General features: G+C 45.3%; 1 protein-coding gene across 1 annotated transcript; it reads right to left on the bottom strand.

Moving 5' to 3' along the window:
- Positions 1 to 17,407: 17,407 nt before the first annotated feature.
- LOC138764027 (scinderin-like) lies at positions 17,408 to 70,295 on the bottom strand. The gene is made up of 17 exons (XM_069939272.1): positions 70,206 to 70,295; positions 59,828 to 60,011; positions 59,587 to 59,741; positions 53,678 to 53,839; positions 51,839 to 51,988; positions 51,651 to 51,737; positions 51,412 to 51,544; positions 34,181 to 34,269; positions 31,586 to 31,801; positions 31,358 to 31,491; positions 29,356 to 29,446; positions 28,132 to 28,302; positions 26,091 to 26,265; positions 23,069 to 23,190; positions 22,866 to 22,943; positions 21,797 to 21,857; positions 17,408 to 18,610 (listed from the first exon to the last, which is right to left on the bottom strand). Exons 2-17 carry the CDS (start codon positions 60,006 to 60,008, stop codon positions 18,438 to 18,440), a joined length of 2,178 nt encoding a protein of 725 aa, XP_069795373.1. The 5' UTR covers positions 60,009 to 60,011; positions 70,206 to 70,295; the 3' UTR covers positions 17,408 to 18,437.
- Positions 70,296 to 72,089: the final 1,794 nt, after the last annotated feature.

The raw sequence follows: 72,089 nt of genomic DNA, 5'->3' as shown, positions 1-72,089 counted from the left end.
GTCGTTCACTTCCATTTCTACAGCCATTTCTCATTCTTCCACATTTTCTAATCTTTTCCCTATTTCTGTTATGACCAGCTCTATTCTACTCACTTTTTCTTCTGTACTTTTCAATTTTCTTTTTATTTCACTAAATTCTAATATCAACCATTCTTTTAATGCTTTCATTTGTTCTTGAAATTTTTTAAATCTATGTACTGTCCATCTATCCTCCTCCTCCTCCTCCTCCTCCTCCTCCTCCTCCTCCTCCTTCTTCTTTGTCTGCTCTTGGGTTTGTGTCTTCTACTTCTCTTCCTTGTATCTGTGTCTCTTCCTACTTTCTTGTTGAGCTGCTTGCCTCAGTTTGTTGGGTGTTTTTTTGCATGGCTTCTTGTTGTTGGTCCTCTTCTTCTGGGCTAGTTATCAGTTGGGCCTCCTGTTGCTGTTTTTCTTTCTTATCACTCCCTATCCCGTTGCTTTCCTCTTCTTCCAGCTGAGAGGCCTGCTGTCGGGCATCTCTCAGCTGGTCGCATTGTGTAGGTTCATTCCACAGCTGGGCCCCCCTCCCGTCGGTGTTTTTCTTTTCCTTGGTGTGCACATTCCGCACTTCTGTTTGGCTCAATGAGCCATTTTTGTAGTCCCGCGGTTGGGAGGTCGCAACCCTGCGGGGTCTCCACTAACCTCAGGAGTGAGCTCCTCTGTCCATGGCGGGTCCCTGCCTCTTCATGCAGGTAAGGCTTTCTCCTTTCTCTTCCGGCGTCTTTCCTTCTTTTTTTCCCGTTGTTTTTGGTTTTTCATTCTTAGGTGCCATTTTCTTTCTTTTCTCCACACCTTTATCTTTTATTTGTTGTGTTTTGTGTTTCTTGAGCTTTGTGTTTTTTCCACTTTATTTCTTCTTTTCTGAAGAGGGCTGGTATTCTCCTACCGGCCACTACTCCAAAATGTGACTCCTCCTCTATTCTTATTTACCTTGAACTGAATCAACTATCACTTCACTGTTAGCCACTTCAACTAAATTTTTATTGTACAATCTTATTGTAATGCAGAGGCTCAACAAACAAGGAGCTGATCAATTGGCTTTACTAAATCTCGCTTGCCTGCTGTTTCTCCATGTCCATCCAAGACTGACAACACGCGGAGACCTTTCATGCACTTTATCCCCTATTATGCGTCATACAGTATCGGTAGCACTTTCACCTCCCTTCATGGTCTTGGACCTTTTGTGCAATGAGGCCAAATCCCATTCGATTTCATGCTCGCACAGAATGTTCTCACTCTTGCTCTAGCGTCCCGTAGGATCACACCATCCTTTGGAAAATTAATTCAGGCATTTTCTCAAAGGGTGCTCTGGAGTTGGAAGCAAGCTGCCTAGTACTGTACATGCCTGTGGCAGAAAAAAAATGTTAATCCATCCTGTGGTTCTGTCAGTGTCGTCTGCACCCTAGCTCCAGGGGAAGGAGTGAGTGTCAGCCATGGCTTTTTGAAATGATTGCTTGTTTAATGATCCCAAATGAAGTATGCACAGAGTGTCAGACATGGATACGTGCTTGAATGCCTTCCTCAGCATAGATGAAGTGACTGGTACAGTTCATTACTTTCACTACTTAGGTTGACTTTTTCTATTTCATAAACAGTGGGAATGACAGCCAGGGCAGTGACATGCACCTCTTACAGAATGTGAATCATCACGGAAGGGAACACTATCCCTGAAGACTTCATCTGGGAGATGTGCATCCAACTGCAGCTTGTTAAAAACCATGTTCGGGAATTGAAACGGGTGTTGGATGAAGACTGGATAATTCGGGAAGCTGAGGACGTGATAGAGAGGAGTTACAGGAGGAAGTTAGCTGTGTAACAGACAGGAGAGGGAAAGGGAACAATCAGTCAGTGCAGGGCACCCTGTGGCCATTCCTCTCACATTGGATACTGTTGTGGGGGGAACTTATTAGGGACAAGCCACCACAATCCGGTCTCTGGCTTGGAGTCTGGTCTTGTGGTTAAGAAGAGAATGGCGGGGAAGAGACAAGCTGTAGTGCTAGGGGATAACATAGTCAGGGAACAGATAGAGCTCTGTACAAGAGATCGAGAATCCCGAATGGTATGCTGCCTCTCTGGAGATAGCTCAGATCGAGTTCATGGCATTCTCAGGATGGAGCATAGCAGCTAGATGTTGTGGTCCATGTAGGGACCAATGAAATGGGTAGGAAGGGAGAGGAGATCCTGCAAAGAGAGTTCAAGGAGTTAAGCATGAAGCTGAAGGACAGGACCTCCAGGGTAGTAATCAAAGGATTAATAGTCATGTCCTAGTGAGGGTAGAAATAGGAGGGAAATGCAGCCCAACACATGACTAAAGAGATAGTGCAGGAGGGAGGGCTTCAGGTTTCTGGCTCACTAGGCTCTCTTCCAGGGAAGGTGGGACCTGTTCTGATGGGACGGTTTGCACCTGAACTGGAGGGGGACCAATATCCTTATGTGAAGATTTGCTAGTGTTGCTCCAGTGGGTCTGTGGTGAAGCCATTACTGCACATATTCGTCATATGTAAATAACATGACCTTTCCTGGTTGACCCTGCTCTCACTGGCTGGCTCGAGACTCCTCCCCTTTTCCCCCCACAAAGGCTGTCATGCCACAACCCTGCCCCGAGTTCGAGTCCGGGTCAGTGTAAATGACCAACATAGGGATGCTGACCATCTCTTGCTAAAATAAGCCTTCAGTTTCGGCAACTTGAGTCTTTGTGCAATTGATCGTGCATCAGGGTTTAAAATAGATTTTCAGAGGGGATAGGAACCAGAGAGCCAGAGCAAATAGTGGAGTGGAGGAGGGAAGACTGCATGTAAAGTCAGAAATCAAAGGGTAGTAACATGGTGGAAATGTTGTCAAGTGCAGCTATTTCAATGCAAGGAGTATTATAGAAAAGGCAGACAAACGTGGAGTGTAGATTGCACATGGGATTCTGACATTGTGGCCATTAGTAAAACTTGGTTGCAGGGGGACAGGACTGACAGATCCATCTTCTGGGCTTCCGTTGCTTTATATACGATAGAGCTGGGGTGGGGGGGGTGGGGGAAAGAAAGGAGGAGGAGTGGCATTGCTCAACAAGGAAAATATCATTGCTGTGCCTGAGACAGGATAGAACAGAACAGAGGGCTCGTTTACTGAGGGAAGTGTATTGGGGGTATTAGCAACAAGGAGCAAATGAGGTACTTGTGGAGTATAAAAAATGCAAAAGAAAACTTAAAAAGGAAATCATGAGATTTAGAAGAAGACATTAGGTTGCTTTGGCAGACAAAGTGAAGGAAAATACTTAGGGTATCTACAGGCACGTTAAGAGCAAAAGGATAGTAATGGGCAAAATTAATTCCCTTGAAGATCAGCGTGGTTGGCTATAAATAGAAGCCACAATCTACTGAGGCTATATGGGTGGAGTTGAGGAATGGGAAAACTATAATCACATTCATGGGGTTGTATTGTAGACTGCCCAATAGTAAACAAAAATTGGAGGAGCAAATCTGTAGAGAGATTTCCTGCAGCTGCAGGAAACATAAGGTTGTGATAGGAGCTTTTAACTTTCCAAATATTGACTGGGAGTCTCATGCTGTAAAAGGGTTGGATGACTTGGAGTTTGTCAAATGTGTTCAGGAAAGTTTTTAAAATCAATATACAGAGGTACCAATTAGAGAGAGTGCAATACTGGATCTCCTAATAGGGAATGAGGCAGGGCAGGTTACAGATGTATGTGCAGGCTTAGGGATCCTTGGTTTTCAAGGGATATTGGGGATCGGGTTCGGAAGAAGAGAGAGGTACAGGTACAGGTGCCTAATCTTTTATCCAGGATTCCGAACACCGGCAACCTCCAAAAACCAGCACTTTTTTCAGTAAATGAAATTTGCTCATCAAATATGCTTTTTACATTGCAGTGAGCCCACCTCACTGACAAAAGGCAAAGGAGGAAAAACCCAACACCCAACCCCAACCAACCAATTTTCCCCTGCAGCCGCTGCAACCGTGTCTGCCTGTCCCGCATCGGACTTGTCAGCCACCAAAGAGCCTGCGAAGCCAAGCCAAAGAAAGAACATAATGGGAATTTTTCCGAAAATCCACACAATCTTGGCTGTGTTAAAAAGTTCCAGGCGGGCATTGGAAACTAATCCTCATCCAGAATTTTTCTTGTGGCAGCCTTAGACATTTTTGCAGCTAGCCTGCAATCTAAACTACAAGTTCTGATGGGCAACATGGAACAAATGAGGTACTTGAGGTATATTAAGAGCAAAAGGATAGCAAGGGACAAAATTGGTCCCCTTGAAGATCAGAGTGATCGGCTTTGTATGAAGCCAAAAGAGATGGAGGAGATCTTAAATAGTTTTTATTGATCACTATTCACACAGAAAATGGGCACAGAGTCATGAGAAGGAAAACAACCAGTGAGGAACTTATGCATATTAAAGGGGAGGAGCTGCTTGGCAAAGTATTCCCTTGGACCTTGAGGAAGGCTAGTGTAGAAATTGCAGGGGCTCTGACAGAAATATTTCAAATGTCCTTAGCCATAGATGAGATGCCAGAAGATTGGAGGGTAGCTCATGTTGTTACGTTGTTTTAAAAAGGCTCTAAAGGTAACCCAGGAAATTATAGGTCATAGTAATAGGTAACTTATTGGAAGGTGAGCTAAGAGATTGGATATGCAAATATTTGGATAGCCAGGGACAGATTATGGATAGTTAACATGACTCTGTGCATGGTAGGTTGTGTTTAACCAATCTTGCATAGTTTTTTTGAGGAGGTTAATAAAGTTGATAAAGGAAAGGCGATAAAGGAAAGGCTGTGGATGTTTTCTACATGGACTTTCGTAAGGCCTTTGACAAGTCCCCATATAGGAGGTTAGTCAGGAAGGTTCAGACGCTAGGTATTCATGGTGAAGTAGTGAATTGGATTCGACAATGGCTGGACAGGAGGATCCAGAGAGTTGTGTGTGGTTATATGTAATTACACCACTAGGTCACCAGGGGTCATCCCAGTGACCTTGTATATAAAGCAGCCCAGAGCTACAGTCTTGCCTTCCAGGTTCGTCTTGCAGAGAGACAAGACCTCTTAGTGTACATATTAGTTTATTAAAGCTGTCTTATACTTGCACTGATGGTGTGGTTATTGTCAGTACAATTTAATAAACTAATATCATTGCTATTAGGATGGAAGCTGCTTCTGCTCCAAGCGAATTCCCGACCACTCCAGATCCAGGGAAAGCTACCATCACTCCCCCAGCAGCAGTTTCCCCAGTACCACGGAGACCTGACGCTACCACTGGGATCCCCCCTAAGCCCGCTGCAAACGTCCCAAAGCCAGAGACTCAGCCAACACCCCCAAGCACCCACTGTGTGCATCAAAATTAATGATGTGAGGGTAAATTACTTAATAGATAGTGGAAGCACTGAAAGTTTTATTGACCAGGGGTTAGTCAACCGCCTTGCCCTCCCCACACGCCCGAGTTACCACCGGATCCTGTTAGCAGCCAGCAGCCTTGCGGCTGAGGTTAACAGTTTTGCAGGGTTACTCTAGAAATCCAAGGCACAAAATACGAAGGGTTCAAATTACTAGTACTCCCTCACCTCTGTGCCCCGGTACTATTGGGGTTAGATTTTCAGTGCCAGTTAGAAAGCATTACAATAGTGTACAACGGTTCTCAACCCCCACTACGCCTTAGGAAGAAACAACACTGCAGCCTGTCTGTCCCGATCATAGAACCCCCCTCCGCTGTTCACACACCTGACCCCAGAATGCACACCAATAGCCACAAAGAGCAGGAGGTATAGCCTGAGGGACAGAGCCTTCATTAGGACAGAGGACAGAGGTCCACAGACTACTATAGGAGGCCATCATAGAGCAGAGCACCAGCCCCTGGAGAACCCAGGTGGTTGTAGTAAAGTCAGGAGAAAAACTGTGCATGGTAGAGGATTACAGCCAGACAATCAAGAAATTTACACAACTAGATGCCTATCCCCTGCCACGCTTAACAGACATGGTCAACAACATTGTGCAGTATAAGGTGTTCTCCACCATAGACCTGAAGGCAGCATACCAACAACTACCCATTAGAAACAGCGATCACATTTACACGGTATTTGAGGCAGACGGCAGGCTGTATCAATTCCTGCGACTCCCCTTCGGTGTCACCAATGGAGTGTCCCTGTTTCAGAGAGAAATGGACCGAATAGTAGATGAGTTCCAACTGAAAGCGGTGTTCCCCTACTTAGAGAACGTGAAAATCTGTGGCCACACTCAGGAGGATCATGGCACTAATTTAAAATGCTTCTTCCAGGCAGCCGAGGAAAGGAACCTAACATACAACAGGGACAAATGCGTCTTTAGCGCCAGGAAGTTGCCAATCCTGGGCTACATAGTGCAGAATGGGGAAATCAGCCCAGACCCAGCCTGTATGCGCCCTCTCCTAGACCTCCCAGTGCCACACACACTGAAAGCACTAAAAAGGTGTTTGGGGCTGTTCGCTTACTATGCCCAATGGGTCCCCAACTACGCCAGGAGGGCCCGTCCACTTATAAAAGCCTCAGTTTTCCCACTGTGCCCAGCAGCCACCAGAGCATTCAGGGACATGAGGGACCATATCGCTAAAGCTACCATGTGGTCCATAGATGAGTCGATCCCGTTTCAAGTAGAAATGGATGCATCTGATGTGGCTCTGGCAGCCACCCTAAACCAAGATGGACGACTGGTGGCCTTTTGTTCGCAAACTACAGGGGTCAGAGGTAAGACACTCAGCAGTAGAGAAGGAGGCCCTAGCCATTGTGGAAGCAGTAAGGCCCTGGTGACATTATCTTGCGTGCAAACACTTCACCCTCATTACCGACCAACAGTTTGTGGCTTTTCTGTTTGATAACCAGAACAGGGGGAGAATTAAGAATGACAAAATCCTGTGCTGGTGGATAGAATTGTCCACATTTAACTAGGACATTCTATACCACCACAGGAGACTCAATGAGCCCCCAGACGTGCTGTTCAGAGGCACTTGTGCCATCCTTAACCACACATCCCAGTTGCAGAGCTTTCACAATGACCCGGGCCACCCGGGGATCGCTAGACTGTTTCACTTCATTAAAACCCAAAACTTCCCATTTTCGGTAGATGAAGTGAGGTCAGTGAACAAGAACTGCTCCATCTGTGCGGAATGCAAACCGCAATTTTATCGGCCAGACCAAGCCACCTTGATAAAAGCTACCAAACCTTTTGAGTACCTCAGCCTCGATTTTAAAGGCCCGCTCCCATCCAATAATAGAAATGTTTATTTCCTAAACGTAATAGATGAATATTCCCGTTTCCCCTTCACAATCCCGTGTTCTGATGTATCAGCACCCACTGTTATAAAATGCCTCCAACCCATCTGCAGCATATTTGGTTACCCAAACTACATATACACAGACAGGGGTGCTGCATTCATGAGCGCAGAAGTACAGCAGTACCTGCATGAGAGAGGGATTGCTACCAGCTGCACTACAAGTAACAATCCCAGGGGAATGGACGTCAAAAGGGAAAATGCCACTGTCTGGAAAACAGTCCTCTTGACCTTAAAAGCAAAAGACCTGCCTGTTACTAGATGGCAAGAAGTGTTGCCAGAGGCCCTACACTCTATACGGTCTTTGTTGTGTACTGCCACTAACATGACCCCACATGACCGTATCTTTTCTTTCACAAGGAAAGCCACGACGGGCACAGTGCTACATAAATGGATGATGACACCGGGACTTGTTCTCCTCCGGAAGCACTGCAGACCCCACAAAGCGGACCCGCTGGTGGAGCAAGTGGAGTTGAAGCACGCGAACCCTCAGTATGCCTTCATCACATTCCCAGATGGAAGAGAAGACTCGGTGGCCACCAGGGATCTCGCGCCGGCCGGATGTGTGAACAACGCGAAGGAAACACAGATGTCTACGGATCAATAAGGAGCACAGCAGCAGTCACTAGAACAGTCGTCCATCGAGTCACCCCAGAGGACTATACCACCCACCCGGAAATCAGGACCCTGGTTACGCCCGCCCCACAAAATATCACCACCCTAGACTTGATGGCAGGACCTAATGCCATACAAGAGGATCCCCAGCCCACATGGCCATCTAGTACTTCCCACTCCCACACCTCTACCAAGTAAGGCCGAAAGGCAGACCGCACTCCCCACCCCTATACCACTACCGAGGAGGTCCAGAAGGCAACGGAAGCCACGAAAAATTTTGGACTTATGAACTTAAAAACAAGGGAAGGAGGACGGGGTGTGGGGGGGGGGGGGGCTGCGGAGGGAATAACAATTTTTTTAAGGGGGGGTGAATGTGGTGATATGTAATTACACCACTAGGTCACCACGGGTCATCCCGGTGACCTTGACTATAAAGCAGTCCAGAGCTACAGTCTAGCCTTCCAGGTTTGTCTGCAGAGAGACAAGACCTCTTAGTGTATATATTAGTTTATTAAAGCTGTCTTCTACTCGGTTATTGTCAGTACTGTGGTGATATGTAATTACACCACTAGGTCACCAGGGGTCATCCCAGTGACCTTGTCTATAAAGCAGACCAGAGCTACAGTCTAGCCTTCCAGGTTTGTCTTGCAGAGAGACAAGACCTCTTAGTGTATATATTAGTTTATTAAAGCTGTCTTCTACTCGGTTATTGTCAGTACTGTGGTGATATGTAATTACACCACTAGGTCACCACGGGTCATCCCGGTGACCTTGTCTATAAAGTAGTCCAGAGCTACAGTCTAGCCTTCCAGGTTTGTCTGCAGAGAGACAAGACCTCTTAGTGTATATATTAGTTTATTAAAACTGTCTTATACTCGCACTGCTGGTGTGGTTATTGTCAGTACATAGTGGTGGATGATTGCTTCTCAGACTGGAGGCCTGTGACTAATGGTATGTCTCAGGGATCGGTGCTGGGACCATGGTTGTTTGTCATCTATATCAATAATCTGGATGATAATGTGGTAAACTGGATCAGCAAGATTGCAGATGACACAAAGTTTGGAGGCGTTGTGGACAGCAAGGAAGGCTTTCACAGCTTGCAGAGGGATGTGAACGTTATGTTTCTTTTATTGTATTCTTTTAAAATAACTATTTATTAGTTAGAACACACACAGACAAGACTGCATGGAAGCATCCATTTTGAATCTACCCAAAATGCAACAGTTCATCTCCCGACTCCCCAGTGGTCAGGATTTGCATTATCACTCACACTGGAACTCGCACGAGCACTCTATCAGTACAGTGGAGAGTGAGGAAGGCTTTCTCAGATTGCAGAGGGATCTGGACCAGCTGGAAAAATGGGCTGAAAATTGGCAGATGGAATTTAATGCAGACAAATGCGAGGTGTGGCATTTTGGAGGGACAAACCAAGGTAAGACCTACAGAGTGAATGGTAGGGCACTGAGAAGTGTGGTAGAACAGAGGGATCTAGGAATACAGGTACATAATTTCTTGAAAGTAGTATCACAGGTGGATAGAGTCACAGGCATCTTGGCCTTCATAAATCAAAGTATTGAGTATAGGAGTTGGGATGTTAAGATAAAGTTGTTAAGACATTGGTGAGGCCAAATGTGGAGAACCATATAAGCTCGTGTAATCGTCAATACCGTGTAATAGTCAGCCGCCTCCTTTATGGCCCATAAATTAATCCAAAACATTTGACGATTATATGGTTTTGTGCGCAGTTTTGGTCACCTAAGTACAAGGAAGAGATCAATAAGATGGAAAGAGTCCAGACAAGATGTAGTAGTAAGCTTTATTTGTCGCTTTATGAAAAAAACGAGACAACATTTTCCGGATCCCGCAGTGCTACGTAAAAACAACGTAACAGCTGCAAACAACGTAGGAACAGAAGCACCAGGTCCCACAGAGGCAGTTCCAAGCAACTGTGGCGCCGCCATCTTGGGCCTTAGCCGCCACTATAACCCTGCAGGACAGTGATATATCACAAAATTAATCTATTTCTTTTACTCAAACATCTCCAATTACACACAAATTGTGTTAAAAAATTGACTTTCAGAGGCCGGGCCATGGTTACAGAAGAGACAGGTTGAAATATGTCTTTAGATGTTAAAATGTTCACAAGCACAATTGATCACCCAATCTGAAGCGGCCACTGTGGGCTACTTCAGGAACTGAGTTACAGGGAAAGGTTAAACAGGTTAGGACTTTATTTCCTGGAGCATAGCTTTGATAGAGATGTACCAAATTATGAGGGGTTAATCAACGGAGTAAATGCAAGGTGCACCAAAGAAGAGGTACAAGGACTGCCTAAAGAAATCTCTTGGTGCCTGCCCCATTGACCACCGCCAGTGGGCTGATCTCGCCTCCAACCGTGCATCTTGACGCTCACAGTTCGGCGGGCAGCAACCTCCTTTGAAGAAGACTGCAGAGCCCACCTCACTGACAAAAGACAAAGGAGGAGAAACCCAACACCCAACCCCAACTCACCAATTTTCCCTTGCAACCGCTGCAACCGTGCCTCCCTGTCCCGCGTCGGACTTGTCAGTCATCAACGAGCCTGCAGCTGACGTGGACATTTACCCCTCCATAAATCTTCGTCCGCGAAGCCAAGCCAAAGAAAGAAGAAGAAATGCAAGTGGGCTTTTTCCACTGAGGTTAGGCAAGAAACAAACCTAGGACATGGGTTAAGGGTAAAAGGGGAAAAGTTAAGTGAAGTGAAGTCAAGTTAAGTAAAGCTTATTGTCATCTAATTGTACAAGTACAACCCGAAAAAACTGCATTGGTCCTCAGTGCAAAACATATAGACACACAACCAAACATAGCACACATACAGACAAACAATACATATGAAGAACAAGTATTTCATCTATACAAAATAATAAATAAACATTGTTTTGTACATATGAGAGTCTTGGATGGTTAGTGTGTGCAGTTCCATTAAGGGGGATCATCCACGCAGAGGGTAAAGGGAGTGTGGAATAAGCTGCCAGTTGAAGTGGTGAATGCTGGCTCAATTTTCCTATTTAAGAAACATTTGGATAGGTACGTGGATGGGTGGAGTATGGAGGGCTATGGACTGGCAACAGCATCTTATAGAAAGGTGGTGGAACACTGTAATACATGCATTGTACAGGTTGGCCTACCCTGATACTGCAACTCCTCCATAGAACTAAGCACTTTACAGCACAGAAAAACAGGCCATTTAACCCTTCCAGTCGGTGCCGACAAATAAAACTAGCTAGTCCCACTGTCCTACATTCATTCTACAGCCCTCCAGACCTCTCCTATCTATGTATTTATCCAATTTATTTTTAAAACTCAAAATTGAATCTACACAGATAATCCCTTGTTTCCTCCACCCCTCCCTGTTTTCAGCAACTTAAAATGTGGTTGATACTTTAGTTCTGACGGATCATTAGTTCTGAAATATGAATTGTGCTTTTTTTTCCACAGTTGCTTCCTGACCTGTTGTCCATTTTCATCGCTCTATATTTTTAATTGCAGTTTCCTGCCCCTTTTCTGTGGTTAGTTGAACACAGAACGCAATAAATAAAACCACCCAGGATTTAACCAATACTCTACTTGCTCTTTTAATGTAACTCCCGTAATATGAAACATTTCAAATGAACATGTTTTGACAGGATTATCTACAAATGTTAGCTCAAAATGTTTGATCTATGATTATGTGCATTGAGTTTCAATGCACACGTAGTAAATGAACCAAATATAAAATATTCTGTGGAACATTGAATTAATTTCTCAATTCAAATGATTTGTTGGATTGGGAGAAGCCAAGTGAAAAATTAAGTTTCTATTTCACCATTTCAAACATCTTTCAAAATTGCTGGATTGAATGAGGTTCAAGAAAAATCAAGAACCTTAGTTATACGGTTTACAGGTGATATTTCAGTAAAGTTCTCTACATAGGTGGATCCCTATCAGTTCCATTTCCCTGCACTCTGGCAACGTAGGTTAGTGAGAATGAACCTACGATGAGTGACCCTCTTTTCTGCAACATGGAAGAAGGGAGATGGAACCTGATTGTTCTGCGTCCGGTAATAAAATGCTGTTGTGTTTGTCACTGCAAACACCATGTAATTCTGGTAAACAATAAAGAAGAGATTGTTGCTTTATACTTGTCGGACAGAGAAAAAGACGCAAGACTACAGCAAAGAAAGAAATGTGTCGGGGGAATAGAATGCTCTGCTGGGAGTTGGCATAGATCTAGTGGGCCAACTGGCCTCCACCTGCGTCATAATAACTAAACAAATGAGAAAGAGAATGAATTGAGAGAGAGAGTGCACGTGTGAGAGCGTATGCGAGAGAGCAAGAAGAGCAAGCAAGAAAAGAACGATAGATTTATGACCTACCGCACATAACTGGGCCAATGCAGAATCACGGAAGAGGCAGCAGACAACAAGAGGAGCAGCTTTGGAGGCAGTTGAGATGAGAGTTTATGGTCCATATACGTCAACATAATATACAGTTGCACTGAATTTCTCCAACTGCACAGGTAACAATAAATCAAAATACCACTCCAGGAGGAAAATATATTACAATTCCACACACATACACATATGCGTGCATATGAACACACACACACACACACACACACAGGTGTATCAGATCAGTCAGTTCTTTGGTGGTCTTGGAATATGGTTCTAGTTAGGGTGGTAAGGGAGAGAAGCAGAGGCCAACAGGTGTCCTTGCTTCCACTGCCACCTTGGGCCATGTGGTTTCCAGCTACATTTCCAGGCCTTCCAATCATTAGCCTGTTCTCCTCCTCCATCCCCTCCTCCCTGCTTCACCTTTTTAATCCAGGTGTTTACCTGCTTTGTTCCAGATTTCCGATGAAGGACTCAGGCCAGAAATGCCTCTTATTTCCTAAGGATGATCGGCTGAGTTTCTCCAGCACTGCACTCGACCTCAGTATATAACATATGATCATGTTTGACTCAACTTGATTCCAGAGGTGAGCTTTCTCAAACTCGTGCATCTTCTGCCAGACATGAAGGGAAATGAGAATCTGGAGCTTGAAAGAAGTTTCCACACACTATGCAACTCTGTTTCAATGCAAAAAAAAATTAATAATTTTGAAACACTGAATGTCGCATGAAGACTGGGATTTTTCTTCTGGGTTTTTGATGCATCTGATTTGCTAATCCACGGAGAAGCCTAGACTTGATACTGCATATCTGGTTGTGCCAGGATTTTGATTCACATATGCTTAGCCCTTCTTTTAGGCAGAAAGGTTTTGCGTCAACTGAATGGCTTCCTGTGTCCTTAACTAGAACCTTTCAGAGACCAGACCAGCTCTGGCAACCCTCCTTATTGAATAAAGTAATGACCCCTACCCTCTCTTGGATCCCATCCTTAAAGGGCACAAACCCCCCTCACCCAAATCCCAAGAATACATTAATCCTTGTCTCAATCCTGCATCCCAAGCCAACTTTAACCTCGAACACAAATGCTCTCCCCTTACCAGATTTCAGATTTATTGTCAGAGTGTACATATATGACATCACATACAACCAGAGATTCCTTTTATCTGTAAGTGTGACAGAATTGCCACTAATTGGTAGTGCCAAAAATAAACTGCACTCAGTGTAAGCATGTAAACAATCAAAAGAACTGTAAACAGATAATGAATGTAAACAACATGACTGGGAAATACACAGAGAGCAAAGAAAATCACGTAAGTGATCAAGTAAGAGCCCTTAAATTAGTCCCTGATTGAGTTTGTTGTAGAGGGGTAGCAGCTGTTCCCAAACCTGGTGGTGTGAGTCTTGCGGCACCTATTCCTCTTTCCTGATGGTAACAGCGAGACCAGAGCATGTGCTGGGTGGTGAGGGTCTTTGACAATTACTGCTGCTCTCTGATGGCAGCGTTCCCTGTAGATGTGCTCAATAGTGGGGAGGGTTTTGCCTGTAATGTCCTAGGCTCTGTCTATTACATTTTGAAGGGCTTTATGCTCAGGGGTACTGGTGCTCCCATACCAGACCTTGATGCACTCAGTCAGCACACTTTCCACCGCACATCTGTAGAAACTTGTCAGGGTTTCTGATGTCATGCCAAACCTCTTGAGAGAGGCGCTGACATGCTTTCTTCACAATGTCATTGATATGTTGGATCTAGGCAAAATCCTCTGAGATAGTAACTCCCAAGAACTTAAATGTGCTCACCCTCTCTACCTCTGATCCCCCAATGATCACTGGCTTTCCCTTCCTGAAGTCAACAAATCAGCTCTTTAGTTTTGGTGACATTGAGTGTGAGGTTGTTGGTGCACCATTCAGCCAATTTTTCAATCTCCCTCCTGCACGCTGACTCATCCCCTTCCTTTATGCAACCCACAACCGTGACATCATTGGGCAAATTTGTAGATGATGTTATTGTCGTACTCAGCTACGTAGGTGTACAGTGGGGTCTAATAACTCAGCCCTGTGGTGCTCCAGTACTGACGGAGATTGTGGAGAAGTTCTTACCAGTCTTCACTGATTGTGGTCTGGAGGTGTGGAAATCCATGGTCAAATTACACAGTGGGGTGTTAACTCCCAGGTCTTGGAGTTTGCCGATTAGTTTTGAGGGGATGATATTGTTAAATGCTAAACTGTAATCAATAAAGAGCATTATGATCTATGACTGTTTGCTGTCCAGATGTTCCAGGGCTTTGAGTAGAGCCAGTGAGACGGCATCTGCCATAGACCTGTTGCCGCGATAGGTGAACTGGAATGGATCCACATCACTGCTCAGATGGGAGCTGATATGCTTCATCAATACTACAGCTGATCCAATTTCCTGTGGGTACTCTATATCTTCAACCTTCTGAACACGCTGCCCCCTCCCCACAAAAGTTTGCTTCCTGAAAAAAATTATGATAGACAACTTCAAGCTGAACAGAAAATGTCAGTTTGTCTGAATCTTGTCAGAAATTGGAGAAACATTAAATAACCTTTTATTGAATTTAGCATGTTTAATCGCATAATGATGCTGAGACATTGCATTAGTTCAACTGACCCAAGGTTTTGCCAATTATTTTTATTTGTACCCAGTATCGGATGCCTCTCGTGTCAATGTTCAACAACAGTCACCCAGCATTGATAAGATCCCAGATACCACTTTTCCTTGGTTGCAGTGTCCTGGTGAAACCTTTCATCATGGTCGCCACTGACTGACAAGGTCAGCAGAGAAGATGAAGTGAGATTGCAGAAAATGAATTTTTCAATGACATGGTTTTGTATGCTTGAAGGAGACAGGAAATCACAAAAACAGGTTATATCAAAAAAAGGTACGTGAGAGGAAATTTTTAAGACAAATTTCAGGATTAACCGCCCAAAATCCATAAAATACACCCAAAAATGTTCAGGAAGCAAAATCTTCGTTGTCCAGTGACACTAGTCGTGACCTGACTTTTCACGCAGTAATCGTTTCAGGTGCATGCAAGTTGCCATTCAATTGCCGGGTTCCCTTTAAAAATAATTCTGGAGTTTAAGTTTTACTTTCTTTTAAATTAAAATTCCAGAATATCTCAAAAATACACAAATATCTGGGAATTAGATCTGCCTTCAAGAAGACAGATATTGGTCTTCGTTGCTAGAGAGATTGTAATCCTGAAGAGATTGGAACAGGATTATTTGGTTTGCTATTCAAATCACAGCTGATGCCTTCTCCCTTTCAATCCCATTGCCCTGCCTTCTCCCTTTCAACCCCATTGCCCTGCCTTCTCCCTTTCAACCCCATTGCCCTGCCTTCTCCCTTTCAACCCCATTGCCCTGCCTTCTCCCTTTCAACCCCATTGCCCTGCCTTCTCCCTTTCAACCCCATTGCCCTGCCTTCTCCCTTTCAACCCCATTGCCCTGCCTTCTCCCTTTCAACCCCATTGCCCTGCCTTCTCCCTTTCAACCCCATTGCCCTGCCTTCTCCCTTTCAACCCCATTGCCCTGCCTTCTCCCTTTCAACCCCATTGCCCTGCCTTCTCCCTTTCAACCCCATTGCCCTGCCTTCTCCCTTTCAACCCCATTGCCCTGCCTTCTCCCTTTCAACCCCATTGCCCTGCCTTCTCCCTTTCAACCCCATTGCCCTGCCTTCTCCCTTTCAACCCCATTGCCCTGCCTTCTCCCTTTCAACCCCATTGCCCTGCCTTCTCCCTTTCAACCCCATTGCCCTGCCTTCTCCCTTTCAACCCCATTGCCCTGCCTTCTCCCAATAACCCAACACCTTTACTGATCTAAAACTGATGAACCTCTGCTTTAAAACTCACCAATGACTTGGCATCCACTCCTGTCTATGGTTACAAATTCCAGATTCACCACCCTCTGGCTGGAGAAATTTCTCATTTGAAGGGACATCCTTTTATTCTGTTCCAGACCATTTGTTTTCAACCAGTTGGTCATGGGCCACTGGTGAGCCACATCATTTCTTGATGTGAGTCTTTTAAAAATGCTAAAATAGATAAAAATGTATTTCTCACAGAGCTGCCTTTGACTTGAAAATTTTGCATACCCATTGCCATTAGTTAATTCAATGGACCTAAAAAAATGGCATGCTAGTCCAGACGCCAATTTAAGTAAGTTGAGAACCACTAGAGTCTAGGACCTAGACTCTCTCATGATTGGAAAGAGCAAGGAGGTTTCACTGTAACTGGTGAAGCCATGCCTGGAGAATTGGGTGCAGCTGTGGTCTCCTTGCTTGAGAAAAGAGATAAAGGCTTTGGAGACAAGGCAGAGGAGGTTCACCAGGTTGATTCTGGAGGAGAGGGTTAACATATTAGAAGAGATCAAGTCACCCAGGACTACACTCACTGGAATTTAGAAGGATGAGCAAGGATGCTATCAAAACAAATCATGTAAAGGAATAGTTAGAAGCAGAACAGTTGTTTCCACTGATAGGTGAGACTAGACCTAGAAGGGCATAGCTTCAAGATGTCAGAGAAGGTGAAACTGCTCCCCCCCCCAGAGAGTAGCAATCCATGCAATTCTCTGCCTAAGGAACCAGTAGAAGCTGCCTCGTTAAATAGATTTAAAATAGTTATACAAATGTATGCACAGTGGGGCAATTGAGGGTTAAGGGTAAGTGCAGTCGTGTTAACAGCCAGATTAGCTGTGATCTTATTAAATAGTGGAGGCTCAAAAGGGCCAGATGACCGACTCCTGCTCCCATTTTCTATTTCTTTCAAAACTCATTTTGCGGCAGAGATCATTTTGTCCACCTCATTATGCTTCATATAACGAGAATCACCCTTTGAAGAGTCAGGGCAGTGGTGCGGATTCATTCCCCTTACCCATAGCTGCAAGTTTTCACATTAAGGATCACCCAATGAAAGTGAGGTTTATTTCTGAAAGACTCTGGTTATTTGCTCAACGCAACAAGAAAGAAAAATGCCCCAATCCTGTGAAGTAACATAATTGAACAGTGTCCAGATGTACATAAAATTAGAGGAAGAGAGAAAACAACTTTCCAAATAAAAAGACTTTATTAAGACTCCAATGCAAGAATAAACCATAGGTCTGAATACAATATTTATTTTCTGAGCCAAGCAATTTTGCAGAAGCCGTGCTAATATTCACCCTGAAAGTTTCCCTGCTCTCTGCAAGAACTGCAAATGCGCAATACCTGAACAGTCATTACCAGCAACGTCACTTAAGCCAAGGCGGTAGCAGATAATCCAACGCTGACAGATCATTCAAGCAAAAACTACCCCCTCCCCTCAAAACAAGTGTAAGGAATTCAATTTAAACATACAAAGCCATAAAAAGGATCTGAATATTCTTTGGGATTTTACAATGCTGTGCAAAGTGAAATTAATTTCTAAAAGAAAAAGCAACTTAATTTTCAGTGTCACATTCTCTCCAACTTCAAAATTTAGTAAGAAACCAAGCTGATGTTGAAAAAGTCCTTAAATGAATGAATGTGAGCAGTTCACTTCTTCCATCTTCGTCATAAACATTTACATCTGCTCACCAATCTACAATGGGGTATAATCATCCAGATTCCCTGCAAACAACACTTTTCATTTTCCATTCAAGTCATGCAATTTCACTGGAGATAGGAAGAAAGGCAAACAAAACCCTCCCCACGTTTTGAGTGGATTAGCCAGAGGAACATCACACAAACACTCGCGTCAGGGTTTTACAGTGAGCCCAACCCACTGGACTTCATCCAGTCAAGGATTATGACAGATTGCTCCTGCACCTTTACAAGGGACACATGTCAATCAGGAGTATCCCAACAGATTATATTTGGAGCACATGATGCAGGTTTTAAACAAGTCTGAACTAACAGCAGGGGCAACTGTGAAGCAGTTGTTCATGATGTGTTGAAGCCAAATCCAATGAAAAAATATATTGTTTCACTCAAGTATCCTCAAATTATGGAATAAGTTGCTAAATTTCTACCAGCACTAAATTTTAAAAACATTGCTTCAATGCATTGCAGATATACAGGAAAACAAAAAATAAGGGCATGCCAGTGCAATTCCTTCTCATCACTGAAGCTGTAACATATCCATAACCCTTTTCAATGGGCTCACATCACACAAGGTTGGGTCCCAAGCAAGGAACCAGCCAATGAATGTTGGTGGCTCCCTTCCTTGCTTAACAATAGTAATGGGAGTACCCTCATCTCTCCCAGAAGGATCATTCTCCAAGTATTTCTTTGCTGTAAGAAAGAAAACAAACTTCATTATTTAGGAAATTCATAAATGCAAAATAGCATTCATTCAGCTTTGCATCTGTTGTGAATGTTTTCCTAGTTGCAGAGAATTGTGTTTTTAAAGTGAATCGATGCCAGATTATTGTCAAAAATCTCAAAACTAGATCACAGAACAACATTTCTTGGCGTTTCTTTTAAACTAAAGCTACTCTTGACATTTTTTTTTGCATCCTGTGAAAATTCATTTAACAAAAGAAAAATTTTTGTATCAAAATCACATGGCAGTAAAACCCCTCGTGTCCATAATTCAAGTCCACAACTGGTAGCCTCAAGCAACCGGCAAAAAAAGTCTCAAGCAAAATACACTTATCCCGCATCGACCAATCCTCAGGTGCCAGATACTACAGATTTTTTACTGCAGTTGATTTTGCAAGGAGGTAAAACCATTATGTGTTAAGCGAGGGAGGGTGCTGCTAAGATTCACTATTATGTTGCCTGGACTGGAGTTAGATGGAGAGATTATCTGCAGCAAAAAAAAAAGCTCAAGATGAAAACATTTATAAAATGAGCATCGACAAGGTTGCTATTCACAGTCTTTTTGCCAGGAGACTGTAAAACATGAAGGCATAGATTCAGATAGTTAAGTCGCCCTGCCCAGTTCTACCAGCCCGGTGACATCTTCGCCATTGCCAGCCTGGCCAACCCAGACTAGATCAACTAAACTATGTCGGCAGCATCCTGCAGCTGTACTGGGGCGTTCTGGAAGATCTATCTTGGATCCCACCCACTGCCTTGTGGGCAAAGCCTCTTTTGGCAAAGGCTAAGAGATGGCAACTCTGACTTCAAATCCCCGGGCTCGGTTCACCCAGCCGTTCTTCCTGGAAAAGGCCCCAGCTATGGGCAAATAGCACGTCAGTATGTGGGTGAAGGATCCGTAAGGACAACAGCCAGCAAGCATGGTCTTGAAACGGACCACTGCGGGGCAATCCTGCATCACTCTGGCTGTTGTGCCTCACACTCTGCCAGGTTCAGTGGCGTGGGACCCAGAGGGAGGCATTTGTCCTGGGCAAGCACTCACCTCCATGTCTCTGCCCTGACACATGGTGCCTGAAGCTGAAAAGCTACAAGGCACCGTGTTCATCTTAGCTTGCGAAGGGATGGGCCATGGATGGATGGAGGTTCAGATGAGAAGGGAACAATTTAAAGGCAATTACCAGGATGTTTTACCACATGGAGGGCAGCGGGTTTGTGGAACAAGCTGCCAGAGGAGGTGATGGAAGCAGGTACAATTACAACATGTGGCAAACATGTGGATTGGGAAGGTTCAGAGGACATGGGCCAAATGAAGGCAAGTGGATTTGTTCTGAAATACATCTTGATCAGCATGGACAGATGGACCAAAGGGCCTCTTTCTGTGCTGTTCAACTCTGAATCTAAGAACTGTTGTTGTGGATCATGCTGAAGGCTGTCGGAGATTACAACACAATATAGACAGGATGCAGAGATGGGCGGAAAAGTGGCAGATGGGAGTCGAATCTGGACAAGTGTGAGCTGATGCATTTTGGAAGGTCAAACCTGAAAGCTGAGTACATAGCTAATGGTCTGATACTTTACACTGTGGAGAGACAGAGGGGCCTTGGGGTCCAAATCCATACATCCCTCAAGGTAGCTGTGCAGGTTGATAGGATAGTTAAGAAGGCCAATGGGATGCTGGGCTTCATTAATTGGGGTGGTGGGGGGTGTGGAGTTCAAGAGTCCAGGTGGTAATGTTGCAGCTCAACAAATCTCTGGTGAGACCACACTTGGAAGATAGTACTCTGTCTGGTCACCTCATTACAGGATGAATGTGGAAGCTATGGAGAGGGTGCAGAGGAGATTTACCAGGATGTAGCCTGCATTTCAAAATAAGTCTTATGAAGCAAGGTTAGCAGAGGTGGGATTTTTCTCTTTGGGGCGAAGAAGGAAAAGAGGTGTCTTAATAGAGGTCTACAAGATTCTGAGAGGAATAGATAAGGTAGGCGGCCAGCATCTTTTTCCCAGGGCTGGAGTAGCAAACACCAGAACACTTCTGTACAAAGTGAAGGGAGGAAAGTTTAGGGGAGATATTAGGGCACATTTGTATTTTTTTAAAAAAATACAATAAACAGTTGTGGATGTCTGGAACGCCTTGCCAGGGATGGTGGTGGAGGAGGATGAAAAATTGGGGGCTTTTAAGAGGCTCTCGGACAGGCACATGGATGAAAAAGAGTCACGAGGTAGGGAGGGTTTAGTTTTAATGGCAAGTATATATGGGTGGGCACACACAGCCAAAAAGCCCCAGTTCCAATAGCTGCCATCAACTTTAGTCTTTGTGGCATCGTCGCTAGTTCCCAGTCAGCTGGACCTCTATTCAACACTGTACAGGTACACAATCCTTTATCAGGAACCCTTGGGGGACAGTGTGTTCCGAATTTCGGATTTTTCCGGATTTCAGAACAAAAGCCAACTGCCCCAGATTTAAGCCCACCTGAATTGTGCTGTCGAATCCACCCCCTTCCAATCGCGCTGCAGTCTCTCTCCTCCCCCCAAGCCCACCCCAGACACGCTGCCGTCTCTCCCTCACCCTCGGAAAAAAAATGCCAATTTTGGAGCTTTCCAGATTTTAGATGTCCAGATAAAGGATTGTGTACCAGTACTACTGTTTTATGGAGAAGGTGATCCTAAACAAAATTATTTTCCCTTTTCTTCAAGCTAATCAATTTTTATTGGTTGCTTGGAGAACAAAAAACAAGTTTGTAGCAACTCTTATCAACGTATTAAGGCATGACTTTCAAGTTTCTTCACTGTCAACAAATTCTGATTTTGTAGATTTTCCCTAAAAGGTCCTAGAATTGAACATCATACTGGCACTTTATCCCATCTCATCTACACTGTCAAGTACCTAGTTATATTACTCTCATTTATGAACACTTGATTCACAGGCTTGGTAATTAAAATACTTGCCTGGAGACTTCTTAAATGTATGAGACACCTGCCTCCACTGTCAAACCAGTTAGCGTATTTGAGACTCCAACCACTGTCGAGTGTCTATCTCAGACCTCATCTGAGCCTCTTCATCTTTTCCCTAAACCTAGGCTCTCTGGTTTTATAAAGGAAAGCTTCTTTTATCCTCTTCTCTCAGTGTTCCTCATTACAGACTCCCAAGTTACCTACCGCATTTCAAAGACTCCGACTTCTCTACTTCATTGGCATCCTTGCCAATCCAAAGAAAGATCTGCAAAATGGTAAAGATTAAAGGATTACACTTCCTGACTGTATAGAGGGTCCTGTTCCACTGCCAACATATTCCTCCCACCACCAGATCCATGGCTCTCAAACAGAGGCAAAGCTTATCAGTGGGAGAAATACCAAAAGCCTGTCTGAATTGAATAAAACTTTATCCTGGGGCCTTGAGGCAACTTATACTGGACATCAAAGATTTGGGTTCCTGAATACTTCTGGGTGTATTTTATGGTGTCTGGACTGCTCATCATGAAAATTACCCTAAAAAATTCCTATCACACTTTAAAAAAAAATGATGTGTTATTTTTGTGATTTCCTGTCATATTTTAAGTTGACTTCATGCATATAAATCCACAAAATACAACATGTTATTGAAAGTTCACACTTGGACTTCTTCCCTGATCTTGTTGCAGCCAGTGACAAACATGGTGAAAAGTTTCATTAGGACATTGCAGTCCTCAATGCTGCCCGACTGTTGTTGGACACTGACACAAAGGGGCATCAGATGCTGAGTACAAATGTCAGTTGAACTCATCCAATGTGTCACCATCATTGTCCAATAAAAGTTAATTCAATGTTTCTCCAACTTCCTAAGGGATGCAGCAAATCTGAAACGATCTTTATGTTCATCTTGAAGTTGTCTATCATAATCCCCAATTTCTTTTCAGGAAGCAAACCTTTTGAAAAATGTTGGCGGCCAATATTTTAGGTTGGGGCCTGAATAATTCTCCCAGGTGTGGAAGTTGTGGGGATCAGGGAGGGGTGTAGGAACTCTGAATGTTTGGGTGGAACCACAGGGAGAGTAACCCACTGGACTGGAACATGTCCTGGTGCCCAGGGTCTCACTAAGAGATCCAAGCAGTATTCTTTGGGCAGCCACATACTGCGGGAACCCTGACCCAGTGTTAAGAACGCAGCAGAATCAAAGCCTTGATCTTTCATTTGCATTCTTTAGTGCTGCCTCAACACCACGGGTCAAGTTAAATGAGCCACAACTTACTTGATCCCAGGTGTCCAACATCATGACGTCATCAACTGCCAGATCATGCTGTGTGAATTCCCCTGGAACCTCCTCAATCTACATGGGTGGAAAAAGAAACGTCACTCTTAGAACTCAACCCAGAACAGCTTTAAAAACAGCATTCTTTTATTTGCAAAGTGAAATGATTTCTAATGCTCCCTCAATAGGGTGCCTCAACTCACAACAAATGTCCCCGTTTTGTTGGAACAGCCAAACAAACGAATCGGGTGAGTGGCAACTTCACTTCTCAGCGATTTGGAGGTCTGGTACTCCTTCTTCCCCCCAAGAGCCTTCCAGAAACTGTCTGTATTTGGGAGAAAGCAAAAGGATGATTGCAGCCCTGGGGAGGAATTTACATGGCTAATTCTCTCTGCCTCCCCATCTCAGAAATCTCACTTGGTCGTGTCAGGTTCTTCACTCTTTTTCATCAGTCTCAGCCATAACATCCCAAGCCACCTTCCCACTATTTTCATGCTCTTGCATGGACCCCTTATTTGGAAAAGATGATGTTCCTGTTTTGTATTAATTGTACTCTTCTCTATGTCCTTTTAACACTGCACCTTTCCACTTACTGTAACACCATACCCCACACTTTTAGTTTGTTATTATTGCATTATTGTTCTCAAGTATGGGTCGACTTGCCAGGATAAAGCTTTTCACTGTGTCAAGAGTATATCTGTCAATGCACATTCCAATTCAAGGACATCATAGAAATTTCTGCTGATACCTGCAGGGAAATGCATCAAGCTGGAGGAGGACAGATTTTTGGCCATTAGGAGAGTCAAGTTTTAAGGGGAGCAGCTGCAAAGTGGAGCAGAGGCCACAAATGGATCAGCTACGGTCGCACTGAATGAACGGGCTCAAGGGGCTGTCTGATCTACTTCTGCACTCACATTGATCAGATAAAGTGGAACAAGATGCCAGAGGGGTGGCAGAAGCCAATACAGTTACAATGTTTAAAAAGCCATCTAGACAGATATTTGAATAGGAAATAAACAGAGGATCTAATCCAAGCAAATGCAATTAGGGTAGACATACACCAGAATCAAAAATCAGAATTTATTGTTATGAACAAGTCATGAAATTCAGTGTTTGTGACAGCATCGAAGTGCAAACATTCACATTATAACCATCTTATAACATTACTATAAAAAAAATTTAAAATAACAGTACACAAAAATTAAGGCAGTGTCTGTGGTTCATTAATCATTCAGGAACCTGATGGCAGCAGGGAAGAAGCTGTCCTTTGTGCCGCTGGCTGTTCATCTTTAGGGTCCTGTACCTTTTTCCCCAATGGGAGCAGAGTGAAGAGGGCATGGCTTGGGTGGTGGGGGTTGAGGATAGAGGCTGCTTTTTAAAGTCACCGCCTCATGTAGATGAATGGAGTGAAGTCTGGTGCCTGTGATGTCGCAGGCCGAGTTAACAATCCTCTGGAGCTTTTTGTTGTCCTGAGATTTGGTGCCTCCATAATCAGACAGTGATGCAACCAGCCAGAATGCTCTTCATGGTACACCTGTAGAAGTTTTCAAAAGGCTTCGGTGATGAAGTATACTCTCAAAGTACAGCCGTTGGTGAATTGCATCAACATGGAGACTCCAGGACAGATCCTCAAGAGATGTTCACACCCAGGAATTTGAAGCTCTTGATCCTCTCCATGACTGATCCCTCAATGAGGACTGGGTCGTGTTCCCCTGACTTCCTCCTGGAGTCCACAATCATCTTTCGGGCAAGGTTGTTGGAGTGATCGTGGACAGCATGAAGGAGTTTGGCTGGTTCTGTGCTGGGCAGGATTCTTCAGCTGTGGTTTGGTGACTCTGAAGCACCTATGCCACACTAATGGCAATTCCTATTGGCAGGATTGTAATCACATGGAAACAGTGGCCCAATAGCATTGCAAAATCAGTGGCAGTAAACAGTGCTTTTTGCAGCGCAGCTCCCGTCTTGGTACAGTTTGTGAAAGGGGAAACCATCACAGGGCTTTAGGAAAGAACAGGGGATTGGAATTAATTGAATTGCGGGCAGAGGGATGAAGTTAGGCAAAAGTCGGTCTTAAATTCAATGGCATGAATATCAATTTTTCAAATTTTAGATAATACCTGGTTCTTTTCCTTCTTTAAATACTCCCATTCATAATTTTGTCTCTAACCTTGACCTCACTTTCAGTGTTGTGAGCAGTTTTGGGCTCCTCATTTAAGATGTGTTGAAGTCAGAGTGGGTTCAGAGGAGGTTGACTGGAATGGTTCCAGGAATGAAAGGATCATCACATGAGGAGCATTTGACAGCTCTTGGCCTGTATACATTGGAATTTAGTAGAATGGGGGGGTGGGGGGGGGAGAGAATCCCATTGAAACATTTTGAATGTTAAAAGGCATGGACGGAGTAGATGTAGAAAGGTTGTTTCCCTTGGTGGGAGAGTCGCAACTTCAGGACTGATGGGTGTCCACTTAGAACAGAAATGCAGAGGAATTTCTTCATTCAGAGGGTGGTAATTCTGTGGAATTTTTTTTGCCACAGGCAGTTGTGGTGGCCAGAGATTGATAGGTTCTTGATTAGCCATGGCTTCAGAGGTTATGGGCAAAGGCCAGGCAGTGGGGGCGAGGGGGGGAAAATGGATCAGCTCATGATTAAGTGGCAAGGCAGAATCGATGGGATAAATAACCTATTTATACACCTAAGTCTTATGGTCTTTCCCTCGCCCTGTGGTCTCCACCTTCTGTCCAATTCCCTATCACCTCTTAACCCCTCCCCAACCTCTTCCACCCCTAAGAGTTAATCAAGATTAAAGTAGGATGGAAAGGTATTAAGGGTCCCGCCCAAAAATGACGACTGCCATTTCTGTCCATGGACGCTGCCTGACTCGGAGTTCCTCCCTCACTTCATTGTTTGCTTGAACCATTCAGCCCAAGATCAAGGCTTCTCTCATCGAACTCTTGTTAAATTAATTAAAATAAATTAAAACCACAATGAAGGTAAACTCAGTGGGTCAAACAGCAGACTTTTTAAAATCGCCAACATGAAGATACATAACCAATGTTTTGGGCTTAAGCCCTTTCATTATCTTTATCTTGGCGATATAAAGTCTGCTGTTTGACCCACTGAGTTTCTCTTGCATTAGGATTTTACTTTAATCATGGCAACTGCAGGCTTTTGTGCTTTGAGTGTACAAGAGAACGGATTTTCATGTAAAAGAACTGAAAATGTCACCTGGTTCTTTTCCTTCGTCGATCTCTGTCGGACTTCCTCCCAGAACACTAGCCACATACTTGGCAGTCTTTACTTCAGAAGCACTTGCACCCACACCTTTCCAGAGGAACATCTCATTTTGGGTCTTCAGCACAAATGCATCATTGCAGTTTAAAAACTTGGCATCACTAATCACCTGCAAATCACAAGAACAAGTGAGCAAATGCCTACCACGATAACAGCAGTCCAAAAACTTACAAAATTTCCCTCAACATTATGAAAATTAAAAATGTTGAGGCATTCTCATATTTCTTAACGCTATGGGAGACCTTTGAGCCCATTGATACGATGCTGGCTCTCAGAACGGTCACCATTTATTTGCATGGGTTGAAAAGTGGCAGGAGCTGCAGGCACAGGGCTGCGCACCACATGTAATACAGTCGATTTGACTTCATTGAGGCTTTGACTCTGATCCCACCGTGCATCAATTTGAACATTAGGACAGGTATGGGCACCACTAGCGACACTCGTCTCACTGAGCCAACAGGATTTTGTGGTCACTTAACCCTTTGGACTGAGTCCCAGTTTCAAGGGACTACCAGCAAGTGCACATGTCCCCATTTTCTGGGAAGAGTTTTATACCCAACCACCTCCTGGTTCAATCAGGTGTTCCTACTGTGGTTTATCCATGAACCCAGTCTGGAGTATACATTATGAAAGGTTAAAAAATGGCCAGAGTCCAAATGGTTAAGAGTAGCACTAGACAGCATGTTTTCAGAACAGCTAAACTGCCAGAAACTTTGTTCTTTACTGATGGACCCATCTCTGAAAACAACCAGCCACCCCTGTCACTTAAGAGCAATGTTGTTAGCTAATCCCCTGGGACACCCACACCAGTGGCAGGTGGCCATTCTAAATGTGGACCAGAAGGCAAACTCTCCAACCTCTCAACCCCTCTCGTTCCCCACTCCTCCATCCTTTCCTTTTTATGTAATATTTTACATATCATTTCAGACATATTTAACAATCAACCATCATACCCTATACAAATCAAGAGAACCCCTCCCCTTTATACAAGTCCTATTAAACAGAGAAAGAACAGAAAAAAGAAACAAAAACATCCTATTGTCAGTGCGTTCAGTAAAACATAAGGAGATATGATAATACCACAGTATTAAAATCCTTAGAGGTCTACTGGCAAGCCAGTAGCAAATGTAACCCTATATTAGCACCAGTGAGGTACCTGTATGATCTAAATAAGGCTGCCAGAATTTTAGGAAGGCATTATATCCCTTCCTAAAATTGTAGGTGACCTTTTCAAGTGGGATGCAGCTATTCATCCCCGAAGACCACCTATCCACAAGTAGATGGGAGTCAGTCTTCATATTATTGCTGTATACTCCTGGCCACACATAAGGCAATTTCTGTGAAATTAATTTGAGAATTAGTTAGTGATCTACCAACTGTGGTCAAATTCCCCAGAAGTCAAAGCTCTAGGTCAACTGGGAAGGTGACTCTTGTAATCTTGCTTAAGGTGTCACGGAGGTTGTTCCAGAAGGGCCTCACTTTGGTGCAAAGCCAGGTAGAATGCAAAAAGGAACCAACCTTTTACACCACACCCAAAACACATCTCTGATACTTCAGGTGAGGTACAGTTGATGGAGAAAATTATAATGGACCAATCTGTACCAGGCATTGATAGTAGCCATCAAACTTCCCTGACACAGATCTGATCAGAGTTGTTTGTCAATTGTTGCGACCAAGTCTGACCCCCATCTCACCCTAGATTTAAGCAAACCTGGCTTTGGATTTTCACTCATCAATAAAAAAAAATATTCTAGAAATAAACATAATTTCCTTCATGGAGTAGTCCTCCATCCTTATCATTAGATCAAAACTAGAAAAGGTCAGCTCTGCCAACAATTATTTCAGATTTCCACCAGCTGCAGTATTTTATTTTTAACCAATCATACTTACTTTGTTCAAACCTTGGACACAATGCATTGTATTGGGATAGAGGCCACGAATCAATAGCAAAAGATATTCTTCCCAGTTCATTTACCTCAACAGCCCTGGAGGCTCCTGTCAAGCTTTTCCTGATGTGGAAAAGTCGGATTGGTGCCGCAGCGGTCTGGCCACCTTTCCTCGAGGTCCCACCAAGGTGCACAATGAGTGGTTTGTCTTTAAACAAGCTGAGCAGATGAGGTGGCTCCTGGCCCTGAGTCACTTGTACCTGGAAAAGAAAAGGCAGCACTTTTCTACTAACAGTTACGATGTCAACAATATAGCTTCAGTTTGGAACTACAGGAAGCAAAAACAATTACAGGTAGATGGTGGTAGTGAAAAAGCTATGGAACTATTCTACGACTTCATGGGGGGGGAGGGGAAAGGGGGGGGAGGGAAAGGGGGGGAGGGAAAGGGGGGGAGGGAAAGGGGGGGAGGGAAAGGGGGGGAGGGAAAGGGGGGAGGGAAAGGGGGGGGAGGGAAAGGGGGGAGGGAAAGGGGGGGGAGGGAAAGGGGGGGAGGGAAAGGGGAGGGAAAGGGGAGGGAAGGGGGGAGGGAAAGGGGGGGAGGGAAAGGGGGGGAGGGAAAGGGGGGGAGGGAAAGGGGGGGAGGGAAAGGGGGGAGGGAAAGGGGTTTAAGCAATTTCATGGAAGAATTGTTATTTCAATGTGATATTAAATAAAATCAGGGTTGTTAATAAAAACTGCACTTCACCTACCCCGAAAGGGAGAATGGCTCCAGGGATTGCTGAACAATCCACTTCCCTCTCACTAATGTTCATTCAGCTGCATTAAACAAATGCACCTGGATCACATTTAGTTCCAGGTGCATTAGAAGATGTCAACTGTCCTAATGAAGTGAAGGGGATAGGATTTGGAAGGTGCTCCTCAATAAAATTGCATTGGCAAGCAGGGGACACCATGGCTGGATTGTAATTATTGGATTGATTGTAGAGTGGCACAACACAGTCAAACCTCCTGTCCTACCAATAGATCAGTGCACACACTCGTTACCAGTGTGAAGTGTACTGTACAGAATCAACACTACCAAATACAAAGACCACTTAGAAAACTGTATTCATTTTAAACACGTTGTTTTCATTCAAGTTGTCAGAAGAATGCATTCAAATTCACCCTTTTATTTCTGCAGCTCATCAAAGCAGAGAATATGCTGCCCTTCCCTCAGCAGTTTCAAACTAGTCTCTTGAGTGATCCTCCACTCTCACTGAGCTCGTGATTTTGTACACAGAAATAACAGAGTAAATAATAAGGGTTAAAAGTACCTGGACAGGCAAACCTTGCATCTCATTATCAAGGTCAATTGTGAGGATTGCTGATGCTCCCAGCTCATCCTTTGAAGCTTTGTTGCCTTGCCTTCAAAAGTAAACAATTTTTTTTAAATTAAAAAGCAACTTGCTGAAAAGAACTCTGGGTTGGAGCCCTTCATCGAAGGTTTGAGTCCAGAGGCAGCCAGTATAGTGAGGACAGGATGAGAGGTTTAGACAAGAGCCAGTAGCGGATTGGTGCACCAGGGAAAGTTGAAGGATATCAGACAGAAGGGGAGGCAGAGCCAGTTGATTGGGAGGTGGCAAAAAGAGAAAGCAAACAAGAGCGAAAGAGTGAGCACGAGGGGAACCACTGTTATATGGTGATTGGCTACTGCCAGCTGGATACACCTCCCGAGACCAATCCTACCCATTGCCCCTTTGCATGCTCACCAATCTACCTGCTATGATCAGTTGAGGAGGTTGACTGCTGCTCCAGTCTACAGTCAATAAAAGCCTACCAGTTTCACAACCCGTCTTTTGTGGTAATTGATGGTGCATCAATTATATTTTTCAAAGAAAATGGAGCTATACGCGAAACCAGACACACTCAACATCTACTCTTGATCCTCTTGACACCCAAACACATTCAAACTCTGGCTATGTTGCTTTGAGGACTTCCTGACAGTGACTGTGAACATTGTTAACATGGAAGAGGACAGATTGAAACTCCTCACAAGTCAAACCCTGGTCTTCCCAATGATCAAAGACTCCAAATCGTATCTGGAAGGCCATAGGTACACTGAAGGTCCAGTATTGCAGAAGGGTGAACGAGGTCTGTGCACAGCATCTCCTGGCCACCAGGAAGGAGTGACTTGGTGAGTCGAGTATCAAGTACCTTCGGGCTCTCCACAGGGTGTTCAGTACTGCAGGGGAAAAAAGTGAAGGCGGCCATCTTAGGAACTCGGGGCCCTCGGAGTCTGACAGCAAGTCCATATTGGTCTCCATCACCCTGAACCAAGAGGGACCACATGAACCCATCAGGTCCATGATGGACATTTAGGTAAATGGGCATGTAACGAATTGTTTGTTTGATAGTGGGAGTACGGAAAGCTTTATTCACCCTGATACTGCTAAGTGCCCATCCCTTGAAGTGCGGCCAGTCAGCCATATCACTCATGTCCAAATCCCATATGGCAGATGTCCACAGGTCCTATATTGTGTATTTGTAAACTACACCTCCAACGGTCAAACATTTTAGGCTCCTCGCTATGCTGCAGCTCTGCGCCCTCTTGCTACTGGGGCTAGAGTTCCAGTGCCAACTTGAGTGTTACATTGGCGTTTGATGGGCCCCAGCCCCCCTCCTCACCTTTGCAATAGATGGCCCCTCTGCCATGACTTGTTGGCTCTCGACCGCTGTTAGTGAACCTCAACCCCAACAGCAAGCTGGTGGCCACCAGGTGCAGGCGATTCTGCGCCACAGACAAAGCATTCATCAAGTCAGTGGTGCAACATTTGTTGGGTGAAGGCATTATCGAAGCTCGCATTAGTCCCTGGAGAGCCCAGATGGTTTTAGTAAAGAACAGGGCGTCTATAGCCAGACCATCAATCAGTACTCACAACTTGACACCTCCTGAGACTGATCCTACCCATAACCCCTTTGCATGCTTCCCAGTTGTCCTTCCATGATCAGTTGCTCCAGTCTATAATCAATAAAAGCTCATCACTTTCACAACCTCAATCTTTCATGACAATCTGGGGTGAGAGAGAGCACGCGACAGCAGAATTAATAAAATAAAACTGTCAGGTAGACAAAGCAACTTTGGAAGAGGGGAATTGTGGAAAGAAATGCCATCAACACTGGAATCTGATGAGGTGATAATGGAAATGGTTAGGGAAGGGGTGAAGGACAGATATGACCAGATGGAATCAGAGGAAATCCTGTCAGAGAAATGAATTTTGCTTTTCAGTGGTTGTCCTGGCCAATGTTACATTTGTCTGTAAGCTGGAGGAGGATTACCAGGTATAAATGAGATGATGGTCTTTGGCACCCAATTTGTAGGTGTACAGGATAATGTAGCAATCTCCACCATAGAACTGCCCATACAGTGAATGGTCCACAGGCTGCTTTCCTAACTTCTCAATTCGCCAGATCTGTAGTGAAAAGGGAAGGACATATTTTCATCCACGTTACCAACCCTGGAGCATTGTAGTTGAAGGTGTTAAAATTCTGCACAATTGACATTACCTGGACCTTGCCTGACCCATCGTCTACCATATTGTATTGAGCAGCCATGGCTGGGGACTCGTGAAGCTTTTTGGTGTCAAAGGGAACGGATTTGATTTTGGCAATACTGCCAATAGTGTACACTTTGCCAAGCCCTTCAGTTTGGTTTACATACTTCCAGTCTGAAAAGAACTGAGTGAACAGTGCTGTCTCAGTATTCTCTGGAATTATTTCTATCTGTAAAACAAGGCAGCAAGAGTCAGGTTTATATTCATCCTATATACATTCAAACAACACAAATCATGAAGAAGTCAACAACTGTGCACCTTCCATTAGAAAAAGTGCACGACATCACGTCCTGCCGTCACGACATCACGTCCTGCCATCTCGATGAGCAGAATGTACGTGCTGAATCATTATACACACAATTTGGGTCATACTGGTGGCTTTTGACTAGTGGGGTATCAGGCAACCATTTGAATCTCCCCAATATTATATCAGGCACAGGGCTAGATTAATGTAGTAATGAAAGTAACATATGCTACAGGCCCCGGATTTTCAAGGGCCCCTGCATTTATATACTATGAATTACGAGAAACATTTTCATTTACATCTTTGTGCAGTGGCTACGAGATTCCACACTAATAGTCTGCGTTAATAACCCTGATTAAAAGTTATTATTTGGGGGGGGGGGGGGGGGGAAATTCGCTAACCTTAAGGGGAACACCACTGTCCTTGCCCGAATGCCTCGCTCCTAGCCCCCAGCTCCACGCACTTCCACCCCCCAACCCCTCATGGCCGGCCACCCGTCTAATCAGCTGTCCACCTACCCATCTAATTCCCAACTCGGCAGCAGGGGTGCAGTGCTGCCAGAGTTCATCAGAGCGCTGCTTCAGCATCTGATCGGACCACTTCGGGACTGCCCCGACAACGGCTCAATGTGAGAGCAATGGCCGCCTTTGTTAACCATAAGCCCCCACGCAGCTGGAACTGTTCTGCCGACAACACTGCACCAGGGAAACAGTAGTTCCAGCTGCGTGGGGGAATTATGAATAACAAAGATGGCCATTGCTCCCCGTGTTGAGCAGGCCGCCGCCACTGCCCTAAGTAAGTTTTGTTTTATAAAAATGTTTGGAGGGGAGGAGGCATTCTCAGTGTAAGTGTGACTTGCAAGTGTAGGTGCAAAATGTGCAAGTTTGTTTTAGCTGGGGGGGGGGTGCAATTTCAGAGCTTGTTATAGGTGCTATGATCCATCCATAGACCAACGATAATCACTGAATATCATGAGAAAGCTACCATCATTTTGTCAAACATTCCAAAACAGATATGCTGGGTCAGCATCTGAAACTCTCTTGGGGGGCGTGGGGGGGAGAACCGCAGTCACACTTCCCCCTCACTGCACATGTGCCAGTTGGCACAATTTAGGGCCCCTTTAAAATAAATGCTACAGGTCCTTCAATCCTTAATCCAGCTCTGATCAGGCAGCTCCTTTAAAAAGGACAAGGATAATAGGGACAAAAATAAATAAATAATTGTGCCACTGGCTTCCACTGTGGTGACATGGGGTGCTTCAAGAATCTCAATCTAGCAACGAGGACCTTCAAAGCAAGCACTAAACTCCTCACTTTCTATACAAATGCCCCTATGACTGTTCCAAGTGGTGGGAAAGGATACCTAACTCTGCCTTACCCAATGGTACATGTCTGGCCAATTCGGGCTAAATATCTTAAATACAAATGGATGCAATACAACACAGCTTCTCTGACTATGGTCTGCACAACTGCAGAGCAGCTCAACGTTAAAAACTGTGGAAAGAAAAAGCAAAGTTCATGCGCTAGTCCAGTATTGTGCACACAGACTCACACATCCTACTAGATAACCACAGTTATATGGAAATAGAGCACTTCAGTTTTCAATGAAAGAGGAATTGAGCCCTTTCAGAGTCCCAGTGCAAGGGGAAATTGCAAGACTGCAAGATTTACCCCTAGAAAGCCTGCCTTAGGAGATACCAGATTCAAATAATTAACTAAAATGAACAAGAGGGCATTTACATGAAGAGGGCAGTTAGATTCCTCTCTACCTCCACCATTGATCCACATCTAGGGATCTTACCTGCTAAGCCAGCACAGCCTGACCATGTTGAATTATTTAAAGGTTTATGGGTGGAATTATCTTGATCACTTATGACCTACAGTGGAAAATGGCACAGGAATTCTGAGGTAGAAGGAAAGGAAAACCAGTTTGATTACATTTCCTGTCATTTCCATAGCACTACCATAGAGTAGGGCAGAATACGGAAGACATTTGAAAAGAGATTTCTCCCGCAATACTTACTGTCCTATTAGAAATTAAAATAAAGTAAAATGTCTTCTTTTTTAAAAAAAATGTGTGCTTGACCAAGATTTGATATTGTCACAGATTCTCATCATTGAAACCAGACCACAAAGGTTCTCAAGGCAAGGATTCTACTTTTATATTTAAAATGAGATACCACCAATCCTCTTATAAAGCAACAAAAATGGCTTTGACTGACATATGACATATTCAAGCATATTCCCAGTCATCCCCAATAGTCCCTCCAAGTAACCAGAGAAACTCTGGAAAGTGGCTCTTTACCTGCGTATGTTTTGAATATTTTTTTTTGTTTATGAAGTACTCGCAAATTTCAAATCCAACCTTGCGCTCAGACATGCTGGACTGCTTTCCTGCAGAAAGGATAACCATTTATTTATGAACTTTAGAGAAGATAATTACACTTTCACTCACGACCTGTGCAATTGTAAATCTCTCAATTCTAACATGGGCAGATGGAGTCAAAACACAGGAGAACAAATGCAAGAACAGATCAAGGCAAACCCATTGAAAACCAATAGGGGTTGGCTTTTCTTATGCTGTGTCCTTTTAGTCATTTGAAAGTTCTAAAATGGACAACGTACTCTTTAATTTAAAAACTCAAATTACTGCAATCAATTGACTGTTCCTGGGGCCTTATTTCAGAATTTTTCAAATTGATGCCTTTCTTCTAAAATGAGGATCTGCAAAGTTCCAGAAACACTTAAAGGTCATAATCAATGCATTTTGAAACCACATTGCCACAGATCTAATTTAGTATTTGGCATATTACATGCAGACAAACTGAAGGTGGACAGCAAAAATTAATCGAGCAGTGGTAAATCACGATTCCGTTATTGGAAGAATTAGTAAGTTTAAAAATGTACCAGTCCTTTAGAGGCATTCAACTAGAGAACACAACATTTCAGGCAAGTTGAGGGAAGACTTGGTTATTTTGTTTACATCAATAGTGGCAAATCAGTCCAAACCCCAATATTCTCAAAACCCAACACAGGTACAGCAAGGAAGGATTTATGGACACACAGAGTGCATGGAGTCAACAACAATTTGCTGGAGAAATGCATCAGGTTGAGCACCATTTGTGGAAGAAAAAGAACAGTCGACGTTTCGGGTCAGGACCCCTCATCAAGACTGGAAAGGGCTGTGTCTGCTTCCATGAGGAGCCTGACTTTGAAAGATGACAAGAATTACAAGAGGTAAAGATGTTCAGTGTTCCACCAGCAGCTTTTATCCCCATTTTATTTTGTATATGCTGCATTAAGAAACATTCCAGTTTGGTTAAAGCTCATTGTACGGCAGACTCTCCACAATACGCCCGTGTCTACAAAAGGCATAGGGTATAAAGGAAACAAAGATGCACAGGGAAGTAGGAGTAAACTACAAACATAATTGGTTGAGAAGGGAACGTACTAGTCCATTTCATAAGGAAGTGAAACCAGATCAGCGCAGGTTACACTTTGGCACGCACCCCGGTGGCGGGCACGCAATGAGCTGGTTCATGCTCTATTCAGCACACAGCCTGCACCGACTTGCTGGGTTAGCTCTGGGGATGAAGCATAGAAGTCAGCTCAGCAAGTTACACAACATCCTGTAATCAATGATGAGGAGGGGGCTGAAGGGATGGGGTCTGGTGAACCTACATCCAATGGGTTGCCCAATGCTGTGGTGGGGGGGGGTGGGGTGCGGCGCAGGCACAGAACACAGAGGCAGCAATGGCTTCCTCTCATCGCACGGACGTGACCCAATAAATACACGAGCAGCATCCATGTCTAAAATGGAGTTCCATCAACTTCCATCACATGCTCAACCAAAGTAATACATTTCCAGGCAGGAAGCTTTTAACTGAAACCATACCCCTCAGCACAGATCACAATGATACTCTGTTGTACCACTGCACTGCAGAAGTGAACTGGAGCCAACCGAGATAATGCCCACAGAGATCAGAGAAAAGAGAAAGTCACTGGTCTACTGCCCAAATATTCCCCCCCCACCCCCACATGAGAAGCCCCACTCTGCTGTGGCATAAAGTCGCTCCTGGGGTATCTACTTACATCGAGTCTCAAGGAAACTACAGGTTGGGCATCTTATCAATTTCATGTGTGCAAACAAATGCTTTCACTTGCACGGTTTCTATAGAGAAACAATCAGGTGGCAGAACAGTGGAGCCTGAATACAGTCCACGTAAATAAATAACAGGAATAAACTCCACCTTTGTCAGGTCCTCTTTTCTCAAGTGCTCCCTTGGGATTGAGGATGTCAACTCTACACCACGAATCAGAGGGGATTACAAATTTTATCTGTAAGAGATCCAAGAATCACACCGAATAAAATTACCCCTCGGGGAAATCTAAGTACACTTTGGATTAATATACAAGCCGTCCCTGGGGCCTTGGTGAAACACAGAACAAAAGACCATAAGATATAGGAGCAGAGGTTGAGGCTTTGTAAAGCACCAGTGAGACCTCGCTTGGAATATTGTGAGCAGTTTTAGGCTCCTCACTTAAGAAAGGATGTGCTGGCATTGGAGAAGGTTCAAATAGGCTCACAAGGACTTTTAAAAAAAAATTTAGACATACAGAACAGTAACAGGCCATTTCAGCCCATGAGTCTATGCTGTCCAATTAACTTACACCCCCAGTACATTTTGAAGGGTGGGAGGAAACCAGAACTCCCAGAGAAAACCCACAGACACTGGAGAATGTACAAACTCTTTACACAGCATGTAATCCAAACCCTGGTCCCCAATCACTGGCTCTGTAATAGTGTTGCGTTAACCACTACACCAACTATGCCACCCAATTAACTTACAACCCCCGGTGCATTTTGAAGGGTGGGAGTAAACTGGAGACCCCAGAGAAGACCCACAGAGACACGGGGAGAACGTACAAACTCCTTACAGATGCGTGGGATCCAAACCCCGGTCACTGTAACGGTGTTGTGCTAACCACTACGTCAACCATGCCACTCCCAATTCCCAATCCTCATTTAGGAGGATTCCAGGAATGAAAGGGTTATCATATGAGGAGCGATTAACAGTTCTTTGCCAGTATTCATTGAAATTTAGGAAAATGAGTGCGATCTCATTGAATGATTTCAAATGGTATGGACAGAGTAGATGTAGAAAGGTGGTTTTCCACTGTGAGAGAGTCTAGGACAAGTGGGCACAACTTCAGGATTGAAGGGTGTCAGTTTACCATAGAAATGTAGAGGAAATCTGTGGGATTTGTTGCCTCAGGCCGTTGTGAAAGCCAAGTGATTGGATGTATTGAAGAGAGATTGATTGGTTCTTGATTAGCCAGGGCATCAAAGGCTATGGTGAGAAGGCTGGGCAGTGGGGCTATGGGAAAATGGACCAGCTCATGATTAAATGGTGCAGGCCAGACCCGATGGGTTGAATAGCCTTTTTCTGCTCCTATATCTTATGGTCCTCTAAGCAGGCCATTCAGCCCATCCAGTCCACTCCACCATTCCATCATGAGCTGATCCACTCTCCTACTCATTCCCACACCCCTGCCCTTTCCCTATAACCTTTGATACCCTGACTATTCAGATGGCTATCAATCTCTCCCTTAAATGCTCTCAACAACTTGGCCTCCACAGCTGCCAGTGGCAGCAAATTCCAGAGGTTCTCCTTTCTCTCCTAAAGGAATTCCTCCATTTTGGTTTTAAATGGTCACCCTTCAATCCTGAAGTTGTGTCCTCTTGTTCTCGACTCCCCTAACCATGGAAACAACATTGCCACATATATGGTGCCCAGGCCTTTCAACATTAGAGATACTTCTGTAAGGTCCCCCTCCCATTCTTCTGAATGCCAAGGAATTCAGTCCAAGAGCCCTCAATGTTCCTCATATGCTTCATTCCAGGAATCATTCTTGTGAATCTTCTCCAAAGCCACCACATCCTTTCTGAATAAGGAATTTAAAACAGTGCCCCTGTACTCCAAGTTACAAATTCTCAAAGGTCAAGGCACTTGGACTGGTCGGTAGGGTATGCAAGACAAATTACTGATGTTGAATCCAAACATACTCTCATCGAATCAGATTTTAAAAATTATCAATGGGAATGGAAGTAACTTATGACATATAATAGACCCCATCTCAAGAATAGTGTCCCATGAATTGAAATTTTATTTTGATTCTCATCAACAAGATTGAGTAGTTGCTGGCAGGAACTTATTGCATTCAATTCTGCTTGCACAATGAGGTGATGATCATGGGGCACCTTGTACTAATGAAGTCTTGGTGACAGAAATACTCCCACAGACCTTCAGCATTTTGACTCGAGGATAAAGAAATAAAACAGGATCATGTGCAACTAGGAATACGATTGAAGGATGTTGTCGCTCTGTGCCCTTTACGAATTTTCCAAAGTATTGTCAAAGAACGTTAGATGGTCTGGCAGCCACACTGGGGAATGCAGTGAGTGTTTAAGGCTGAAATATCAAATTAGACTGGGATGGGTTGAGCTCCTTAAATTTTGTTGAACACCAGCCTTCCAGGCTACAGAGGAATATCCTTCTCACTCTCAAGCTGAGCCTTTTGGGTAGTGGAAAAAAAGCACTGAGATGTCAGAGGGCGTCATTTTCTGTCAAGCTGAGCCTTTTGGGTAGTGGAAAAAAGCAGAGATGTCAGAGGGCGTCATTTTCTGCCAGTTAACCAGCCTCTGATCTCTTCTTGGTGCCAGATTTACTGGCTAATCCAGTAAAGTTTCTGGTTAACCTCAACTTGAAATCTTCCCATCAACTTGGCCTCCACAGCCATCTATGAAAACAAATTCTATAGATTCACCAGCCCTGACTGAATAAACCGATCACCTTTGTTCTGAAGGGACATCCTTTTAATCTGAGGCTGCACTCTCTGGTCCAAGACTTTTCTTTTTTTTTAATTTTTTATTTTTCACACCATAAATCACAATAGCCATGATATACACTTTTTCTTTTCCACACATTTACAGTGACTTTTTCTCCCCCCCCCCCCCCCCCCCTCACCCCCCTCATCCATTTTAGGTATACAATCTAGGTTGCATTAATTCAGTCAGACAATGTTGTCATTCAACAAAAATACACCAGAAATTCTACTGAGTCCATTCTTTTCTTTTCTTCTCCTTCCATCAACTTAGGTAATGATTGTCCCCAGTAGGTTTTCGCTATTGTATTTAATGTAAGGCTCCCATACTTGTTCGAATATTTCAATATTATTTCTTAAACTATATGTTATTTTTTCTAATGGAATACATTTATTCATTTCTATATACCATTGTTGTATTTTCAAATTATCTTCCAATTTCCAGGTTGACATAATACATTTTTTTGCTACGGCTATCTTGACAAATCTTTTTTGTGCATCTTCCAAGTCAATTCCAAATTCTTTATTTTTTATGTTACTTAGGAGAAAGATCTCTGGATTCTTTGGTATATTGTTTTCTGTTATTTTATTTAATATCTGATTGAGATCATCCCAAAATTTTTCTACTCTCTCACATGTCCAGATTGCATGAATTGTTGTTCCCCTTTCTTTTTTACATCGAAAACATCTATCAGATACTGTTGGGTCCCATTTATTTAACTTTTGCGGTGTAATGTATAGTCTGTGTAACCAATTATATTGTATCATACGCAGCCTCGTATTTATTGTATTTCTCATCGTTCCAGAACATAATTTCTCCCATGTTTCCTTTTTTATCTTTATATTTAAATCTTGTTCCCATTTTTGTTTAGTTTTACCATTTGTTTCCTCATTCTCCTTTTCTTGCAGTTTGATATACATATTTGTTATAAATCTTTTGATTAACATTGTATCTGTAATCACATATTCAAGGTTACTTCCCTCTGGTAAACTCAAATTGCTTCCTAATTTATCTTTCAAGTAGGATCTCAGTTGGTAATATGCCAGCGCTGTATCTCCAGTTATATTGTACTTATCTCTCATTTGTTCAAAGGATAAGAATCTACTTCTTGAAAAACAATTTTCTATTCTTTTAATCCCTTTTTTTTCCCCATTTTCTAAAGGAAAGGTTGTCTATTGTAAAAGGGAGTAGCTTATTTTGCGTCAATATTAGTTTTGGTATTTGATAATTTATTTTATTTCTTTCTACATGAATCTTCTTCCATATATTGAGGAGATGGTGTAATACTGGAGAAGTTCTATGTTGTACCAATTTTTCGTCCCATTTATATAATATATGTTCAGGTATCTTTTCCCGTATTTTATCTAATTCTAGTCTCGTCCAGTCTGGTTTTTCCCTTGTTTGATAAAAATCTGATAGGTACCTTAATTGTGCGGCTCTATAATAATTTTTGAAGTTTGGCAATTGTAAGCCTCCTTGTTTATACCATTCTGTTAATTTATCTAGTGCTATCCTCGGTTTCCCCCCTCTCCATAAAAATCTCCTGATTATTTTCTTTAACTCTTTGAAGAATTTTTCTGTCAGTTGTATTGGCAATGCCTGAAATAAGTATAGTATCCTTGGAAAAATGTTCATTTTAATACAGTTTATCCTTCCTATCAGTGTTAGTGGTAGCTCTTTCCAATGCTCTAAATCGTCCTGTAATTTTTTCATTAGTGGATTGTAATTGAGTTTATATAATTGGCCTAGATTTTTGTTTATTTGCACACCTAGGTATCTTATTGCCTGCATTTGCCATCTGAATGGGGATTCCTCCTTAAATTTTGAGAAATCCGCGTTATTCATAGGCATTGCTTCACTTTTATTTACGTTTATCTTGTATTCCGACACTTCTCCATATTCCTTCAATTTCTTATATAATTCTTTTATTGATAGTTCTGGTTCTGTTAAGTACACTATCACATCATCCGCAAATAGACTGATTTTATATTCCCTGTCTTTTATTTTTATTCCTTTTATATTATTATCTATTCTTATCAATTCTGCTAGTGGTTCTATAGCTAGCGCAAACAATAATGGTGATAGTGGGCATCCCTGTCGCGTTGACCTGCTTAAGTTAAATTGCTTTGATACATGTCCATTTACTGTCACTTTCGCTAACGGTCCCTCATATAATGCTTTAATCCAATTAATATACTTCTCCGGTAAACTGAATTTTTGCAATACTTTGAACAAGTAATTCCATTCTACTCTGTCGAAGGCCTTCTCTGCGTCTAAAGCAACTGCTACTGCCGGTGCTTTATTTCCTTCTACTGCATGAATTAAGTTAATAAATTTACAAATATTGTCTGTTGTGCGTCTTTTTTTGATAAATCCAGTTTGGTCTAAATTTACCATTTTCGGTACCTGTTCTGCTAATCTGTTTGCTAATAGTTTAGCTATTATCTTATAATCTGTGTTTAGCAGAGATATTGGTCTATATGACGCTGGTGAGAGTGGATCTTTCCCTTGTTTTAGTATCACTGTAATTATTGCTGTTTTACATGAATCTGGTAAGTTTTGTGTCTCATCAATCTGGTTGATTACATCCAGGAGGGGCGGTATTATTAGATTTTTAAATGTTTTGTAGAATTCTATTGGGAGTTCATCCTCTCCTGGTGTCTTATTATTTGGTAAATTTTTTATTATCTCTTTTATTTCTACTGTTCCAAATGGTTCTGTTAATTTATTTTGTTCCTCTATTTGTAGTTTTGGTAGTTCAATTTTAGTCAAAAATTCATCTATTTTCCCTTCTTTCCCTTCGTTTTCAGTTCGGTATAATTGTTCATAGAATTCTCTGAAGTTTTCCTTAATTTCTTTTGGATTATATGTAATTTGTTTGTCTTTTTTCCTTGTTGCCAATACCATTTTCTTAGTTTGCTCTGTCTTAAGCTGCCATGCTAAGATTTTGTGTGTTTTTTCACCTAGTTCATAATATTTCTGTTTTGTCTTCATTATATTCTTCTCCACCTTATATGTTTGTAATGTTTCATATTTTATTTTTTTATCCGCCAATTCTCTTCTTTTGGTTGTATCTTCCTTTTTTGCTAATTTTTTTTCTATGTTTATTATTTCCCTTTCCAACTGCTCTGTTTCCTGATTATAGTCCTTCTTCATCTTGGTTGCATAACTTATTATTTGTCCTCTAATGAATGCTTTCATTGCGTCCCATAGTATAAACTTATCTTCCACTGATTCCGTATTTACTTCAAAGTACATTTTTAATTGTTTTTCAATAAATTCTCTAAAATCCTGTCTTTTAAGTAGCATGGGGTTTAATCTCCATCTATACATTCTTGGAGGGATGTCCTCTTGCTCTATTGCCAATAACAGGGGTGAGTGGTCCGATAATAGTCTAGCTTTATATTCCGTTTTCCTAACTCTCCCTTGAATGTGGGCTGATAACAGGAATAGGTCTATCCTTGAGTATGTTTTATGTCTAGTCGAGTAGTATGAGTATTCCTTTTCTTTTGGGTTTTGTTTCCTCCATATGTCCACAAGTTTCATTTCTTGCATTGATTTAATTATAAATTTGGTTACTTTGTTCTTCCTGTTAATTTTTTTCCCCTGTTTTATCCATATTTGGATCCAAATTCAGATTGAAATCCCCTCCTATTAGTATGTTCCCTTGCGTATTAGCTACCTTCAAAAAGATATCTTGCATAAACTTTTGATCTTCTTCGTTAGGTGAATATATATTAAGTAGATTCCAAGGCTCCGAATATATCTGACATTTTATCATAACATATCTCCCTGCTGGATCTATTATTTCCTCTTCTATTTTAAATGGCACATTTTTGCTAATTAATATAGCCACTCCTCTTGCTTTTGAATTATACGATGCTGCTGTTACATGTCCTACCCAATCTCTCTTTAATTTCTTGTGCTCCAATTCAGTTAAGTGTGTTTCTTGGACAAATGCTATATCTATTTTTTCCTTTTTCAGTAAATTTAGTAGTTTCTTCCTTTTAATTTGGTTATGTATTCCATTAATATTTAGAGTCATATAGTTCAGCGTAGCCATTTTATATTTTGTTTATCTTCTCTTTCCGTTTTTCCATCATTACCTTTCCTCCTTTTCCATTTCTGTTTTCTTATTTTCAACTCTTTACCAGACAACATTCCTACAACATCCAACATTTTCCTTATTCTCCTATTTCTATCTTCTTTATCCCCAATCTCCCCTTCCCCTCCAGAGTTGTCCTTTATCCCTTGTCGGACAACCACATCTCCCCTCTCCATTTGGATTTGCGAATCCACTCACAAGCGTCAACTGATTTTGCAGTGACCGCTCTTTTCCCCCACCCAGCCCCCCCCAGAAAAGATTTCACTTTTTATATGTCACAAAGGTTACTCTTTTAATTCCCTCCTTATTCTCTCTATTCCATTATCTTCCCTTATTAATTCTTGTCTATACTATCTATGTTTTCCTCTAATTACAGATACTTTCACGTATGCCCATTGTCTCTATTCACTCTTATACCTCTTTACCCGCATACATATCAATCGTGGTCATTTTTACCCTCATTACCCGTCTTCATCCCTCAGTCTATTTTTGTCTTTACCCACATACATATCAATCGTGATCATTTTTGCTCTCATTACCCGTCTTCATCCCTCAGTCTATTTTTGTAATTGTTCTGCAAATTTTCGTGCTTCTTCTGGATCCGAGAACAGTCTGTTTTGTTGTCCTGGAATAAATATTTTCAATACCGCAGGATGCTTCAGTGTAAATTTATATCCTTTCTTCCATAAAATCGCTTTTGCTGTATTGAACTCTTTTCTCTTCTTTAGGAGTTCAAAGCTTATATCTGGATAAATGAAGATTTTTTGCCCTTTATACTCCAGTGGTTTGTTGCCCTCTCTTACTTTTTCCATTGTCTTCTCCAGTACCTTTTCTCTTGTAGTATATCTTAGGAATTTTACTACAATAGATCTTGGTTTTTGTTGTGGTTGTGGTTTAGGGGCCAATGCTCTATGTGCCCTTTCTATTTCCATTTCTTGCTGTAGTTCTGGACATCCTAGGGCCTTAGGGATCCATTCTTTTATAAACTCCCTCATATTCTTGCCTTCTTCATCTTCCTTAAGGCCCACTATCTTTATGTTATTTCTTCTGTTATAATTTTCCATTATATCTATTTTTTGGGCTAGTAATTCTTGTGTCTCTTTAGTTTTTTTATTAGATTCCTCCAATTTCTTTTTTAAGTCTTCTACCTCCATTTCTGCTGCTATTGCCCGTTCTTCCATCTTGTCCATTTTTTTTCCCCATTTCTGTTAAGGTCATATCCATTTTATTTATTTTCTTTTCTGTGTTGTTTATTCTTCTTCTTAAATCATTGAATTCCTGTGTTTGCCATTCTTTAAATGACTCCATGTATCCTCTAACAAGAGCAAGTATATCCTTTACCTTGCCTTTCCCTTTATCTATTTCACTGTATTCTTCCTCTTCTTCTTCCTCTGGGTTGGCCATCTGTTGTTTCTTTGATGCCCTTTCCTCCTCTTCTTTCTTGTTTCCATTGTCTTCTGTGGTCTCTTCTTGCTGCAGGTGTTCTGCAGCTGTCGTTGCCGGCTGTGGAGATCGACTCCCCAGCTGGTCCCCCCTCCCGTCGGTGTGTTTTTTTTCATGCGCATGCACGGTTGCGCACTTTTACTCGGCTCTGTGAGCCATTGTTGTAGTTCTTTTTCTACCGACCTGAGGTAGTGGGGTCCTCTCTCCACAGCGGGCCTCTTCGGACAGGTAAGGCCTTCACCTTTTTCCTCCGTTGTCTTCTCTTCCTCTCTTCTTTCCGTTGATTTTGATTTTTCTCCTTTTGTCTCCATCTTCTTTCCACCTTTATACTCACTTTTCTTTAACTTGTATTTCTGTGCCTTTGTATTTTCTCTTGTTTTTCCCGACTTTTCTGAAGAGGGCTGGAGTTCACCGTCCGGCCACTACTCCATCACGTGACTCCTCCCGGTCCAAGACTTTTCCATGTCCATCCTATCCAGCTCTTTCAGTATTCTTCAATAGAACCCCCACCAAAAACACATCCTTCTAAACTCCAGAGAGTGCAAGGCCCAATGCCGTCAAATGTTCCTCATACATCAACCCCTCATCTCCAGGAACATGCTCCTTTGGACCCTCTCCAAAACCAGCACATCCTTCATTAGTTATGGAGCCCAGAACCGTTCACAATATGATTTTGTTATTTGGCCAACACCTTATAGAGCCTCAGCATTACATCTTTACTTTATAATCTACTCCTCTCAAAATGAAAGTTAACATTACATTTGCCTTCCCTTTTTAATTTAAAAAAAGGCCGAGTTGCCACTTTGTCCAGCATCCCTCACAGAAGCCCACAGCACCTGGTTTTACTAGAGTGTCTCCCCTCCAAGGGTTGACAAGGCCTGTGCCTGCTTGACTTCCAAGATCAAACAATCTCAAACGTATTCATGCTATGAGGACTTATGGCTCATTTGCCTTCCTTACTACTGACTCAACCTGCAAGTTAATCTTTCAGGAATCCTGCCAAGTCCTTTTTGAACCTCTGCATTCTGAATGATCCCCTCATTTAGAAAACAGATTAGCATGTAATAATTTTTAGGGTAAAATTTAGCAGGTCGAATACTACAGGGAGACCCTGACTTATGATGAAGTTCTGTTCTGGGACTTGAATCATATGGTTAAAATTATTGCAAGTCAGGGTCAACCTGTACCTGTAGCATTCCGGCTTGTCGCTGCCGGCCCAGGAAGTTGATATCCACGCTCTTCCTGGCAACTCGGGGCAGCGGCGAAACCTGGCAACTCGGGGCAGCGGCGAAACCTGGCAACTCGGGGCAGCGGCGAAACCTGGCAACTCGGGGCAGCGGCGAAACCTGGCAACTCGGGGCAGCGGCGAAACCTGGCAACTCGGGGCAGCGGCGAAACCTGGCAACTCGGGGCAGCGGCGAAACCTGGCAACTCGGGGCAGCGGCGAAACCTGGCAACTCGGGGCAGCGGCGAAACCTGGCAACTCGGGGCAGCGGCGAAACCTGGCAACTCGGGGCAGCGGCGAAACCTGGCAACTCGGGGCAGCGGCGAAACCTGGCAACTCGGGGCAGCGGCGAAACCTGGCAACTCGGGGCAGCGGCGAAACCTGGCAACTCGGGGCAGCGGCGAAACCTGGCAACTCGGGGCAACGGCGAAACCTGGCAACTCGGGGCAACGGCGAAACCTGGCAACTCGGGGCAACGGCGAAACCTGGCAACTCGGGGCAACGGCGAAACCTGGCAACTCGGGGCAACGGCGAAACCTGGCAACTCGGGGCAACGGCGAAACCTGGCAACTCGGGGCAACGGCGAAACCTGGCAACTCGGGGCAACGGCGAAACCTGGCAACTCGGGGCAACGGCGAAACCTGGCAACTCGGGGCAACGGCGAAACCTGGCAACTCGGGGCAACGGCGAAACCTGGCAACTCGGGGCAACGGCGAAACCTGGCAACTCGGGGCAACGGCGAAACCTGGCAACTCGGGGCAACGGCGAAACCTGGCAACTCGGGGCAACGGCGAAACCTGGCAACTCGGGGCAACGGCGAAACCTGGCAACTCGGGGCAACGGCGAAACCTGGCAACTCGGGGCAACGGCGAAACCTGGCAACTCGGGGCAACGGCGAAACCTGGCAACTCGGGGCAACGGCGAAACCTGGCAACTCGGGGCAACGGCGAAACCTGGCAACTCGGGGCAACGGCGAAACCTGGCAACTCGGGGCAACGGCGAAACCTGGCAACTCGGGGCAACGGCGAAACCTGGCAACTCGGGGCAACGGCGAAACCTGGCAACTCGGGGCAACGGCGAAACCTGGCAACTCGGGGCAACGGCGAAACCTGGCAACTCGGGGCAACGGCGAAACCTGGCAACTCGGGGCAACGGCGAAACCTGGCAACTCGGGGCAACGGCGAAACCTGGCAACTCGGGGCAACGGCGAAACCTGGCAACTCGGGGCAACGGCGAAACCTGGCAACTCGGGGCAACGGCGAAACCTGGCAACTCGGGGCAACGGCGAAACCTGGCAACTCGGGGCAACGGCGAAACCTGGCAACTCGGGGCAACGGCGAAACCTGGCAACTCGGGGCAACGGCGAAACCTGGCAACTCGGGGCAACGGCGAAACCTGGCAACTCGGGGCAACGGCGAAACCTGGCAACTCGGGGCAACGGCGAAACCTGGCAACTCGGGGCAACGGCGAAACCTGGCAACTCGGGGCAACGGCGAAACCTGGCAACTCGGGGCAACGGCGAAACCTGGCAACTCGGGGCAACGGCGAAACCTGGCAACTCGGGGCAACGGCGAAACCTGGCAACTCGGGGCAACGGCGAAACCTGGCAACTCGGGGCAACGGCGAAACCTGGCAACTCGGGGCAACGGCGAAACCTGGCAACTCGGGGCAACGGCGAAACCTGGCAACTCGGGGCAACGGCGAAACCTGGCAACTCGGGGCAACGGCGAAACCTGGCAACTCGGGGCAACGGCGAAACCTGGCAACTCGGGGCAACGGCGAAACCTGGCAACTCGGGGCAACGGCGAAACCTGGCAACTCGGGGCAACGGCGAAACCTGGCAACTCGGGGCAACGGCGAAACCTGGCAACTCGGGGCAACGGCGAAACCTGGCAACTCGGGGCAACGGCGAAACCTGGCAACTCGGGGCAACGGCGAAACCTGGCAACTCGGGGCAACGGCGAAACCTGGCAACTCGGGGCAACGGCGAAACCTGGCAACTCGGGGCAACGGCGAAACCTGGCAACTCGGGGCAACGGCGAAACCTGGCAACTCGGGGCAACGGCGAAACCTGGCAACTCGGGGCAACGGCGAAACCTGGCAACTCGGGGCAACGGCGAAACCTGGCAACTCGGGGCAACGGCGAAACCTGGCAACTCGGGGCAACGGCGAAACCTGGCAACTCGGGGCAACGGCGAAACCTGGCAACTCGGGGCAACGGCGAAACCTGGCAACTCGGGGCAACGGCGAAACCTGGCAACTCGGGGCAACGGCGAAACCTGGCAACTCGGGGCAACGGCGAAACCTGGCAACTCGGGGCAACGGCGAAACCTGGCAACTCGGGGCAACGGCGAAACCTGGCAACTCGGGGCAACGGCGAAACCTGGCAACTCGGGGCAACGGCGAAACCTGGCAACTCGGGGCAACGGCGAAACCTGGCAACTCGGGGCAACGGCGAAACCTGGCAACTCGGGGCAACGGCGAAACCTGGCAACTCGGGGCAACGGCGAAACCTGGCAACTCGGGGCAACGGCGAAACCTGGCAACTCGGGGCAACGGCGAAACCTGGCAACTCGGGGCAACGGCGAAACCTGGCAACTCGGGGCAACGGCGAAACCTGGCAACTCGGGGCAACGGCGAAACCTGGCAACTCGGGGCAACGGCGAAACCTGGCAACTCGGGGCAACGGCGAAACCTGGCAACTCGGGGCAACGGCGAAACCTGGCAACTCGGGGCAACGGCGAAACCTGGCAACTCGGGGCAACGGCGAAACCTGGCAACTCGGGGCAACGGCGAAACCTGGCAACTCGGGGCAACGGCGAAACCTGGCAACTCGGGGCAACGGCGAAACCTGGCAACTCGGGGCAACGGCGAAACCTGGCAACTCGGGGCAACGGCGAAACCTGGCAACTCGGGGCAACGGCGAAACCTGGCAACTCGGGGCAACGGCGAAACCTGGCAACTCGGGGCAACGGCGAAACCTGGCAACTCGGGGCAACGGCGAAACCTGGCAACTCGGGGCAACGGCGAAACCTGGCAACTCGGGGCAACGGCGAAACCTGGCAACTCGGGGCAACGGCGAAACCTGGCAACTCGGGGCAACGGCGAAACCTGGCAACTCGGGGCAACGGCGAAACCTGGCAACTCGGGGCAACGGCGAAACCTGGCAACTCGGGGCAACGGCGAAACCTGGCAACTCGGGGCAACGGCGAAACCTGGCAACTCGGGGCAACGGCGAAACCTGGCAACTCGGGGCAACGGCGAAACCTGGCAACTCGGGGCAACGGCGAAACCTGGCAACTCGGGGCAACGGCGAAACCTGGCAACTCGGGGCAACGGCGAAACCTGGCAACTCGGGGCAACGGCGAAACCTGGCAACTCGGGGCAACGGCGAAACCTGGCAACTCGGGGCAACGGCGAAACCTGGCAACTCGGGGCAACGGCGAAACCTGGCAACTCGGGGCAACGGCGAAACCTGGCAACTCGGGGCAACGGCGAAACCTGGCAACTCGGGGCAACGGCGAAACCTGGCAACTCGGGGCAACGGCGAAACCTGGCAACTCGGGGCAACGGCGAAACCTGGCAACTCGGGGCAACGGCGAAACCTGGCAACTCGGGGCAACGGCGAAACCTGGCAACTCGGGGCAACGGCGAAACCTGGCAACTCGGGGCAACGGCGAAACCTGGCAACTCGGGGCAACGGCGAAACCTGGCAACTCGGGGCAACGGCGAAACCTGGCAACTCGGGGCAACGGCGAAACCTGGCAACTCGGGGCAACGGCGAAACCTGGCAACTCGGGGCAACGGCGAAACCTGGCAACTCGGGGCAACGGCGAAACCTGGCAACTCGGGGCAACGGCGAAACCTGGCAACTCGGGGCAACGGCGAAACCTGGCAACTCGGGGCAACGGCGAAACCTGGCAACTCGGGGCAACGGCGAAACCTGGCAACTCGGGGCAACGGCGAAACCTGGCAACTCGGGGCAACGGCGAAACCTGGCAACTCGGGGCAACGGCGAAACCTGGCAACTCGGGGCAACGGCGAAACCTGGCAACTCGGGGCAACGGCGAAACCTGGCAACTCGGGGCAACGGCGAAACCTGGCAACTCGGGGCAACGGCGAAACCTGGCAACTCGGGGCAACGGCGAAACCTGGCAACTCGGGGCAACGGCGAAACCTGGCAACTCGGGGCAACGGCGAAACCTGGCAACTCGGGGCAACGGCGAAACCTGGCAACTCGGGGCAACGGCGAAACCTGGCAACTCGGGGCAACGGCGAAACCTGGCAACTCGGGGCAACGGCGAAACCTGGCAACTCGGGGCAACGGCGAAACCTGGCAACTCGGGGCAACGGCGAAACCTGGCAACTCGGGGCAACGGCGAAACCTGGCAACTCGGGGCAACGGCGAAACCTGGCAACTCGGGGCAACGGCGAAACCTGGCAACTCGGGGCAACGGCGAAACCTGGCAACTCGGGGCAACGGCGAAACCTGGCAACTCGGGGCAACGGCGAAACCTGGCAACTCGGGGCAACGGCGAAACCTGGCAACTCGGGGCAACGGCGAAACCTGGCAACTCGGGGCAACGGCGTCACCTGGCAACTCGGGGCAATGGCGTCACCTGGCAACCTAAGTTGTGAAATGGAACACATGCAGATTGCCAGCGCACGCAGCCCCCCGCCCCCCCGCGCGCGCGCCCCCCGCTGACAGCATTTCACCTTCTCGTACACGTTGCTCTCTGATCCATTCCACTGATAAGTTTGTGTGCTTTAGAGTAGAGGCTCTGGCAGAAAACCGTGCACGATGAGCAAATTTGCCGAGTAATTTGTGTTCAACAGCACCTTCCGCTTATGCCAATGAAGTTTCTCACAGTCGGTATCTAACTAGACTTGCAAGGCCCCATGCAAATTCTGACTGGTCAAACTTCGACATTTAAAGAACAAATTTAAATCTACATCCCTCACTGTGGTAGATACCACATATTCCACTCCCATCCCAGGTCCCAGTCTTTAGCCAAGAGATTGTTTAATAAAGTTTGAGACACTGTGCCTCAAGGAGAGGGAAAAAAAAATTCACCAATTTGCTTTTTCTTTTTAAATTATTCAATACGTTGAGTTTAATTGCAGATTTCATTTGTTTGCAACTGGTTATAGCTCTTTCACTACCCGCTCAGAAGGATCCAGCCTGTTTGCAGCAGGCACCATGAACCTGTAATCGAGTAAATAATTCTAAAATATATATTCTAAATTATATCGCTATGCATGTATGTGAGGACTATGTGCTGTGTATTTTGTGTGTATGTGTGCGCTACGCAGTCATGAGAAATGCTCTTTCATTGGTTGTCTATGCATGTCCAGACGATAATAAACTTGAACCAAAGTGCAGAAGCGCAAGTATCAACTCTCCAGAGGGAACCAATCACAGGTTCCTTTAGGACCGGTTACTGAAATTGTTAACACTGGGGATTTTCTCCCGTAGTCTTCTGAAAATTGTAAAAAAAAAAACATTCTTTTCCCAAATCTTAAGAGGATAATCAACTGCAGAAATTCTGTGTTTATGGGCTCTTTGAAACACAAGGAATTTGAAAACAATGTGACAAAACAAAAAGGGTAGGTGCGGAAATATTTTTGCTGTTTCCTGGTCCAGAGATACTGCCCAAAGTGCTGAACATTTCCAGAATGCAGTCCTTCTGATACTTAAAGGACAGAGGTTTCGGAAAGGGTACCTACAGACTCTTTTATCAAGTGACAGCTTCATCAGAGGAGCACTTAGCAGGAAATCAATAGATCTTCAGGGTTGTCAAGCGATGGACAATCAAGAAACAGATAGGCTGTTTAAGAACAACAAAAAAATCAATCTAGTAAAAGTCCAACTCTCACCTTTCCACAGAAATATGTGGCCACATGAACCGTTGTCAAGGATGTAACATTCTTTGGTTGAAAGTAAAGCCATTTTAAATGGGTTCTCCGCAGCCACTTCTGTTAACTGCAACTCCCCGCTGGCATCGGAGATCTAAAAATAATCAGGACAACCAGGTTTGCCACCATACTTTAAGATCGATAAGATTACATCATTAGGACCCAGCGATTAATTCCTCACAGGTGGAGAAAATTGTTACCATGTAGAGCTTGGCTTTTGTCTTGCTGCACTCATGAACAATCTCATCATTAGTTGCTGGTGGAATAGTTGGTTTGGGACCCAGTAACTGTTATTTAAAGGAAAAGGAAATGATAAATCAAAAGGAATCCCTCCTGCACAGCAGTAACATGACCAAAAAAAAGAAACTTGTGTTATTCACGTGCTCACCTCAATCAGCTCCTGGGGCTCACTTCCTTCCTCCACCACGTGTAGTTTTGAATGCCCCGCTCTCTCATTATTCTGGATATTTCTAGCAAGCTGACAGCATTTCACCTTCTCGTACACGTTGCTCTCTGATCCATTCCACTGATAAATGGCCTGCAATTGCAAATTTCACCATGACCAAGGGGTTCACTATAGCCAGGCTTAAACTTTCCACAGAGTTAAGTACATTGGTTGACAGTTTCTTGCTTCCTGCAGCTACACAGGTATTTAAAAGTAGAAACTAAATTCTTTGGCTTGGCTTCGCGGACGAAGATTTATGGAGGGGGTAAAAAGTCCACGTCAGCTGCAAGAAACTAAATTACGACATGGTAAAAGGTCCTTCCAGCCCATGAGCCTATGCCATCTAAATACCCCAATTAACCTACAGCCCCTGGTAAGTTTTGAAAGTTGGGAGGAAACCGGAAGCAACAAGAGAAAACCCACAGACACAGGGAAAGCGTACAAACTCCTTACAACAAGGCTGAGGTTGCAGAATTCATCCAAACCATTGAGGTGCCTGCAAAGGGTTCCAGGACTTTAGGTTTTGGTGTCAACAGGGACAGGGGATTTAATGAGAGAGTCTTCCTTCCCAAGGTCCAGTGACCACTGCTTGAAATTCCACAGGCTGGAATGGTATGGTGGACAGTGAGGAAGATTACCATAGCTTAAAAAGAGATATAGGAAAGCGAGAGGAGTGGGCTGAGAAATGGCTGATGGAATTTAATATGGTTAAGTGTGAAGTGTTGCATTTTGGAAAGGCAAATCTAAAGAGGTCATATACATTGAATGGTGGACAATTGAGGAGTGCAGAGCAACAAAGGGATTGAGGAGTGATGGTAAATAGTACCCTCAAGGCTGATACTCAGGTCGATGGTGTGGTGAAGAAGGCATTTGGAATGTTGGCCTTCATAAATCGGAGTATTGAATTCAAGAGTTGGGAGGTTATGATGAAATTGAACAAAGCACTGGTGAGGCCAAGTTTGTGTGCAGTTTTGGTCACCAAATTATAGGAAGGATATAAACAAAATTGAAAGAGTGCAGAGAAGGTTCACGCGAATGTTGACAGGATGTCAGGGTTTGAGTTACAGAGAAAGGTTGAGCAGCCTGGGGCTTTTTTCTCTGGAGTGTAGAAGATTGAGGGGGGATTTGATGGAGGTGTTCAAGATTTTAAAAGGGACAGAGAGAGTCAACGTGGATAGGCTTTTTCAATTAAGAGTCGGGGATATTCAAACCAGAGGCCATGGTTTGAGTTTGCAGGGGGAAAATTATAAGGGGAACACAAGGGGAAATTTCTTCACGCAAAAGGTGGTTGGGATGTGGAATAAGCTTCCGGCAGAGGTGGTTGAAGCAAGGACGTTATTTACATTTAAGGAAGGACTGGATAATTACATGGAGGGGAAAGGATTGGAGGGGTATGGACCAGGTGCTGGTCAGTGGGACTAGGAGGGTGGGGATTTGTTCTGGCATGGACTATTAGGGCCAAACTGGACTGTTCTTTGCTGTATATGGATATATCAAACTGGACAGCTTGCCATAGCTGAACATCTGTCTTCTAGTTCCTTGCCCAGGCCAAAGATGGGTGTCCATCATCAATTACAGGAGGAGAGGAAGGATCCAAGGCCACCAGAAGGCGTCACTGCTCGGCAAGATAGGTGACCCTGGAATACCCTCATCACCATAGCCAGGGAGGAAGGCACACCATTCAGAGCTAACTGAGTGAAGTGCAAGTGCTAAAAGAACCAAGGGACCAAGCACAACGGAACTTGCGCCCAGCCTTCCACCACTTGAACCAGTCATACTCACAGCTCCAGCTTCGATAATGAAGCAGTCTCCCTTGTTGAAGCTGGCCCACGCAAAAGGTACTTCTTTGCCACGTGCATTCCTTTTGCCTTTGACGTGCAGCACCCTCTTTACTTTGATCTCGTTGGTGACAACATGATTAAACCCAGATGCTGCTCCTCCTTCCTGCAAAAAAAGGCAAAAAAATACTGCTTAAATAAAATAGGACAAAAATAGCTCATTAAAACTTAAGAGGATATTGCCCTATAGATGGATGCTTCAGGGATTTCACTCACACTGAATGTCAATCGTTTAAAGGGCACCAAAGTGTAATAGTACAGATCTATCACCAATGTATATAGTTACAGTATCTAGACTGGGCTTACAGCGATTGGCTGAGAGCTTAGCCACGCCTACTGTCTGGGCCTTAAAGGGTTGTGTCCCTAGCCAGGTCGGATCATTCCGGGCTGGTCGGCCACCTGTGAAGAGCTCCTGTCTTTTGCTAATAAAAGCCTTGGTTTGGATGAACAAGTCTTTGATTCTTTCAATGAGCTCTACACAAAGTGATTCACCAAAACTCTTCTTCTGTACAATCCAAGCTTAGTATCATCTAACTGTACATATGCAACCAGATGAAAAATAAAACACGTAAACAATGTAACCTTGGGCCTGAAACACTTTCTAATCCAGGTTTATAATTTTATGGGTCTTGAATTAAAGTACAGTATTCTCTATACTCAAATCCAACAAATCAAATCTGCTAAGCCAACGTGCGTCCAACACAGATATAAAGACATCACACTAATTAAGGCTGTTTGATTTCTTATTCATCCAAACCCCTTGACAACCCTCATCCACATGGGAGCATTTGAAAATCTACAATATACAGATTATAGAACAATTTTATTTTAAGTACCAATTATGGGCTCCAACACGTCACAAATAACATCAATGTGAATTGGGAAACCAGACTCTTGACAGCTCCTACAAAAATTAGCACCACAGATTCAGGAAAATACTGCACTAGGAACACTAATTTATCATTTCCCCCTCCCCCTTATTCAGGCGTCTGCCCCGATTTGCAACACATCTGAAGAAGGACTCAGGCCCCGAAACACCGACTGCCTTTTTATTTCCCTGGATGGCGTGAGGACCTGCTGAGTTCCTGCAGCACTTTAGTGTACTACACTAAAATATTTCATGCTGTTAAGATAGAAGAGGTTTCTGCACCCACACAAGGCAATGAGTCCCCCTTTCTCTGACTAGTTTAAAGTCTGGCCAGCATGCAATACTTTTCACAGACAAAGAATTAAAACTGGGAGGTGGAGGGGGAAAAGGAAAAAAAGATTTATTTTTCACCGCCATTTGAAAAAAATCCACTTCTTATGCAACTAAGTGAAAAGCTCATTGAACTAGTCATCCCTCAGAGATTCCATTTCAGAATTCAAAGAGCCCAAATTGCATTAAATTATTGACTGAGCAAGAGCGATCCAGGAAATGAAAATCAATATTTCATCTGCTCCGTCTGTTGTTCACATAGATGAAGTGTAAAGACAGGACAACTGAATCACAAATGGTAACCCAGAGATGTTAAGCCTATGAAAGATATTTGAACTCTCCAGGCCTCAAACTCACCACTATGTGCACAGACACACTCATCACATTTCTAAATAACTAGTCCACAGGCCTCAACTGATGACCCAGGACCAACTTTGAAGTGATCAGGCAGAGAGGTGGAAGTGTAAACTTGAAATGTTTAACAAACAGCAGGAAGTTTTGATCGAATGTGTCCAAAGATCCTTCTGATTGGATTCCACTTGCTTCTCGAGTTGGTTTGAGAGCAGGATTCCCATTTGGCTGGAGTTGGACATGAACCGTAATGAGGATGTGCCCTCTCTCAGGTTCAATGATGAAATCAGACCCGCTGATTCTCCTTGTCTTGAAGGAAGATAAAGTGCATGCAGGAAGTGGCTCCATTATGACAAAAACATCACCCCTTTAGCAAATTCCCAAGAGCTGATTCAGAGGAAACAAGCCTCAATTTCCATCCATGTGGGACAAGCCTCATGTCCTCAGGGCCTATCTTCATCACAGCTGATGCTCAGAGAGGAATAACAAATCTTGTCTATTTAGTGGCCACATTAAAACGTGTTCACTCTCTTGCTCAATTCTAATTGTCTGCATAACTGGGCTGTAGAGGGTAGTTAGGAGTTAACCACATCACAGTGGGCCTCCCACCATATAGACAAGAAAATAAAACAGGGAAGGCCATTCTGCCCTTCAAGTCTGCACCACCATTCAATAAGATCATGGCTTCTTGCTTTCTCCAAGATCCCTTGATCCATTTCACTAATTGGGTCGCAGCCAACTCCCTTTCGAATAGATTCAATAAACTGCCCTCAATAATGTCTGTGGCAGGGAGTTCCAGAATTTCATCACCCTCTGAGAGAAGATGTTATTCCTCATCTCATTCTGAAATGGCTTCCTTCCTTTATCTCGAGAGTGTGATGCTTGTTCTGGACTTCCCCAACATTGGGAACATCCTTCCTGCATTAACCGGTCTATCAAAATATTTTATGTCTCAATGAGGTCCCCTCTCATTCTTCTACATTGCAATGAATACAACCTTGGGTCTATCCAGTCCATGCATCAGTCTTGCTACCCCAGAAACCTCAGTGGCAAGAGTGTTCTTCCTCAGATTAGGAGATCAAAATTGTACAAAATACTCAAGATATGATCTCGCCAATGCACTAAACAACTGCAGTACTGTACTGTATTTTCTTTAAGTTCCGGCATGCCAGCCAATTTTCTATCCACATTAGTACAGAATCAGGTTTACCGTCATGAAAACGTGTCATCAAATTTGTAGAGTTGCATCAGCAGTACATACAAGGAACAAAATTACAATTCCATAAATACAAGGTATAAAAAAAGTGCAAAAAAAAAAGCAAAACTGAGGTAGTGTCCAAAAGTTCTTTGTCCATTCAGAAATCTGATAGTGGAGGGAAAGCAACATTGAATGCGTGTCTTCAGGCTCCTGTACCTTATCACAATCTCTCCACAACAGATGCAATATCACTGGCTCTTCACTCAGCTCTGGATCACCTCAAAAAATACCAGCAACTTCATCGACTACAGCTCAGCCTTCAACGCCATTATTCCCTCAGTGTTGGACTTGAAGCTCCAAACCCTGGGCTCCTGCACCCGTCCGCTGCAACTGTTGTAATTACACCATTTAACGAGCTGATCTATCTCCCTCCTGTACACTTCCTCATTGCCGTTGGTGATTCTGCCGACAACTGCGCTCTCATCAGCAAACTTGTAGATGGCATTAAAATGGTGCCTGGCCACGCTGTCGTGGCTGTATAATAAATAGAGCATCCTTGGGGTACGCCTGTGTTGATGATCAGTGAGGAGGAGACGCTGTTTCCAATTTGTACGGAGTGTGCTCTCCCAATGAGAAAGTCAAGGATCCAGTTGCACAGTGGGGTACTGAAGCCTAGACTTTGTAGCTTCTTGACCAGCACGGAGGGAATATTGGGATTTGAAGGTCATTTTTAAGTCTTCCTATTTCAGACATTTTCTTTCTCCAAAAGAACATTCCAAAGTGCTCTTTCTAATTTTCTTGATCAGAAAGAGCAACCCTGCTTTGATCCAAGTCACTGCCAGGATTCGTGAGCGTCATCTGCAACAGCGGACGTAATTAGTTCGTTTCAAGATGTGACCCCAACAGGGCAGCACACAGTTTAGGCCCATCTCTCACCAACACCTTTGTGAAGTTGTTTATTTAATACAACACCTTGTTCCAATAAAATTGTTAATGGCACAGAGTACATCAAATATTCAACAACCCATTAGGTCCATAGCTCTGCAAATTATTCTCACACCATTGTTTGAATCTGTTTCCACCGTCCCCACAAGCAAAGAATTTCAAATTAGAACTGGGCTCTGCTCAGGTTTTCTGCCACATATTGTACCCAATATCCTGAAAACATTGCTGGCTGTTGCTCTCAAACATTAAATGACAAGACCATGAAAGTATCATCGTCTATTTGCTGTTTCACCTTAGCGACCTCCACACTGCTCATTATGATACCCATTCTGAATGCAGCTTGATGCTCATCCATATTCATACTCTGAGGGATGGTAAACTTCATACAGCAGACCAACACAACTAGAAGAGCCTCAACTCCAGAGGCCGGTGTTCAATCTCAATCCCCAGTATCATCTGTGCAGATTTTCCACATTTTATTCTGGGAACACCAGTTTCCACATACAACCCAAAGACAAGTAAGTGACTGGTGGAATGCGCATTGGAGCTTGCCAGGTCAGGTGGGTTCCCTGCCTTTAACCTTAACACAAATTTTTCCCCTGTCTCCACAGATGTTGCTCTGTTGGCTCGATATCCATTTTGCCCAATCGAATTGCTTGTTGTTAGTATTGAGAGAACAGTGAAAAGTTTTGGTTTGCATGGTATCCAGGTAAGTCAACCCACCTTCAAGTTTAGCAGATAGTGCAGTAGGGAAACAAAAGTTCAGAGTATAGTGCCATGGCAAGTTAAAGGCTGCAGGGTCTACTTTTACAAAGTCAAAGCACAGGTTATAGATAAATGCAAAACATTGCAAGGGCATCATCTTTAACCAATAAGAGGCCCATTTAAGAGTCTAACAACCACAAGAAAGAATATATTCCTGATTAAGTGTTTCTGGCCCAAAATGCCCACTGTCCATTGCTTTCCACAGATACTGCCTCACCTGCCGAGTTCCTCCAGGAAAGAAACTTTCGTTTTAAGATTTCCTGTTTTGCATCTTGCAACTCACTTCTTTACCTTACCCCAGCTACAACAGTCTAGAACCATCATGTCCCCTTGCTTTCCACCCTTTCATGACCATTCGCTCTCCTCTCCACAACTTAAAATATGCAAATTCAGATGGAGATCTAATGACTCGAGACAGTAACCATTTCTCATCGCTGCAGTTTCTTTCCCGCCACCATCACATTGCTGAACAAACCTCAGTCAACAACGTGACATTTATGTTGCTTTTGCTCCATACCCACTTATCTCTCTGCACTTTGTCTTATTTGTTGGACTATGTATGAAAATATCCAACTGCTCTGCTTGCTAAACAATGCATTTTGCTACACGTGATAATAAACTTGAGCTTGCCTCACTGATGAGCAGTTCCTGAATATGGTTTTGATTTTAAATCTAGATTCTAAGCAGTTGAACTTGTACTGAGAATAAACACAATGCTGGAGAAACTCATTTGGTCACACAGGGTACTTTATATCGCAAAGATAAAGCTACATAACCAACATTTCAGGCTTGAGCCAACCAAATGTTGGTTATGTAGCTTTGTCTTTGCGATACAAAGTGCACTGTGTGACCTGCTAAGTTTCTCCAGCATTGCGTTTTTAACTTCAATCATGGTCTCTGCAGGCTTTCGTGTTTTACTACTGGAAAGTAAAGAACCCACACCAAGCGTAAACATTGTGTACGCAAGGCAGCGTGATTGCAACACTTAGTGTACAGAAACAGACAATTTGTTAACACACATCAACATAATAAATATTGTTGTGGTGATCTGGTTCCTCCATTGTATATAGTTATGGTTGACTACTGTATATATGGAGCTGGCCTGCCCACTGACGACTCATACCCTATGACTCCTCCCCTGTGGTCCTGGGTCATAAAGGTCGTCACCTCTCCCTTCCTATACCTGGATCTGGGCCACCGAGGTTCTTCTGTACATTAAAGCACATCGTTCCCTCAGCCTTGTGGTTTACTGGTAGCACATTATGACAGTGGGTGCCAGAAGCTTTCAGTGAGGAAAGCCAGATTTCATAATTAAGCGCAACAAGGACCACAAAAGTTTGACACTTTGTAAGATTCCAAGCAAGTTCAACAAAGTCCTTTCTTGCATCCACATTACCAGGTATACAATTCCATCCTTAAAGTAGCCCACGAACTTTTTTGACTCGTAGCCTTGTGTTTCTCTGTACTGAACCGGGTTGCCATTGAGGCTATCATCCAGCTGGACACTAAAAATGGAGACAGCTCCAGATTCGTCAATAGAGCATTCCTTTCCTGGAAAGAAAATATTTATTAAAGACCATCCACACACAAAAAACGACGAGGAATTGTACTGTCTGAAAACATGAATGTCGACATACCCAGCCACATGTGGATAGCATATGAAAAATCAGGAGTTGTATTAAGGACAATGTAGACATCACCATTGTAAAAATTTCCATACAGTTTTTCAGGAACTGGTGAAGGATTCATTTTCTCTATTCTCCATATGGTAAGGCCGGGCTTTTTGCCAGCATTTTCAAATGCTGTGTGATATGCCATTATCTATAGATGAGAAGTCAGACAATGAGAAACTGGAGACAAATTAAAACAATGAGCAGCATTAACAAATATAACACTGAGCTGTAGAGATTCCCTCTTTGTGGCATGCCCCTGAGAATTGTTTCAAAGCAACTAAAAAAAAATTAAAAGAAAAAAAATCAGTCATTTAACAGGATTTGCTTCCCAAACTCTCAAACTGTAGGTTGGGAGCATCCTGATGAATTTCAATTGCTCATTTACAAAAAGCAACTCACCCACAAGAATCAAATCTTGTGGGCAAATTTTAGGGGGTTGGCTATTACACACATATTAGTTTTGACCGCGATACCTGCGTTGCTTGGGAGCTCGGATGGGTGGCCGGGCAGCTAGAACTGGGTGGTAAGTCCATGCTCAGAGCATCAGGACCTGGAATGGATGGGTGGGCTGGAGCAGGTGGTAAATCCGCAGTCAGACCATTGGGAGTTTGGATGGACGTGTGGGGTCTAGGTGAGGGCCTGCAGTCAGAGCGTCGGGAGCTCAGATGGGCAGGCGGGGCCAAAAATAGTGTGGGGTGGGAGGTTGACTTTTACCTGCATTAGGGTTGAGCATATATGGAAAATACCCGATTTTTGGGCCAAAAATATGGGGGTCGACTTTTACATGGTATTGACAATTACACAAATATAAAGGACTTGATGCAACAAATCTGAAATTAGAACCTTTCCCAAAATCCATATTCTTGACTGCAGGTCTAGGGGTTCACGAACAATAATAAACAAGGACCACCAATCTGTTAAACATAGCTCAAAAAAAAATCCTGTTTGACAGTTAGACAGTCTAATTTCCCAAATAAATGCCACACCCAACACTCCAAATTTTACAGTTTAGTTCAATGCTTACAGGAAATGCTTTAACGTTTGAAGGCTTCATAAGCAGGACACACAAAAAAAATCAATATATATTTGACACTAATTCTGAAAGGATCATTAACGGTTTCCTGTATCATTACCCCATCACACCTCTAAAGTTGTCTATACACAGCAAGAGAAAAAAGGTAGCTTCTGAATATCAGAAACCTGTAGACCCCAATTTGTACTTTATTCTAAGGAAGACGTGCAAATCTTGAAGAAATCCAGTGGTAATTGTGGCACTTCATTGAAAAGCTCCATAACACTGCGGCACTAAACAACATCAATAAATCTATTTGTGCACTTTTGTCATTTGGAAATGGAAGGAAAATTACTGGCTTGTATTTGACCTATAAAATTCTCTCCTCCCCCCCTCCCCTGCCCCCCGCCCCCCCCCCCCCCACAACTATACATCTTAGCTAGAAATAAATTAATTCAGCTTATTATAGAGAACTAGGAAATATCCACAGCATCAGTCACTGTTACTAAAAAGCAATCTCCATCAATTTAGAGAGAACAGTATTTGGCATGGCGATTAGTGCAATGCTGGCGATCAGGACCGGGGCTTGAAACCCACACTGTCTGCAAGGAGTTTGAACCTTCTCTGGGGTTCTAAACCCACGCTGTCTGTAAGGAGTTTGTATGTTCTCCCTGTGTCTGCATGGATTTTCCCTGGGGTTTCTTGAAATGCACTGAGGGTGTAGATTAATTGGGTAGCAAGGACTTATGGGCCGAAATGGCCTGTTACCGTGATACAAATGCAAATTTCTATTTATTTATTTAATTTTTAACCAGGGCTATTACATAAAAACAAAGAAAAATGTCTCAACAAGTCATTCAACATCTTGTGCGAAGAGAAACAATTGATGTTTGACCCCCTGGTCCGTTGGCATTCCAGACAGTTTCACTGCAACTATGCATAGCTTCCTAGCTGGGTCTGCAATGTTTTCCTCGTAGCACATTTTGGCTTTAGTGTAGGTATTCGGTGTGTATTCACCACAACATTCCCCCCTCCCCCAGTGATTTAGGATGTGATCTACAGAAGGCTTGCTTTTACAAGAACTTAGTGTGAGCTTTCCAAAAGGCTGCAAATCACAAAGGATGCATTTAGGACATTAGACAACAAGGCCTTACAATAATATTTCCTCTTTGGAATCAAGGTATCCTTTTAAAAAGGAAGCATAAAAAGGTCACAATAAGGGGAATCAAAATAGAAACTAAACCATCATATATCAAAGTTTTGAACAAAATATAAACAGATTGATGTTTAATAAAAACAAATTTGTATCTAAAACATTTGAGTGCCCAAACACAGGAAGAAATATCATTTAATAACATCAATTCATGAAGAAGTTGTCAGAAATTAAGGTTACAATTAAAACTATTGTAAAATTTAAGATAATAAAAATAATATTGATAAAAACAATTACATTGTACACATGTACCAAAATTCTTACTTGCTGTAGCCAAACAGGTACTTCTGTAAAATAATTGAACTATTATATATTAACACAGAGCACAAAGAGATAATAAATAGAAACTATATAGAGAACAAATATTCAGTTACAGTCAGTCTAAAGAAAAAATAGTACTTCAAATAGTGCAGACAGAGTGGTTCCAGAGTAGTTTATGATGAGATAAGTAGCATGGGTTCAAGAGCCTGATAGCCATTCGATAAAAAACTATCCTTGAATCTGGAGACGCTAGACTTCAGGTTTCTACGCCCTTTTCTCCAAATGAAGAAGCAAGGAAACGTTGCGGCCAGGGTGATGGGGTCCTTTAGGATGTTAACTGCTTTCTCGCAGCAGCCCCTCACCTGGACATCTTCAATGGATGGGTGGTCGTGGCCCTTGAACCCAATACAGCAGCCATGATTTGAATGGTGAAGCAGACTCAATAGGCTGATTGGCCTAAATCTACTCTCAAGCCTTAAGATGGACTTGGCTACTTTCTGCAGTATTTGGAATTCCTGGGCACTCAAATAACCAAAGCAGGCCATGAGCCAGTCTACTTTCTGCAGTCCATCTGCAGAAGTCAGCGTTGTTTGTTACCTGGTGGAGGCTGCCAGGGCTGCAAATATTTATGCTGCAAGAGCACCAGAGAATATGGGTGGTTGAATTGTGCAGGGCATTGCATTGTTAATGACCTGACCTTCAAAGAACATCCAGATGGATCCATCTACTTAGCTCAGCTCTGATATCACCCAGCAACATGCAAACATCTCCGAATGCCTGCAATAAATGCAAGGAGACTCCTGAACCTGAAAAAGGTGGACAATTCCATTCTGCTGCTAATTTTCTCCAGTCATGTGGTTGCCTATTTTCAGCAGAATGGGTCAAGTTTCCGGTTCTTCCCCCCCCCCCCCACTTTCTATGTCGCTTGTTGGTAGAATTAACGTCATCAAAATGAATGTTCTGCCTAAATTTTTTATATTTATTCCAGGCAATTCCGATTTTTATACCAAATAAATTTCTTTTGACTCAGTTGAATCTATTATCTCTTCATATGTTTGGAAGAAGAGTCCGAGGTTGAATAGATCTTATTTACAAAAATAGATGTGGCTTTGCTTTGCCCAACTCAAGACGTTATTATTGGGCTATTAACATTAAATATATTATTTTCTGGATTCATTACATAGATAAATCAGATTGCCCAGAATGAACATCCATGGAGCTGAAAGGTTTTAACAAATTTGCTCTGGTTAAATGTGGTAAACCACAGTAATACTGTGATTGGCTACTGCTGGCTGGACAGAGATCAATCCTACCTACAACCTCTTACATGCTCCCCATTCATTCTGCCAGGATCAGTCGCTGCTACTCCAGTATATAGTCAAATAAAAGCTGATCAGTTTCACAACCTCAGTCTTTTGTGGTAAGTGATGGTGAATTAATTTTATTGACTATAATTTTTCAAGAAAGATGGAGCAATACCTGAATAAACTCAACATAGACCCTTGATCATCTGATGCTCTGGACACATTCAAACTCTCGGGCTACACTGCTATGAGGACTTCCTGACTGCAACCACTAACATTGTTAACACAGACTAGAACAGACAAACTCCTCATGCACTGTACCCCTGGCCTTCCCAATGATCCACGATGCAGAATCATAGACAGAGATCACAAATATCCTGAAGGGCCAGTAACACAAGGCACCTCCTGGACACCCAGAGGTAGCAACCCAGTGAGTTGAGTATCTATGGGCCCTCCTGGTCCTTTGCAGGGCGTGCAATTGCAAAGCCATGTCAGCCACCCAGAACACAGAGGACCTCATCCTGGCTAGCATCCACTCCAGATACACAAGGAAGAGATTCCTGGAGCAGAAGGTACTTGACCTGAAAGGGGTGGTGGAATTAAGAGAGACACTAGAGGTGGCCCTCCAAAACTCTAGACGACTACTTGGCCACCTTGTGGCTGCCATCTTGGGTTCGGGGATCATCCCACGCTGTGAGCGACAGGTCACAGGCATCATTGCATTCCTCTAGTAACCTGACCTCAGCAGACGATTGCCCCAAATGCTATTTCTGCGGGTAGGGCAAGCACTCAAGGAAAGGTTGCCCTGCCAATGAAGTAGTATGCTCTAGGTGCAGGAAAACAGGACATTATACAAAGGTTTGCCAGTCTAAACTAGCAGCGGTGCACGCGGACAGTTACCACCCCAGATAGTGTGATCAGCACCATCTTCTCTGCAGACCAGCGACACCATGTGCGAGCCAAGGGGGCCGCCACCTTGTACTGCATGGTTAGCGCCATCTTATCGGGCCTGCAGCACCTCAGGGAAACAGCAAAGGTGGCCATCTTGGGACCAAGCAAATGAGCATCTCAGGCCCTCCTCAGATTCTGACCGTAGATTGACAATAGCCCCAATCACCCTAGACCAAGGCAGACCACATGAACTCACCAGATCCATGATGGACATCCAGGTAAATGGGAGCATAATGAACTGTTTATTTGATAGCGGGAGTACCGAAAGTTTAATTCACCCCACTACTTCTAAGTGCCTATCCCTTGAAGTACGGCCAGTCAGCCACAAGATCTCACTCACATCCAAATCCCATATGGCAGACATCCATGAGTCCTGCATAGTGACTTTGACCATTAAAGGCAGTCTACAAACACTTCAGTCTCCTTGTCATGCCACAGCTCTGCAACCCCTTGCTTTTGGGGCTGGACTTCCAGTGCCAATTTAAGAGGATTTACATTGGAGTTTGATAGGCCCCATTCCCCTCCCACTCATCATCTACAATGAACAGCCCTCTGCACATGACCTGTGGGCTCTTGACCCTCAGGGACACCCTCCACTGCTGTTCATGAACATCACTCCCAACTGCAAGCCGGTGGCCACCAGGAGCAGGTGATACTGCACCACAGACAAAGCGTTTATCAAGTCGTGAGTTCAGCGGTCGTTGGGCGAGGGCATCAAGGCCAGCAATAGCCCCTAGAGGGCAAAGTTGCCACAGTGAAAAAATGGGGAAAAATGAACAGAATGGTCATAGATTATAGCCAGACCATCAACACGTAGCCCCATCCCCACATATCCGATATGGTTAATCAGATCGTGGAAAATACCCGACATTGCACAATCGTATCAGCCTACCACCAGCTCCCGATCCACCCAGAGGACTGCCAGAATACCACATTCAAGGTCAATGATTTCCCCTACCACTTCTTCCAGGAGCCCTTCGGTATTCACCAACAGGGCTTCCATTTGGGTGATCGACCACATGGTGGACCACAAGAAACTGCAGGCCACTTTTCCATGCCTTGACAATGTTCCTCTGAATATTCCTCTGGGCCGCGAGGCTCCTGAATGGAGAAGTGTATGTCCGGACAACCCGACTAGCCATTCTTGGTTGCATGATCAAAATGGAATAATTGGCCCCGACCCTGATAGCATGCACCCTCGACTGAAGCTTCCTCTCCCTCACACCCCAAGAGCCTTGGAGATGCCTGGGTTTCTTCTCGTACTACGATCAATGGGTCCCCAACTATGCAGACAAGGCTCACCTCTTGGTCAAAGCCACCTCTTTTCCCCTGGCAGCAGTGCCAATGCATGCCATTCCAGGAGGAGTGTGATGTGCCCCAACTTCACCCTGGCTGCCACACTCAACCAAGCCCTAAAAGCCACCCCTCCTTAGCGGAAAATGAGGCCCAAGCCATCGTGGAGGCACATCTCATGGGCAAACAATTCACCCTCCTCATGGACCTTCATGTTCAACAACAAGCAGAGGGGCAAAATCAAGAATGATTAAAATCCTCAGGTGGAGAATGGAACTGTCCACCTACAATTATGACATCCCAAACCAGCCTGGCAAACTTAATGAACCATCAGACACCCTATCCCAAGGGACGTGCCACTGTCCAAATGGATAGATTGCAGACCCCTCACAACAATCTCTGCCATCCCAGAGTGGCTAGGTTCTTCCAATTCATTAAAGACCGGAACATACTGTACTCCATTGAGGAAGTCAGGACAATGACTAGAAACTGCCATATTTGCACAGAATGCAAACCACACTGCCACTTCCCAGAGAAGGTGCACCTGATCAAAGGTACTCACCCCTTCGAGCACCTGAGCTTCAACTTCAAGGGGCCTCTCCCTTCCTTGAATCGGAATGTGTACTTCCTCACCATCAGTGACAAATTCTCACGTCTCCCTTTCACCATCCTGTGGCTGGCATTTATCCAAAGAAGTGGGTCAAGTTTCAGGATTAAATGTGAAGAGACTATTGCAGTTTTATTGCTCTGCTCCTAACTCTTCAGTAAAGACGACATGTGGTAGAATGGAGTAACATCATTTTATTTTTGAAGCCCGCAGCTTACTGTAGATGTGGCCACTGCATAGTCGAACACATTCCAATCCAATAAATCACCTAATTTTATAGCGTTAAACAAGAAATTCTGTGACTGTAGTTTAATACAAAAAAGTTCTGGAGAAACACACCAGATGACGCAGTGGGCAAAGGTATATAACCAACTTAACAGGCCTGAGCCCCTCATCAAGGTGTGAGCAAGAAGTAGGCAGGTGCTTGAATCAAAAAGTGGGGGAAGGGAAGAAGAGATGTAAGGGGAGCACAGGCCAACACACAAGAGGCCATGGGAGAATTATGAATGGGAGGGCAGAAGAGAAAGTAAAACGAGAAGTGATGAGGTGGGCACAGCTTTCTAAATGGAGTGGAAAAGGAGGCGGGGGATGGGGAGGAACAACAGAAAATGAAGGTGGATGTTAATGCCATCTGGTTGGGGAATATTAGGTGTCCAATTTACTTGTAGCCTCAGCCTGACAGTGCATGAGGCCACGGACCATCATGGGAGCGGGGGGGATGAGTGGGGCACTGAACTAGCAGTTATTGCAGTGAACAGAGCGAAGGTGCTCAACTAAATAATTTCCCAGTTTGCGTCCAGTCTCTCCAATGTACGGCAAGGCTTGCACAATTGCACATTTCAACCCCCCCCATTTCCAACCTTCATTCCTTTCTGTGCTTGCATCATGAACTCTCTTTAGGCCCTTTCAGGTGGACCCTCCACCTTGAGGCCAGCAACAGGATCGGATTTAAAACTGTGAACACACCTTTCAGATGGCAGCCCTCAAAGGCTGCTGCAGCATTACCTGGTCCACCTGAAAGGACCTATTCATAGTCAAAGGTGTGAGGCCGGGCGAATGGTGCCACAGCATCACCTGTCATAAATATGTGGCAGAGGGTAGTGGTGGTCTTCCCTACCCATAATCCCCTATGCAGGTGGAACCGCTCTGTGTTTCCCACAACTGTTCTGCCACATTTTAAACCGCAGAGAATGGCCCAGTACAGAAGCGGCCAGCCGGGCTGTCACACCCTCATCCGCCGCCCCCCGCTGGCCACCCCTGCCCAGCTGTCAGGCAGTGGAGAGTTGGGTTGCCAGCTAATGGAGCCATCAGCTTACAGGGGCTGCACATCCAGGTGTGTCGGCAGAGTGATGGGCTCTGCCGATTATCCCTCCCAGAGGGTTGGCGTCGGTGCCGCTTCGGCCGTGTAGCCACAGGGGTGGGGGTGGGAGAAGATTATGCAGCTTTACAAGGGGGTATTCAGGCCACCTGAAAGGGCCCCATAAGCTTCAAAATCCTCTGATGAATGCAGGTATTGAAAAGCTGACACACTGGAGCAAGCAGCGGGAGGGAGAGTGACCCTTCTCTGTCCAGCAACTGCTGCTGCGGTTAACGGCTTTCGTTCTTCATCCTGCAGGCCGTTCTTTTGAGTTGTTCAATTCCCAGATTCTATGATTTGGCTGCACCCACTCCCTCTATTGGTTCCCCCCTCCCACCCCCCCCCCCACTGATTTGGCTGCACCCACTCCCTCTATTGGTTTCCCCCCCCCCCACTGATTTGGCTGCACCCACTCCCTCTATTGGTTTCCCCCCCCCCCACTGATTTGGCTGCACCCACTCCCTCTATTGGTTCCCCCCTCCCACCCCCCCCCCACTGATTTGGCTGCACCCACTCCCTCTATTGGTTTCCCCCCCCCCCCACTGATTTGGCTGCACCCACTCCCTCTATTGGTTCCCCCCTCCCACCCCCCCCCCACTGATTTGGCTGCACCCACTCCCTCTATTGGTTTCCCCCCCCCCCCCCCACTGATTTGGCTGCACCCACTCCCTCTATTGGTTTCCCCCCCCCACTGATTTGGCTGCACCCACTCCCTCTATTGGTCCCCCCCCCCCCCACTGATTTGGCTGCACCCACTCCCTCTATTGGTTCCCACCCCCCACTGATTTGGCTGCACCCACTCCCTCTATTGGTTCCCCCCCCCCCCCACTGATTTGGCTGCACCCACTCCCTCTATTGTTTCTCCCCACCCCCCCTTCCGGCACCCCTGGCTTCTCTGGCAGTAGAAAGGCGACCGATTAAACGCAAGCAGGAAGTTCAACCTGTTACAGTATGTAGCAAGTTGCGGATACAGGCCCTTCTTGCCTAGGGCGACATCCACACTTGCCCAGAGCCCTCTGATCCCATCCTCACCCTGTCTCCCGTGAGTTAGTTACATCCTGCAGAGGTTAGTGAGTCTCAGCCTTTATTTCCACTCACATACCACCTTAAAGTAATCCCTGACTAACAAAGAGCCCGTGGGCGGGGCACTTCTAAAAATCACAAGGAAGTTCTGGCCGCCGCTTTGTGAAAGGAAGGGGGTGATTTCCCCCCCCTCCTCCTCCTCCCCCCCTCCCCCCCCTCCTCCTCCCCCCCTCCCCCCCCCTCCTCCTCCTCCCCCCCTCCTCCTCCTCCCCCCCTCCTCCTCCTCCCCCCCTCCTCCTCCTCCCCCCCTCCTCCTCCTCCCCCCCTCCTCCTCCTCCCCCCTCCTCCTCCTCCCCCCTCCTCCTCCTCCCCCCTCCTCCTCCCCCCCCCTCCTCCCCCCCCCTCCTCCTCCTCCTCCCCCTCCTCCCCCCCTCCTCCTCCTCCTCCCCTCCTCCCCCCCTCCTCCTCCTCCTCCTCCCCTCCTCCCCTCCTCCTCCTCCTCCCCTCCTCCTCCTCCTCCCCTCCTCCTCCTCCTCCTCCTCCCCTCCTCCTCCTCCTCCCCTCCTCCTCCTCCTCCCCTCCTCCTCCTCCTCCCCTCCTCCTCCTCCTCCCCTCCTCCTCCTCCTCCCCTCCTCCTCCTCCTCCCCTCCTCCTCCCCCCTCCTCCTCCTCCTCCTCCTCCCCCCCACCAGCACTTAAGAATGGCTGCACTGCTCCTGCTGAGAGCCAGCACGGCGTCAACGGCCCGAACGGCTCTCGCTGAGCCACGCCCCACGTCCCGGAGAGGGGACAGCCCGTATGGAACTTCGCACGCAACACACCCGCTCCTTGTCAACCAATTCATCTCCAACAAGAGCGAGTCCTGTTTGTCCTCCTATCTTTTCCCCAACTTTGGCGGCTCAAAGTTCCCAACGTTAATCTTGGATTGCGGAGTTGCCCCAGAACTTCGGCGCGTTCAACTCGAACGCCCCTGTCCCGCAGCTCCAAATCTTTCCAAAACACTCCCTTCAAAGTAGAGGAAGCGGCCGTCTCCCCTGTGCGACCGAAGGAACCTTTGGCGTGGCCACTTCTAGCGGATGAGCCGAAGGACCGCGTTGAAAGCTCTGCGAATGGAGAGAAGGGGGGGCAGGAACCGCGGCAACAACGGGGACGTTCTCCGCGGCCGAAATGCAGAGTCAATCCGTTCACGGTGGGGGCTGCAGCTCGCAGTCGGGGGGGGGGGGGTGAAGCAGACAAAGCCCCACCCCCGAGTGGTGCAAAGTACAATACAAGGGGGGGGGGGGGGGGGAGGGAGACCCTCGGACTGAAAATGCAGAACTTACTAAGAAAGCAGGCGAGAGCTGGATCCCGCAGCGCCGATGTTAAACTCTGGACACAGAACAGGGCTCGTCTCTCCCTCCCTCTTTTATTCGAGAAGGGAGTGGGGGGGGCAGCGCTGCAAAACCCCATAGCCAATCATCATCTTTTTATGCTAATAGCTCCAGTTGTTCTTGTGTCTCCACCACCGTTCAAATGGTGAAAATAAAAGATACTCTACAATCATTAAAAGGTTCTGATCTATTTGGCTTTTTAATTAAACTGTAACCAACGACCATTTGAAAAAGCTAAATTGCAAGAGGTGTTTGGTCTTGGCTCAGGTATGGGTCAACCCCCAGCCGAGAGATCCGCACTTCAAGCTGGGGTGCTGCAGACACTGAGAAGCCAGATCGCCATGCAAACTGCAGGACAGTTCCCTCAGCAGGCTGTCCAGTCATCTAGGGGAATGCCTCCTCCTGTGCTCAGAAACATCTGCTCTTATCTTGAAGAAGGGTCCAGGCCCCAAATGATGGTAATATAGCTTTTACCTCTTGTGGATGCTGTGTCTTGATCATTTTATCATCAAAAACAAAGTTTTTCACTGTCTCTCAGTGCATGTGAGAAGAATAAGCTTTTCAACAATAAACAAATTTAAGGGAAAGTTGCCAATGGACACATTCCGGGCTGCAAGAACACGAGCTGCTAGACACACTGAGGCTAAGTCCAGCCAGCGTAAAGGCTTTGTGGGGAAGGAATGCAGTCGAAGGCCCTTCTGCCACTAGGTACTGATGGGCTGGGTCTGACGCAGAAGCTTGTGGTGCCCCAGGGATGTCACAGGATTAGTAATGATGCTCTGTACGCTATGAATCTGTAGAACCGAGCACACTGTGAATTCACGGACTGAATGTCATTAAGAATGTTACAAGAGCCATGCTCTATGTTTTGTACTTGAGTATACAGTATATTTTATGAAGTTTATTCCTGAAGTAAGAGAACAGGCAATCCTGGAGCAATAGCAGCTAGAATCAAGGAAACTAACAGTTGGGTGAGTTTGTGAGAGGTAGCCAGAGCGAGATTAAAAGTTTGGAGGATTTTAGATTTGACTCATTCAATTTAGTGACTAGTTATGGACCAAATACAGGTAATTGGGGCTAGCTTGGTTGGTGTGGACAAATTGGGTTGAAGGGCCTGCTTTGATTCTGTAAAACTCTGAGTCTTAACCATTTCTCTCTCCACATCTGCCTCCTGACCTGCTGTGCATCTCTGTCCTTTTTGGGGTTTTTTTTGGATTTAAAGCTTTGGCCAGAAGAGATCTGATGCTGGGGGGAGATGTTGAGAAGAATAGATTGCTGAATGAATAGATTTGACGTGGAGCTACTGGTAAGTGCCGGTTGAAGCAAAGGCAAATCAAAGGTGTTAAAAGGAAATGAGATGGTGTGTGTGGAGGACCATGGCCTCCCTGCTTGTCTGGAATGTGTATATTGAGGGTGCTCGTGTCCTCCCCATCTGAAACATTCAGAAGTCACATCACCTTTCAGTCAAGGTTGAAATCCAGCCGCTAATTAGTGCACGCCTTGCCATTGGCTAATTTAAATCATCTAGGGTCATCGTTGGCTAGAAGCACAGATTAGCACTCTTTATAGTAACAGCAAAAGAACATTCTCTCTCTCTACCTCGTGGTCCATGCCCCAGACACTAGGTCGCTACTGTAGACTTTGCTGGAAGGGTCGTGGGTAAGGTGTGCACTACAATGAAGTTGAGCCGTAGTATTGTGATAGATCAATACTTGCAGCAGAGCCGTTGATCAGGGAACCAGGAGCAGGTGTAAGAGTCCCTGTTTATAGTGTGTGAGTGGGCTCGAATATAGGTACCGTGTTGCAGTCCAACTGATGTCCGAAGTCAATGTCTAC

The sequence above is a fragment of the Narcine bancroftii genome, chromosome 5 (genome assembly GCF_036971445.1).
Source record: "Narcine bancroftii isolate sNarBan1 chromosome 5, sNarBan1.hap1, whole genome shotgun sequence".
In the NCBI taxonomy this organism is placed as follows: Eukaryota; Metazoa; Chordata; class Chondrichthyes; order Torpediniformes; family Narcinidae; genus Narcine; species Narcine bancroftii.
This window is presented reverse-complemented; position numbering and strand designations above follow the sequence as displayed.

What these genes read in the sequence shown, in the direction of transcription:
- LOC138764027 (XM_069939272.1), bottom strand. Translation starts at nt 60,008, where the DNA reads ATGGCATATCACACAGCATTTGAAAATGCTGGCAAAAAGCCCGGCCTT. An exon ending in CGACGAAGGAAAAGAACCAG is followed by an intron (nt 23,191 to 26,090) that starts GTGACATTTTCA and finishes TCCCAAATACAG; the next exon opens with ACAGTTTCTGGAAGGCTCTT. An exon ending in TGTTGGACACCTGGGATCAA is followed by an intron (nt 21,858 to 22,865) that starts GTAAGTTGTGGC and finishes ACCATTTTGCAG; the next exon opens with ATCTTTCTTTGGATTGGCAA.